Source organism: Paramisgurnus dabryanus, chromosome 9 (assembly GCF_030506205.2).
Source record: "Paramisgurnus dabryanus chromosome 9, PD_genome_1.1, whole genome shotgun sequence".
Taxonomy (NCBI): domain Eukaryota; kingdom Metazoa; phylum Chordata; class Actinopteri; order Cypriniformes; family Cobitidae; genus Paramisgurnus; species Paramisgurnus dabryanus.
Window position 1 is genome coordinate 22,936,898 of NC_133345.1, and position 60,948 is coordinate 22,997,845.

The 60,948-nt window shown below is 37.3% G+C and overlaps 1 protein-coding gene and 1 long non-coding RNA gene across 8 annotated transcripts; one reads left to right on the plus strand and one right to left on the minus strand.

The window, feature by feature from the left end:
• Positions 1-6,626: 6,626 nt before the first annotated feature.
• LOC135737828 (uncharacterized) lies at positions 6,627-9,725 on the plus strand. Its single transcript, XR_010528593.2, has 6 exons — positions 6,627-7,013; positions 7,814-7,889; positions 8,041-8,163; positions 8,317-8,473; positions 8,626-8,698; positions 8,788-9,725. It is a non-coding gene; the product is annotated as an uncharacterized lncRNA (long non-coding RNA).
• Positions 9,726-23,625: 13,900 nt separating this feature from the next.
• On the minus strand, positions 23,626-59,617 carry cbfb (core-binding factor subunit beta). Of its 7 annotated transcripts, none has more exons than XM_065283170.2 (7): positions 59,162-59,617; positions 58,603-58,689; positions 56,829-56,945; positions 30,664-30,780; positions 30,441-30,548; positions 28,035-28,082; positions 23,626-25,841 (listed from the first exon to the last, which is right to left on the minus strand). In XM_065283170.2, exons 1-6 carry the CDS (start codon positions 59,237-59,239, stop codon positions 28,053-28,055), a joined length of 537 nt encoding a protein of 178 aa, XP_065139242.1. In that variant the 5' UTR covers positions 59,240-59,617; the 3' UTR covers positions 23,626-25,841; positions 28,035-28,052. The 7 variants fall into 7 exon arrangements, with proteins under 7 accessions (XP_065139242.1, XP_065139240.1, XP_065139244.1 ...); XM_065283168.2 differs by having other exon boundaries at positions 23,626-25,846; positions 59,162-59,616; XM_065283172.2 differs by having other exon boundaries at positions 30,453-30,548; positions 59,162-59,614.
• Positions 59,618-60,948: the final 1,331 nt, after the last annotated feature.

Below are 60,948 nucleotides of genomic sequence, written 5' to 3' on the forward strand. Positions count from 1 at the left end.
ACAAGGAAATTAATGTAACCCAAATGTGTCAGTACATGATCCATGTGCCCCCTAATGTGTGGTTCACACATTTTTGCAGCAAAACACGGTCGAATTTAATGATACAACTAATCAAATGACTAAAGTGACATTTGTGAAAAAAGGCATTTCAATTACTGGCTAATTACCTTTTCATTGCAATTAAAGTGAAATGACTGAACCTAATCATAAGAGCCTGATAAAAAAATGCTCATTATGTCCTATAACCATCTCTCCACCCTTTGCTTTTCTGTCCTTCCCTTACTGTCTGTCAAATAAAGACAAAAATTGTGCAAAAATAAGTAAAAAATAAATAAATAAAATGTAGCACAATTTTCACATATTATATTATTATTATTTTGTATTATTTGACTTTCGCTTTCTGCTTGGTCTTACTGATGCCAAGCAAAAAACTGTAAAACTCAATACATTTTTTTTACTATTTTTCAAACAATGTTAGCGTGTGGGGAGTTGGTCACACATCCTCTGTTTTATCAGATATTGACACAGAACACTTTATCTCACTTCATCTGGGTTGCTACAGCCTAGCCTCAAGTCAGTCCCATAAAACAATAAGATTATTAAGATCCTCATCTTCATTCAGGCAGAAAGCAGAAACCTAATGGGCTGCACAGAGGAATTAAACTTTGTGCAAATGAAAATGAATACAGTACCACAGAAAGAACCAACCATCTTTCTAGGAAGGCCCTGTAGATTTTGAAGGCCCAGGAATGCAAGGGTAACGTGAAGGTCGTTTAAAGAGCGGCAGGCTGTGTGATGCTGGAGGGAAGCTGGGGGAGAGCGTGCAGGGAGCCTGGCTGTGAATGTGTGACGCTGGAGCTGGGACTCGGGCGCTCTCCCTGGTGCTCCTCATCAATCTCCGCCCGTCCGTAGAGAGCATGCATGACCCACATACAGCCCTACAGCAGGGAGGCTCCTTTTTTCTATTATTGATACCTCTGCATCACACAACTGCAGTTTACCTCCAGCAATACAGCAGAGGAGCCTGAAAGGTCAGAGAACCCCATGCAGACTTGGAAGTCTGGACGGTTGGCCGTGTGAATTGCGACAACATCAAACTGCAGGGTGTGACTGGGTTGCTCATTGTTCAAAGTAAGAGAAGCATGCGAGATGAAAGACGTTCTTGATGGAAGGTTGATTGTTTTGTTAAAGAGGTCATTGAAGATTTAAAGAGCACCAATTTCAGATTCACGATTTTACATTTATTTTCGTGTGTTAGTACATCATGTTAATGATATGCAAAAGATACAAATCCCATGATGATGCGAGTTATCGTTTCCAAATCTTCTTTTCTTGGACTACAACAAACTTTCAACTCACAGCCTGTAAGTAGTCTATGTTTTCATATTTAAAGAATTTACTACTGACTAAACCATGATTCAAACGCAAGTTTTGAGCAGTGCAGAGTTTGTCGTTTCTACAATCACAAATGCAAACATGGTTTTAATGTTTTAGTAATCCTTACCTTACCAATCTGTTACGTCCTGGTCAAGCCATGCTGGTAAAGTTGATCGATCAGCTTGGTCATCTGCATTTTCTGGATCAGATTCGGTTCGTATTGATAAGGTCAGTGTTGTATTCGAGACCGAGTCCACACAAAGTTGGGTCTGAGAACGAATTAAGATTTTAGTCTGTGCTATGGCATTTCTGATCTCACTCAATTTATTTTTTGTTAAAAATGTCAAAGTCACCCTCAGTTTAATGATTTTTTGAAATCCACTCTATATTATTAGGTCCTACAATATACACAGGTCCACTGTAACAAACACCACACCATACTAGTTTACAAAATAAATGTATTATTTATAAAACAAAATAATAATTTAGTTAAATAAAGATAATTTCTAATAAGCTACAGTACTGTGCAAAAGTAGGCCACCACCACCAGACTTGCTGTTTTAGAAGTTTTAATGTCCATCCATATTCATTTTTCAATTTATTTTATGAAGATACAAACAGAAAAAAACAGGAAATATGTACAAAAAAAATAAAAATAATAATTTTGAGGACTAAATGTCTTCTTTAGGGATCGTCTGTTTTTAGTGTGACGATATTACCTCCTGTCAGTATTGCAATAAAAACCAATCTTCCAAACCTGGTAAGGAGCGCAGGGCCGGCGTCAAGGGGGGGGGCATTCGCGGGCAGTGCCCCCCCGAACAGGTTGTTGTGCCCCCCCGAACAGCACCGCCTGCTTCATCTTCATGCAAACACAGACTGACTCAAACTCAGAGATTAGAGGTTGAGGTGGAATTTACAAATCTTTACAAAGCTTTTTTAAAGCTAGGACGCGACGCTGTGCCCATTCATTTCAATGGCTTGCGCCGCGCGAGGGCGAAGTTCAATAGTTTTGCGCATAGTTTGTGGTCTTTTGCACTTTATACGGGAAATGAGCTGACAGTCTGTACCAGTTGAATGAGTGTGTGCTTGCTGTATTTGTTGTTTTAATGTCTTGTTTTTGCAAGTTATTGTTGCTATTGCGTGCCCCCTGTTGGAAGCCGAGTGCCCCCCTGTTAGTTATGGTCTGGCGCCGGCTCTGAAGGAGCGTCACATTTCCGGTTGACGACAGATGTATTCAAGCCAATCACAATGTTCTGGTTAGCTGGCCGATTTGGGAGGCACTGTGCTTTTTAGAAAAATGTTGTTTTGTACAAATTCAACACTTTTCAGGGAGGAAGTGAATAAAGACGCAATAACAATGTATGGTATGTGGAAAATAATGTGTTTTTTGAACCATTAACCACACAGACTCATTGTATTACACCAAATTCACACAATAAAGAGTTTTTAGTAACGTAATAGAGGCTCTTTAATTAAAGTGCAGCTTATGTGATGCTACAGCATGTCATAAAGCTTCATGCAATATACAGAAAACATTATGCTATGTGATGTTCTTCACCGACAGACTCTCAGACCCAGCATATTACTTGCAAATAAAAAAACATGCCGTTTTCTCCAAGGTAACAAATTAACCCAGACTCTTGCGAATGCTCGATTTCCTTGGTAACACCATGCTGTTGCAACGGTGGTCTGCTGCTGTGCATAGGAGAACCTCATCTCACCTTCAGATGTTTTAACCAAAATGAACATTAACCTACAGTAGAATGCTTAAAAAGAGAAAGGATGGGCAAAATACTTTTTTTTTTCAAGAAAATTCCAGCATGTTTCCACAGCCCTGGCAAAACAAGCGAATCTCTATTAGCCGGTCTGATGGCATGTTGATGGAAAGCTTTCAGTGAGTAACATGTACAATAAACTGTGAATTCCTGCTTTCTCATCGCTCACATTTGCCTGTGGTTAACACTGAAATGATATAGGGCCACGAACGACGGCCAGGGTGGTTAAGGACACAGAACTGACCTGCCTTTTTTCCTGGATTCAGGCAAGTACAAATACTCAAAGTGGAAGAGCTTCGCTGTCTGCTAGAGCTGCTAGACATGCCTGAGGTGCAGAATCAGCTGGCTGGCTCTCGCAAACAAAGCCCTGCTTCAGTAAACAACCGTCGCCTTGCTGACAAGATGTTCACATGCAAGCGTCTCCAAGCATGTTAAGGCATCGGTTACGAGAGCATTACATAGAGGAACAGAACAAAACACGGCATCTGGTTTATTGCACCATTGTCAGCCTACAAGAAGACAATAGTATCTTGAAAGCTCTCAGTAATCTATCCTAACACGAACCGAAGGACAGAGTGAGAAGCTTTGGTTTGGAAACAATCGGGTATTTGTTCTCTGCTTACATTTCAGAATTTAGGATATGGTTTTGGGAGATAAACACCACTGTAAGCTATCTAAGATTTGGGCAATGCAAAATCTAGTTCAAGTTTGAACTATTGTAAAGCTTTGAAGCCTGAATGCAATCGCGTGGTGAAAATACAGCTTATCTCATTGTAGCTATCAAAATCATTACTTGGAACAGCGTGGCGGGATTGGTGACAGCCCGTGGCTAAAGTGCTTGGCTGATTTTGTTCCTCTTAACTTCCCCATCACTTGCACAAACACCTTGTTTAAAACATAGGGGAAACGCTGCATACTAGCTCTGTGAATAACAGTCTTTATCAAAAGTGCAGCAGCTGCGAATGCATTAGCATACGTGCTGTGAGTCAGAATAAGCCACCTTTGTTGAAGTGTTAAACCACTCATGCAATTTTACAGCCAAATAACTGCTCGCTCTTTCCAAAATTTGGTCGCAGTTCATTATGAATAATCATAAGATTCAGATAGACACGGAACAGGGAATTGGTTAAGTGATACGAGGTCATTGTGTTGCAGAGGAGGGAGTTTTCAACTGCATTTTTGCGTTTTGCTTTAGGCCAGAAAAAATATTTTTATGTTCACATTCTGTTCTAAATTCGATTAATGTTGTAAAATTTTCGAAAACAAAGCTGTTAAATATCATTGCAATTAATAATACTATGTTCGATCTACTATACTGTATAAGTCTAAAGTCCGCAAAAAGATCTGCAAACATATAGTGGCGGTTTCCCGGACAGGGATTAGGTTAAGCCAGGACTAGGCCTTAGTTTAACCCTTTAACTGCCAGCTCAACCAAACGGTTGAGCACATTTTGAGTCCCTATATTTTATTGAGAGGAGTACCTAACTTAACTCAAGCTGATTGAGCCATCTCTACTATTTGTGTAAGATATGTTTTGCCAAAAAAATCCACTAGATATCAATGTGTCAATCAACAGCACTTGTCACAACACATCTTGTTATGTGGATTTTAGAAAGAAAAAAATCACTTCTGTTATATGAACTGTTCTTGTTGAAATTTTGCAAGGAAACCATATTTTTTTGACATATTACACTGTAAGAGCCCTAACTTTACAAACTTATGTTACTTGGTGCCATGAAAAAACTTTCGTATGTTTTGAATAATTTTTCAAAAACATGCTCAACCAAACGGTTGATTTGTCACTTAATGGTAAAAGTAGAAAAGCTAGGGTAATGTTTTCAGATCATCCATTTCTGCAGTCAGAGTGTACTATTTGCTATGAAATATACATTTCTGATCATTCACAGCTATGAATATGACTCCGCTATTGTTATTTCTTATTTAATATATTGAGATCATTTCTTAAGTATGTATTTTTGCCACTTCTGGATATTTTTTTGAAATAACTATAATGAATTAATATAATTAATGTATGGAAATCATAATTACTGATTAATTAATCAATAATTATTTCTTAAATTATGTTTTAAATTGTTTGAAGGATTGTTTGCAACGTTGGCTTACTCTAAACAGCATTGCTGGTTTACAAAGAAATATTAAAGGGGCCATGTCACAAGACTTTTTTAAGATCTCAAATAAATCTTTGGTGTCCCCAGAGCACATATGTGATGTTTTAGCTCAAAATATCAAATAAATAATTTATTATAGCATGTTAAAATTGCCACTTTGTAGGTGTGAGCAAACATGTGCAGTTTTGGGTGTGTCCTTTAATGCAAATGAGCGGACGAAGTGCAAACACCGATCACAATGATGGTGGTTTGTTGAAATTGAAACTTAGTTGTGCTGTGAATTATTTTCTCTGTCTCTCCTTCTCTGGATTAAAACACTGGAAATGGCAGTGCTGTGGTTGGAAAGTGCAAATTAAGGGGTGGTATTATTATAATAAGGGCTCCTTCTGACATCACAAGGGGAGCCAAATTTCAATTACCAATTTTTTTCACATGCTTACAGAGAATGGTTTACAAAAACTAAGTTACTGGGTTGATCTTTCTCACATTTTCTAGGTTGATAGAAGCACTGGGGTCCAAATCATAGCACTTAAACATGGAAAATCTCAGATTTTCATGCCATGACCCCTTTAATTTATCTAAAAAAAGACAAAAAAAATTATGTTGCACTACCAAACTTGACAGTGTGTTTCTTAAATCATAAAATACTAAAATGCCATTGTATTACTATCTTTGGCCTTCTTTTATTTTAGGTTTTAAATGCAGAAAGTCCTTATTTTTGTTACTTTTGGTCATTTTTATTGCAAAAAGCATGAAAACATTTCATGTCCTGCGTTAAAATGAAAACCTGAAATATTTTAATATGTTATACTTCAATAAATAAAGAAGATTTAATATACAAAACCATTTTATTTTGATTATGTTTGTAAAAAATTAGTATTATAGTTCATATTTTCTAATTTCCATAGTATGTGTTTGAATTCCTTCACTCTTAAAATTGATGTGTTAAAATTTTACACAAAATATGTGTAAAAGTATTCCAACACATTTTTGTGTTAGAACTGACACATAATGTGTAAATATTATGCTTAACTGCTTACACAATGAATGTGTAAAACACGTTTACCAGTACACCATAAAATAAAATGCATAATTATTGTAATTTAATGACGATTTATATTTAAACGAAGTAACAAAATAAAATATATCTACTGTTAACCAAAATACATCTACTGTTAACCATTACTACCACATAACAGCCTGCGGGGATTTTCATAAGGACTTGCCGAGATCAAGCTGCGTTGGGCGGGGTACATGAGCGCTGAGTATCCAGTGGTTGTTTGGATCAGAACTCCGAAAGAGTCGTAGCAGATTTTTTTAATAAACGCTATCTTTATTAACCGACCGCACATTTGATCTTTTTATACATACATTCTCGCCTAAAAAGCTTTTGAATATACATTTTGTGACACAATAAGAGTAATATTTCAAACATTATGCAGGTGTTCTCTTCCATTGGTGGCTGCTGTAAGTTCACACGAGTCAGCTGATGACGTTTCACATGGACAGATAACTACGCATTGTTGTATATTTTATTTATTGCGTGTGTTATTATTATTTTATTATTATGAAATTCATGAACATTATTATTGAGCCTTGGCAGTCTATTTTGTATTTGTTTTATTGAGGAGAAAAAACAGAAAAGAACTCATAATGTTGCGCCTGCGCTGTGACGTTCTTTATTCAACCGCATTTCCAGTCGAGAGGTCAAGAATGTTCCTGTCTGCATCAGGTAAGAATTTAAATTAAAAATTACAGTTATAATATAATATCTATTTATCATATAGTGTAAGAAACGTTCGCATTAATTGTGCAGGAGACTGTTCATTTAAACTTTATTGTGGTAACGTTAAATACTCGCTCGTCTTGCAAAGTTACGTTTGGAGATTCATGTTAACAGTCATTGTTTAATGAAAGGCACATTGGACTACGGGTTAGTACGTGTTACACTTGCAGCACTTAACGTAAATCTTAAACACCGTGTCCTAAATAGACGTGACACGCGGTAACGGGTTTCTTTTCAGTTTATGTCCTGACGTTACGGGTCATTATAAATTATGCCTTTCGATTATCACGACGCCTCGTCGCGTTTGGTTAAGCACATGGTGGAACAGTATGCACGTCACTGTACCTAACGTAACTTACTGTACACCTGTGAGCGGCATGACGAGACAAAAGACGGTAAAACTCATTATTAATCGGTGATGCTGTACATGCACCGCCACGTTTTATAATAATGTTTTTTTTATTTTCGTGTCGCGCCCCTCGCGTTCAATATAAAGTTAGACATTACGCCATTACTGGGAGAGTAACTGTTAGTGGTCTAATGGTAAGGAGTCAAACTTCACGAACCTTTCACTGCTTGCAGTAAGGCTGAAGTGCTACGTAGTGAATAAAATGGGTGTAGTTTTGTGCTAACTTACTAGATGTAAAGTGGTTTTTTTTGCACTGAGTTATAAATACTGCCCAGTAATACTTAACTAGATGTAAACCACAATTCTTGTGTCAATGTTTGTTTGTAATCTTTTTCAGCTATCAACTGCCACTCGCAAAGGAGATTGTGTTGTTGGATTATGGTATCATTTGGTCAAAATGAGGGACATGTACTGTAAGGATGCTTTTACATACTTCATTTATGTGTATGAAATTACTTACTTGACAATGTGTATAACTGTACTTGACTCTAACTTAGTGCTATTTTTGCATTGATCATGATAGGAGCATTTTTTTTTTCTTTTTTTTGATGGGCAATCACACAGTGGATTTATAAAAATGAGACTAAAGTTACAGAACATCAGACGGAAGCTTCAACACGTGAGAGGACATCATCAATAAAGAATGCCATTGACCAAACCTTCAGTCATCAAAGGAGATGGATACAGGTAATGACAAAATCACCAACTGTTGGTGAAATCTTTAAGGAATATCCCCAATTTCTGGACATGCCAGTCTTTGTAATATACTTAACTGCAGATAACTTTACACAAAGTGTTTGATCATTTCAATATTAATAAATCTTTTTAAATTTACTGAAGGTGGACATCGAGTTTTCTAGACTTACCGATAGGAAAGAAGACATGTTAATCAGGAAATGGGAGGGGACAATTATTGAGAAACTCAGGGAAATAGCATCTTTAGAGAAGAAAATGGACATCAGACATTCATTGACGAAAGCTGACAGTCAACATAATGGTATGATTTCCTGTCTCTGTTCCAAATTTTTTTATTTGGAAAATGACATTTAAAATGTAACATTTAATGTAAGATATAAAAGTAATCCTTTTTAAAGAATTTTTTCTCATAATTTATATTTTGCATGTGACCTGCATGTTAACCACACCCAGATGAGCTGTTTTATACTCGTTCATCTTCTGCTGTGTGAATTCTGCTGTCTCAGACCTGAGGGTATTGGTGGCGGTAAGCTTTGTGACTAAAAACTTTATATAAAATAAGTAATTTTCATGCAACAACATTTTTTAATGATGTATATTGTTTCATTTCTGTAGGCTGGTACCAGCGTGACCTCTGCTTACTAAATAATGAAAAGGTGTCTAAAATCAGCTCAGCCACAGTTGGTTTCCAGCGGTTCTTCAGGACATAGAGGCCACTATGTAATTGTCGCAATGAATGATTCTCTTGCCTTTCCACTTGATGTTGACAATCTGACCTGTGCGGTAGACAAACTTTTCAAATTTACTAGCTAAGTAACCTTAAGTATCCCTGCCAACTGTCTTCAGTTTTTTTTTGTATGAATATGATCTACCCTTGTCCCAGTCCTCTTGCAAACGATCCAAGGCAATGGAGTTTCAAAATGGACCGCAAAAGGGCAGTCTGTTTTAAACAATGCATGCACTGTGTGGCGGTTTCCCGGACAGGGATTAGACTAGTCCTAGACTAAAACATTTTTAAGAGCTGTCCAAACTGAAAACAACATGCACTGACATATCTTAAAATACATCAGTGCCCTTTGTTTTGCCTCAAAATGCACACAGGTAATGTTTTTAGTAAGGCATGTTTGTTAAAACCAGATATATTTCCTAATTAATCTAAGGCCTAGTCCTGGATTAAGATATACCTGTCCGGGAAACCACCCCTAAATATTTTGTGATGGAAATTTCATTGAATACCCTTGTCAAGTTCATTTGAAGTATTTTTCTTAATGTAAAATAACGTGTTAATGTTTCAGGACAAGGTAAGAATTTTTGATAACTTGCACGTTGAAAACGATTTCAGACATTGTTTCAACATGTTTAACACATGTGCTTTTAAATTCAATGAATTAATTTATAAATGGTGTTTTAAAATGTATGAATGTAATGTATGTTTGAAGTGATTATACTTGCACTTATATTTATTTAAATTAGCATACATCTAGCAACATACAGTACTAGCATATTTTCATGCTAGCATTAATTGTCAAATATTTGTTCTTTTACAAATAAATCGTCTGTGAACAATATTTAAATGTTGTCTGCTTGATTTCATTATTTAAAGTTTACAAATCGTATGTTTTTTTTTCTTTCATATTAAAACTAAACAATTACTGGGTAACACACAGTTGTGTTAAATTAATAGAAAGTTACACATTAATGTGTTTACTGAAGCAACACATTTTTTGTGTTGCATTTTATAACACATATTCTGTGTTAAATTTAACTCAACATGTGTTGTCCCTGCGCACACTCAGAACATGTGTAAAAAATAACACATGTTGTGTTGTTTTTAACACATTTGTTTTAAGAGTGTTTAAGTGACATATCAACCGTTTGGTAGAGGCCGATTTTTAAAAAATGATGGGATGTGTTGAAAAAAAATACATTGATTATGTTAAGTGGTGACATAAGGAGATAAGAAATGCAAACAAAAAATTTTTCAAATGCCCTTTTCTTGGTGTGGCAGTTAAAAAATGTGTGCATTCTGAGGCAAAACAAAGGGCACTGATGTATTTTAAGAAATGTAAGTGCATGTTGTTTTCAGTTTGGACAGCTCTTACATTTATTTTTGTCTAGGACTAGTCTAATCCCTGTCTGGGAAACTGCCCCATAATGTGAATGTAATCACAATACTTATTTTCAATACTGAATATAAACCAAAACAAAGTGGCATATGTTGTTAACAGACTAAAGCTCTTAGTCTGTACTGTATAGTACTGTATGTACAGTATACAGGGCCTTTTCAATGTATTGGTACCACAAGGCTAGACAATAAAGATTAGCCTGGAGCCGATGTAAATATTGCTCAGGCCAAATGATCTGCCCGATCGAAAGTTTATCATTTACACGTGTTTGAGGTCTTGCCAGTAAATATTCAAGAAAAGAAGATGTGAAAAAGATGTCATTGCACTATAGCCTACTCACATGCTGTTTGAAAAGTTTTGTATGTGCGTACATCCAAAACCCATGCAGGGAAAGCCCCATCTCAGGGCTTTGGTCAGTGTGCAAATGGCTCATACTAGCTTGGGCTTGAACGGACTTACTGTATTTACACAAAATTATTATTTATTACTTATCTTCAGAAACATAGTTCATCAGTTATTTTATGTAAATGTGAACACTTATTAAAGAATTAAATTTAAAAACATATGTGTAACAGTGTATTGGATCCATACATTAGGTCTTAAAGGTCCACTGTGTAGATTTTTGGCAGCATCTACACTCTCAGAAAAAATACATAAAGGTAAAAAAGTTGTCACTTGGGCAGTACTTAAATGTACATATTGGTACATCTAATGGCGCTTTTCCATTGCATAGTACCCCACGGTTTGGTTTGGGTCAGCTTACTTTTGGGAGCTTTTCCACTGGGTGCAGTACGGAGTACCCGATACTTTTTTTAGTACCACCTCGTTTGGGGTTCCAAGCGACCTGAGCTGATACAAAATAAAACACTGTTGATCACTGACTGATTGGTCTGAGAGAATCGTCACTACAAGTGTCATTGCTATAACTTAAAAGATTAGCTTTACCTTCATGCTAGCTTGCGCTGTCTTGAGTAAACCTGTTATCATCTGTGCTTTACTGTAAGTTGCCAAACTCCCTTTTAGCGATAAAAAACATCCACAGCTTATGAATAAGTACCAGTTTTTTTCCAGACTTGCAGATTGTTGCGGCACATTTGCCATGTACACGTTCGCATATATGCTTTAATGCAACTTAAATGAGGTTCTGCGGAGCGCGTCTACCGATGCCATGGGTGTTTGTCCAGAAACTGTTAGGGATGAACGCGATGTGCAAACATTTATTTGTGGTGGTCAAATTAAATTTTGTGTCAAACTGGGAAATAAATAAATGTATGGGAATGTACAACGACACTCTCTTGTATGATGTCACTGCAGTAGGCAGCGCAAATATAATGACACGCCTATAATCCCTCCCACTCCGAAGTCTTACTAAACTCGATGGAAAAGCTTACCAAGCCAAAGTGAGGTGAGCTGACCTGACCCAAAAAAAAAAACGTGGGTACTATGCAATGGAAAAGCGCCATAAGGTCTACGCTAGGGTACATACTGATAACTCAAAGGTACATACATGTAACTTAATGGTACTTTTTAAAAGGTACGGCCCCAGTGACAAAAAGTAACCTTTTTTATGAGAGTGTGTGAATTGCAATCAAAGGCTCAGTCTACAGCTCACCCCTCCCTTTCAAAACACATAAAGAAGGTACGGTAGCTCCCAAATGAAAACATGCCATCTTCTGAGACAACATAGTGACAAAACACGATAAATAGGACAGTTTGTCTGTTTAGGGCTACCCTTAGAAACAGGGTGGCGCGAAATGGCAACTTCCATGTAAGGGGACCCGCAGTGTATGTAGATATAAACGGCTCATTCTTAGGTTATAAAAAAATATAGTTAATTTTGTAAGGTCTTTATACACCACTGATAATATAGTTATGTATATAGTATTGCATTTCTGTCGAGAGATCCTTCTAAAAGTTACACAATGCTCCTTTAAAGCGAAAGTAGGCCAGATGAACCTTAAAGGGGACATATCATATGAAAATCTGATTTTTTCCATGTTTATATCAAAATGTGAATAAGATCAATCCAGTAACTTAGTTTTGGTAAACCATTCTATGCAAGCATGTGAAAAAAGGTCATTGAAATTTGGCTCCCCTTGTGATGTCAGACGGGGACAATACCGCCCCTTAATCTGCACTATCCGACCATGGCACTGCCATTTAGAGATCAGCTCATTTGCATTTTAAAGGACAAAAACAGCACATTTTTGCTTACACCTACAAAGTAGCAATTTTAACATGTTATTATAAATTATCTATATGGTATTATGAGCTAAAACTTCACATATGTACTCTGGGGATTTGTTTTTCATCTTAAAAAAGTATTGTGAAGTGTCCCATAACTAGTGTTAGTGTAGATTGATCAAACAACAACAACAGACAAAGAAAAAATCACTTTAATGTTCTGTATTTATTTGTGCTATTGCTCATAATTAGATTATTTGTTCTTATTTCATTACTGACAGTTTACTTGTCTTTAACAAAAGTTCAAATGTATGTGATGTACAGGCTAGTAGATTTTGGTGTCATAACCTTATTATTTAAGGTAACATGGGCCAAAAGCAATGAAAACAATAATCATGTCTGTTTTATTTTAGTGCTTTGCGGTCGGGCAAGTGAACATTTTGGCAGGTCAAATAAAAATCTGAACCACTGGAACAAAAAATCTTTAGAGTTGAGCCCTGGTACGACGATTCACAATATTACTAGCATTGCACTCCTGTGAAAATTACTACCAGATGTGCGACTACATATTACGTGATTAAAGCGCATTAAGGTGAAGACCTAAAAATTAAATCTGCAGAATTACTAAAAAACATAAATGTGGATACAGTAATTTACATGCAGTATTTTCATTTATGCAATTATTAACACAGAAACAGTCATCCACAATTGTACAAAGTACGTCTTTTAACCATGAGAATTTGATAATGTCTAAGTTCAGAAGTTCAAATGCAGCTCTAAATGCTTCCTGAATGGCACGCATATGAAGTATCAGTATAAGTTAGCAGTTACATGTGAAATCGAATGCAAGTGGAAGTTAAAAACTGCAAAATTGGGGGGGGGTAATTACATTCTTCATTAAGAAAATAAATATTCTTTATAGATGGCTTGTAACAGTTGCAGATGGCGTACTGAATTACACCACACAGTTCGCTAACCGTCTGATACATATGCACATAAAACTGGAAAAGCAATCCAGAAAGTGTTCATCATAGTAATTGACCTGAGGTATAAAATGTCATAAACAGTACATAAAAACAAAGCAAACTGACCCGAGCTAAGCTTATAGCAGAATAATGTCAGTCAAACAGATCTAAGTGGCCAATTTGAGCTGTAAAAAGCACCATTCTCAAAGACCTAGCCATATAATGCTAGGCTGATAAAAACATGGCTCTATTTTCAGAGTATAAAAGATGCTAAAAGGGAATCGGGAGAGCTACGATGGTGAGGCTTTGTGATGTTTTTACACCTATAGATGAGACGTGGCAAAGATGAAGCAAAATATTCATCGTGCCATCGCAGTTGACACAGGGCGTACTGAAGTCATGTCCCCCGTGTCACAGCCACACGTTTTATATTAGCTGAAATAATGAAACAGCTTTCACTACTAATAATATGGCTCATCGGCACCATATTATTTAGCATGCAAAGTCTTCGTCTCTTTCTGTTAGATACACAGTGCCTTCACATGTGGTTGGTTCGCAGCAACACTCGCCCGAGGCTGTGACTTCTGTGTGGTACACCTAACCGCACGTTTATCACTACGCCTCAATGAAAGTCACACCAAGTAAAGACCAGGTTTCAATTTGATTCAAAAGATGTAGGAAGAAGTGAGGTAGCAAGTTTGGCGGTGCAAAAGACTTTAGGTTTTGCAGAAGAAATTTCCCCTTAAGTTTTCTCCTTATGGCATTTCTTGAGATGCATAAGGTTTTAGTATGATAAGTCTTCTTTATTACTCGGTAAATTTCTCTTATTGCTTTTTCATAATTGTACAGCACCTGGTACAACATCTGTTGCTTTATAAATAAACTTGAACTTATCAACAGAATAAACCTGCATTACGTGTTTCAATCTTATTTAGACTTTTGGATGTTATATATTTATTTTCTTTATATATTGGCGGCACCAAAAGTATTTGGATACTTAAAACAGATCTTCATACTTTCATTTAGAGATTAATTATATATTCAACCATACGTGCTTACTTCTAAAGGTCAATAGAAGAGACACAATAGTCTTAATTGTAGAGACCGTATTTCCTACAGTACATTACAGAATATAATTTACTACATTCACATTGATTCCAGATGAATAAAAGTAACTAAAAGGCTTTAAAATGACATTTTGTTCTCAGAAAATGACTACTATCATTTAGTTGCAGATTGAATACTTTGTATCTCATGCAATGACAATCAGACCTTTTTAAGTGTATCTTGAGAGCCTACAAGCATGCCACTTATGCGACTTACAAGCTATACATTTAATAAGTATCTTTCCTTGAAATCAAACCCATGACTTTTTGCACTTTACACAAAGCAAAAGTGACATAGACAAGAGCAAAACACATGTGTGCCATTGTTGTCAAAGTGACATTTGTTAAAGTAAAGAGCACAGAGGTCATTCAGTTGGATTACATCATGACCACATTTTCCTAAGGATGACCTCACCCCCATATTTACACTAGGAGCACAAAGGTCAATTAATCAATTACCATGGATCAGCTTAAGTATATACACTAACATAATGATACAAGTGGCTAAAAGTCAAATAAATGATTTGTATCCACTGGTCTGAATGAGCACATTTCCTTTACCAGTCCACATACAAGGTCAAAGGTCAAGATGACATAAGTATCTCAAATGCACATGTAAGGGCTTAGTAAATGTCAGGAAACATGTGAGGTAAAAATTCAAGATGGCTGAATCCCAAGCAGACCAGAGTCAAGAGTCTTGAGACCAAAAGTCTTCTCCATCCACATGACTGCACAAACGCATGACTCCAAGCCCCTAGACACATCCAGCCAAGCCTGAGGTCTCAGATAGACCAACTACACATCCTCACTGGCTGAGAAAATCAGACAGTATTTGTGCAAATAAGGGCTGGACAAACACGCATCCACATGTGTGCATACACAATCTGGCCATCACCAACCTCCCCTCCTCTTTTAAACTCTCTGGATATATTGGTCCTCCTTTACAAACACGCATGCATGCACACAAGTAGCTCTATATACAGGTACGTCGATTGTACATTGTGCACATTGTGCAAAATTGAATTCTAGCATTCTAGCTGCTGTTAAAAAGGGTGGATCGATCTACAGTTACATTAAGACATCTGCAAGAAAGTTCTGCTTAGAAAGATTCATCCGAATAACACATTTATGCAAAACAGGTTATTTGCAAAATAAACAGAACCACATGCACATGCAGGCCTGTGTGTGGCTGTTTTACCCCTCATGTTGTCCTCATTAGTAAGGAAGGACTATCACAGGTTTGGGACAGAGACGGAGAGGCCACTAACATGTGACATATAGTGTGAATGATATCAGTGATGCAGCTTATCAGCAACACAAAGCTGCCAGGACCATCGAAGTAACACTTTACAATTAGTTAGCAAACACGATGAATAGTACTTCTATATCATTTATTAATGTTTGTTCATGATAAATTTAAGCATTTACAAATTAACTATTAAAATCAAAAGTTGTAACTGTTAACATTTGTTAATAAACCAAGAACGTGAACAACTGTTAAAAAAATGGTGCTAAATAGCACTGAAAGCTTGTAATCGAACCATTTTAAGTGCTATATAGCACATATAAAGCACCTATCTGGGGTGATATAGCACCACTACAGCAACAGATATGGTTCTATATAGCACAATATATCTACAGTACACAGGTGCTACATATGTGCACTTAAAATTGTTCCCCTATGATTACGAGCCAGTGAATCACTTTTAGTGGAATTTAGCACCGTATGTTTTTAGAGCGTATTGGTATTAGCTTACGAAAATATATTTGTCCTTATATTTGGTACTGTAAACTAATTCAATCTTATTGTAAAGTGTTACCAAATTACTGCTATTTTGTATTTAATCTACACTGTAAAAAAAAAAATGCTGGAAAGCTACAGATAGAAGTCCAAAAGTTTAGAGATCACAAGTGAAAATACTTTAATTTGACATTTTTCCAACTGACTTAAAAAAAATATTCAGAACAACAATAAAAAAACATCTTTACAAAACCTGATAATTCAAAACATTGAAAGGGTCTGAAGAAAATTTGACCTTTTGTACAAATAAAATAACATGGCCAATGTCACAAGTTATCTTAATTAGTGAGACACACTGAAATAACATAGAGACTTTATATGAATTTTCACACAAAAAATATATATTTACGGTATTTGCAGTTTTAAATTTAGATATTTTCCAAGATTTTTAAAGTGGTCACAGACTTTTGGATCCCACTTATATTCTGTTTCTTATGGTAAGATCCCAAAATGACTTTAGTTTGTGTAATCTAACATAGTCAGGTTGATTTAATCATCCTATACATTATTTTTGCAAATATTTAGGGAGCAACATTGATTGCTAAAGTTTGTGACCGCTTTAAAAATCTTGGAAAATATCTAAATTAAAACTGCAAATACCGTAAATATATATTTTTTTGTGTGAAAATTCATATAAAGTCTCTATGTTATTTCAGTGTGTCTCACTAATTAAGATAATTTGTGACATTGGCCATGTTATTTTATTTGTACAAAGGGTCAAATTTTCTTCAGACCCTTTCAATGTTTTGAATTATCAGGTTTTGTAAAGATGTTTTTTTATTGTTGTTCTGGATATTTTTTTTAAGTCAGTTGGAAAAATGTCCAATTAAAGTATTTTCACTTGTGATCTCTAAACTTTTGGACTTCTATCTGTAGCTTTCCAGCATTTTTATTTTTATTTATTTTGGCGTGCATATGATACGCCAGTCCTTCCCAATTCACTTAACCGACGCATCTTTTTTTGTCATTTTATTTATTGGTTTCTCAAATTTTTTTGTTTTTTAAACCATTTTTGATTGGGTTTAGGGTAAGATTTCAGATTTGCTTAAAGGGGACAGAGAATGAAAAACCAATTTTACCTTGTCTTTGTTGAATAATGGTAGTCTACCCACAATTATACACACATACAAAAAGTGCTAGACATGCTAAACATCTCAGTCTCATAGAAATTGCTCTTTTAGAAATGTCAGCCAGAAAACGGCCCAATCTGAAAAACTGATGCTTATGACATCACAGGCATCTCACTGCCCCCCAACTTTAAAATAATTGGCTGCAATTTTTGAGTGGCAGCAAAGTCAGCCAATCAGTAATGAGATTGCAAGTTAAGCCAGTAGGGGGAGCCAAATAGGTGCAAAACCACTTGTTTAAAATCCCCCACCCTATAGAGCTATCTGAGAGAGGTTTTTAGGAAGCTTCTAAGGCATTACAGACCCAAACAAAAAAATGTTTGTCTACATGTTACATCACAGAACAAGGATAAATACTCCGTTCAATCATTCTATGTCACCTTTAAGGACGTTATTTAATATACAGGTTTCTCCATATTTTTGTCTATATTTAAGTCATGGTTGCTTGGAGTTGGGGTTAGAATTGGGGTTTGGGTTAGGATGTCCTTTTTATATAACAAAAAGTTGTTCTAACCCTAAACCCAAGCGAAAATGGTAAAAAAAGCAAAAAAAAGTGAAACCAATAAATAAAATGACAAAAAAAGATGCGCCGTTTAAGTGAATGGGAAGGACTGGCATATCATATGCACGCCAAATTGAATTTGGCGTATGTATTGCACGATTTTCACACTTCATGCTATTTATACGCAACACCGTGAGACTGGATTCGAAATAACTTAGTTGAAATAAACCCAGTATTTAACTTAATTTGTAAAACAAAAACTTGTTGACATGACTGTGTATTTTATGATCTATTTTTTACTACATTTACCAATCTGGTCCTTGAGTGCATCTTAATTTTGTTTTTTTTTGTTGGTACAATGACAAAAAATCCAAATATAAAATAAATATTATTTACAATGCTTTGATGAATGGTTTCTTTGGACGCACGCGTGTTGTCGCGACTGGCCCAAAGTTAACTTCCGGTCTGTGTGTGTGTTTATCGGTCTGCCTACTAGCTAAAATGACCTCTGGAACAAATGCTTTGTCGAAAATTAAACGTTTTGGTTTCTTAAAGATGAGGGAAGACGACGAGCATATATCACCACTTCTAGGTTTGGCATCCAGGCAAGTATTCAAAGATCTATAGCTACCATAGTATGTTACACAGCAATGTTAGCTCAATGTAATAATGTAAATGCATTAGATATGATATCTGAAAGAAAGTACTAACAATTCTTTCATTTTTGGTTCTTGTAATCTAAAGAACCTCTGTTCACTACAAAAAACGTGTTGTAAAACAGAATGGTTCTTTGGATGTTAAAGGTGGAACCATACAGCCAAAATGTGATCTTTTAATAATCGTAAAGCACTTTCATTTTTAATGACTGTATAATCACTGTCATGATGTGCTTTACAATGACACTCCTGTGCTGTGGTTTTGCTGTACTGCCATCTCCTGGAATAGTTACTTTTAAATCCCCTCTTCTCCTCTCCACCCCCTCACTCGCCCTCTCGCTCTCCCCCTTTGGACGCCAGCCTGACATACCAGACCCTGTTCGTTAGTGCATATTTTTACCCGCCGTTACTATATTAGGAAGCCAGTGAGCGAGAACTATGGGTGACTGCCAAAAGGAGAATAAGGAGGGTCTGCTGAGGGCCTTGCCAGCCCAGCCACTAGCATGAAGAGCCACTTAGAGCTCTCAGAAACAGCAGCCCTGCAGAAACAGAGGCCAAACTCGCAGAACAAACAAATAAATCTCTTTTTATGAAATAACTTTTCCACCATCTAGCACAACACACAAACAAAGGTCTCGTATGCTCAAGAGAGCGAGGTTAAATAGATGGATGTGGATGTCAAACAATGTAAAACGTAGACATCTATTTCTTTTAAGCTAAGTAAAGAAGTATTTCAAAATATTGTCCAAAGGTCAGGCACAACTAGGAAAAGTATTACTCACCATTTGCCAAATATACAGTACATGTGGTCTTGCAGCAAGATTTGGGAATGTTTCAAAAAGCATTGTAGAATCCAGAATATCTGACTTTTTGTACAAAGACGGCAACATTTTTAATTTAAGATATTTTTATTTTATTTAATGCAGAATTTTAAATCGCTCTTAATTTTATGACATAAAACTTTTATATTTTAAAATGGCCGTAAGCCTAAACTTCTTATTTGTTTCCAGCTTTAAATGGAAGATTTTCACATTTACGATCTAGTCTTTTGGGCTCCACTATATTTACAAAGCAAATACACTGCAGTCTGATGAGGTGTGCATGGGCATTCACAGACGGCAATAATGCCTCCTTTATGGGGCAAAGTGAGTACTGACTCTGCCATACACACTTATCTACACACCAACAACTAACAGAAGAGATGTCAGTGGACCTCATTACTGTTCAGCAAAATGAACACAGTACAGGGTGATTATGTAAGATGGAGGTTTGGGTGACAAATGAAGCTTTGACCCTTGTATTCCAATATAACTGAACAGAAGAATTCTGCTTATCGCTCGATCCTTGCATGTGTGGGAGGCTCTTTTCAGTGTAAATCAATACCTCTTCTCTTCCCATACACAGACTCACTTAGTACAGGTAACATTTTCTGTTTTAGACCTCTGGAAGTGTAAAGAGAAGACACAGCACACGCTACAGGAATGACCAGGGTCAAGACCCGCTGGCCTGAATCAATCACGCTTTAAACCATGTTTGATGTTCTGAGCAATAGGACTCACAATAATGTTTACTTTTATCATGTTTTACACAGACCGAATGCAGGTGGAAAAATACTACTAACATCATCCTCATCATTATGTATTATATTATAGAATTTAAATGAATCATTTTAATTAAATGTTTAAGTTGATAATATAATTATATAAATCCAAGTCAAGTGTACGAGTGCAAAAAATTGTATAAGATTTATTTAATTGCTCAGTATTGCACCACATGAATCGCAGATGCTTTAAAATGTTGGAGTTTTACGTAATATTATTATGCTGACATCTAGTGGCTTTTGACTATACTGCACATATTTGTTCATCGTATCATGGGATTCTATAAATTTGGAAAACTAATGCCATGAAATTTATATTAACTAATGCTTTGTTTAAAATAATAATACATAGCCAGTAGAGACACGGGTATAGGTTGAGATTGAAATTATGATGGACAGACACATGCATGCCACTTTGTTATGTGCACATTCTAGGAAAGGATGTGTACATTTTTCACACCTTTATTTTTGTGTTATGCTTTTAACACATTATGTGTGTCATTTTAACACATCATGTGTCATTTTGTGCTAATTTTGTTAAAAGTAACACAAAATGTGTTGTTCCAATAATAACACAGAAATGTGTGCATTCTGGGACAACGCATTTAGTGTGTTATCGCTAAATTAACACTGATTGTGTTTTAAAAACATCAGTTTAAAAAGTGCACATAACTGATACTAAAATTGCTTAATATTAGGCTGGAATGAAGTAGTCTGATAAATTGAAACATATTTGAAACTTTTTAATTTAAATATATTAATATAATATATTAATTAATAATGAACAATGAGGTGTTTATACAAATGCTAATTGATACTGTTTACTTTCAAAAGAACATTCTAGATAATAGCCCATCCATTGCTACATTAAACCACTGACATTAAATACAATGGCTACACTGCACACCTGCTCATGGATAAAATAAAATGATTAGAAATGATGAAATTTTGGAATCCTTCTTCAATGCCTTGTGCCTAAAGCAGGATATTAATATAGCAGTTAGTGTAAATATCCGCTGCCATATTAATATCCTGATAAATGCTATTTACACTAAGTAAAAAACTGATAAGTTTCTTTTTACACTAAATGACAATATTAGCATTTTCTTATTTACAGCAGGTGAAAATAATGTTTATTTAATAAATAAAATGATCAAATTTGCAATAAGTGTAAACAGTAATTAGATATGGCTGAAAATATTTGCACCTCAATATTTTTGTAGATTAACAGGATCCAATTATTTTCATATGATTAAAGATATTACAATTATAAAATGGATGCTACATTATTGAGAGAATAAAAACCCTCCATACACTTCCTAATCCTACCCAAACATACTTTTTTCTCAATAAAGTCGTTGGGCACTTTATTTCCATTTTTAAATCTTTTTTTTTTTTACTGAAAATTAATGCCTTTTCGACGTGATATGTGACAGAAATCAGAAGCTGCTTCGGATAAAAGCTGCATAAATGTAAAAAGTTTTTAAGTCACATGATAATCATCATGTTAATGATCTGCGTGCCCTGCTATGCCGTTGGAAGTCTTTGCTTCCCCAACCTCTTTTAGACTTTTCTCGGTAAGACTGATGTATCAATTTCTAGGTTTATTTATTATTTTTTTATTTTATGAATGGAAATGATAACTGAAAATGATATTTGTATTTTCGTTTTTGTAAACGGATAAGTCATGATCGAAAGATACCCTGATTCAACGTTAAAGTTGTACGTTCAATAACTAATTTTAACCTTAGCACAAATATAAAGTACACAAAAATGATATTTTAGTATAAAGAATTATTGAATCTCTCACATTAAAAACTACTCTCTGCATCTTCATCTGTTCATCTTGATTTGTAGAAGCACACGACACGTGACATCCACTGCTCAACGACATCTAGTGGACTGGAGAGTGGCGTTGTGATGATGTCAAAATAAAAGTCAATAAGAATATATATTATATTCTGCATCTGCGCTTACTTGGTGTTTATATAACGCATTCCATTTATTTAATATATGTTAGTATTATTGCATATTTAGTATTTATGCATAAATATTTATAAAACATTTATTTATGGGTATTTCTCAGATTAAGGGCCAAATCGGGTTGCTGCCACTTTGAAAATGAAAATTCCAAATTTGACTAATTGGTATGCATCAAATTATTAGTCCTTAAGTCAGGAGCGACGTTATGAGCTTGGTTGAGACCATAAGATTAGGAAATTTATGATATTTTTGCCATTTTCTTTACTATGTCAAGTAAATGTGTCTTTACCAAAACATCACCGAATATATGTAAAAAATAAAACTTAAATGATAAATCAGTGCTTGTAAAACATTTTGTTGTTTCACATGAAATCTAATTTATCTTGAACTTAAGGAGATTTTTACTTGCAAGAGGAATTATAGTCATTTACGTATCTAAATTTCTGATTTATCAATATACCCTGGCTTAGAATATAAGCTTATTTAAGTGAATGCCATATATCGAAACTTAATGTCCAACATGATCAGAAATGTATAATTGTAGGATGCTTTTGTAATTTATACATAATTTATTGGCAAAAATATGTATGGTGCTGGTAATGACTGTGCTGGTAATGACATTTTTGTCAAAAAACTAGCCCTACTTGCTAAGATTTAGACTAAGCAAGTGTAGCTGGCTTTCTACATGTAATGAACACCATTTTAACTATTAAGGTGATAAAAATATTTCAAAAATGTTTAAAAATACAGAAATACAACACATATGGCAATGAGCAAGTGTACATGCCCACACAAAGCATAAAGAGTAGATTAACTTACTTTTCTGGACATCAAGGCATTAGTCTTGTAGCTTGAAGTCTTGGTCATTAGATTACCATGGCTACCAAATAAACTTTTGATGAATAAACAGTGGGAAAGTCCCTTTATGTAGAGTGTGTTGGTAATGACAGATAAACCATGGGACAGGTGGAAATTACCCAAAATAAAGTACAAAATGCATATATATGCTTAATCTGTGCATGTGGTTTATTAGTTCAAGTAACATTTAATTCATATAAATGTTTTTATTAATTTGTGATAAATAATGTTTGAAATATGGCACGGCATCTGAAAACTCTGGTGAAGGATAACACCAAAATACAGATATTGTACCGCAAAACACCAATAAAATGTGATAAAATTATTAGTAAGAGCACCCATTGTTTTTGTTTATACTAATTAATGGCGCTCAAATATATTAGATTTGATTCATTTTAAAATAAATAGGCCCGAATTCTGGGAAATACCCTTATATGAAATATAATTTGCACACTTATTATTAAGATTTATTTAGGTTGTTTTGTTCTACAGACAAATTATTTTTAGGTCAACTATCCGTCACACGCAATGACAATGACTAATAATACAATTTGTAACAAGTTTATTAAGAAACATGTCAAACATAACACTTCAGTTAACAGTCCTCCTCGCTTATTAACAACAGAGAGATAAAGCTAAAACCAAAGACCATATAAAAGCATCCCCAGTTCTTTAAGGGGCCAAGGGGAAAAGTAAGTAATATCAATACAGAAATACACATTTGATCATAGCGGAACCTGATAATGAAACAAAGGTACACCTGCATCAATAATTTAAAACAATTACGAAAAAAAACATTTATTCGTTCATTTGAAAAAAAAAGTCATTCACTACCTGGTGTGCATATGCCTTAATGCCTGCATTAAGTAAAGGAAAAAAACAATTGGGGTACCACAAGGGGGTATTTCTTTGATACACAGCATAAGACACACCTAAAGGGGACGGTAGATCTGGAAGGAGAGTGCATGCAGAATAAAGCAGGGCTGTTTGTTGAATCTGGTTTGGTCAAGTTCTCTGTCTCTGGCCTTTTTAAAATATACACAGACTCTAATAATATCTTGGTACACATCTGTAAGCAATGGTACTGTGTAAGTGCCCAATCTAAACCCTTGACATTCACTAAACCAAGATTAGCTTTTCCCCACTAGCCAGACAACATGAATCGGCTCTTTATAAATACAGTAAGCTCTCTTTTGTGTACATTTATCTATATTTGGTTTAAGCTAGAGGTATAGGCCATACCTTGACTGCAGCATCAAAAAAAAAAAAAAAACAACATACTACCTGTGGTAAAAAACAAAGTTTATGCTTATTTTTATTTTTAAAAATCTTGAAGATTATTATGGGAATTAAACCTTTTTAGTACAATTATGGTGTTGTCCATTTTTGAGCTACAATGTACACTTGAGCTTCTATACTTTCTTTCTTTTTTTTTCATTCAAACCTGCAATTTTGCTTCGGGAATTTACCCATAACAAATAACGTCATGCCCATCCACACTTTCAAACATTTTACTGTGTAAAGACAGTAAAACTAAAACTTCCATATGATCATCCTAAAGAGTATGCACATAACATGCATAAAACAATAGCATTAAAAGCAATAACTTACACATAACCCATTTAATTCTGTTTACCGTATAAAGGTACCTGGTTTCTATTGTAAAATGTGTTTGTCAAACAACTGCAAACATTTACAGGTTTATTTTTGTCTCATCATTGCTCATCAAAACCCAATAAAAGTATTTTCTTGTGTGTTGCAAACACAGTACCAAACACATATTTGAAGAAGTAAATCCAAATAACTTGTAAAAGTTATTAAAAAATGTCCAAATCATAGCACAAAACAATGAAAAGCCTGTCTGCATTTCTGTCAAGGCATGAAAAACATAAATCATTAAAACATGAATGAAAGAGAAAGCAGAGCAGTTAAAAAATTCAGATATAGGTTAAAAAAACGAATTCCTGCCTCATTTTGTTTCGAGCACGCTCAGAGTAACACTGACCTCAATATTCACTTGCTGCTGCTTGGTTCATGTTCAAAGCACATTTCAACTGATTGTAACAGAAAGAGCGTGGAAGACAGAAAACATGGAGGATTGTAGAAGAAAAAGACTTTTATCCCAACATCAGCAGCCTTTTTCCAAAAAAAAAAAAAAACATGCTACTCTACTGCATGAATCTATGTTATCTAGTTTCCTACAAAGCGCGAGGACAAAAAGTTTATATATAGTGAAAATTAAAATACAAAAAGTAAACATCCTGACTTTCACACACCAATGAATAAAATAATAAAAAAATGACGTTTCATTACAACAAAGGGCTAAAAAATAAAATAAGATGCCTTGCATGGGGGAACAAGAGCAAACATAGGTAGGAAAACCATGCATACCGAAAAGAGACTTAAACTGAATGTATCACATAGTGCAAAAATCCCAAGAAGAAACAAGGGACTAAATTAAATGCAATTGAATCTCTGACTCACACTAATTCCAGCCCAGCCCTACCCAACCCACCCAGCCCCTTCACCCGGCTAAAAGAGGGATCACAGTTACCCCCGCCTCCCAAACACATCCCACCCGTAAATCCCCACCGGTGGACTTTGGTCTGCCCTGTGATAAGCGAGGTATCTGGAGATGAGATTGCCGTGGTGATGGAGGTCTCATGACCCTATCCCTTCCCACTTTGGTGAATGCCGCTAGCGCATCTTGTGATCGTCAGTGTTGCCCATGTTGGAGCCAGGGCTGGGGTCCTGCTGTCGCCTGGGCTGGGTCATGCACAAAGATACACACACGCCAACAGACAAACCAAGACAAGAGAGATAATATAGTTAAAATAGCTGTGCTTTGTTTCCAGCCGTTGTATCTGAGCAAAACTATAACTATTCAAACCACAGATATTATCGGAGTAGTCTACATAAAGTTTTGTGACACACATGCAATTGCTTCTCATGTCCAGCAGAGGCCAGCATCGTTCAGCGTCAGCATAGACTAAAAATTGAGCTGCTTTTTTGGTACAAGTGGCAGACGGTCATTAGTCAGGGAGAAGTCTTCAAATCACTAGCCTTAAAAATAAAGACATGACTGATGGCCTTGTCACGGATACATATGTTTATGTGCCTACTTCTAAATCTCTCCTTGACACAGATGTCTGGGGACAACCAGGGCAGACGGACAGACAGACAGACAGGCAGACAGTGAGGGGAAAGATAGACAAGAAGGCAGACATAGCGTATCTCATATAGCGTGAGATCATCATCCATGAAACCGGCGATTATAGCACGCTGAGCCTGTTTTTATTCGGCCCGACGCCTGGGAATCCCGTGTTTAGAGATGAAGCTGTTATAGCCTCACACCGTGCAATGCGACACACAGTCTGGGAGATAATAATGCACATTAATAATCTATACGTTTAAGAGAGCGAAACCAAATAATATATCTCTACACAGTGCGATGACAAGCCAAAAAAGAACAAAACAAAACATGTTTATGTTTGCTCTGTAGTATTTAAGCATGTTTGTGTGTGGATGGGAGGAGGCGGCATCGATCACACGGAGCCCAGCTGCAGCACTCTCCTGTACCACAAGTCAATATTGCTTAGATTTTGCTGGCCCGCCAGCGCTGCTAATGAAAAAGATCAATACTAATGATATATTAATACTTTCAGTGGCCAACATCACTCATGCGCTAATCCCACCTGCAGTAAAGGCCTGGGTTTAATGAAAAATGGCCTATCTATTTTTCATCCATCTATCATGGAGAAGGCCATTACGATCTTGAATTTCTTTTGGCTTTGATTCGCCCCTTTAGACTCCCACGCATACACACACAAACAGTCATACGACACGCACTTTAAAAGACAAATCTGTGTGTTTTCATGGAGTAGAAAGTGCTGTACACTTACTCCTTACACCTGCTCTCTTTTACAGCCACATTAGGGATGTACTGTAACACTAAAAATTTTTTATATAAGTGCGGAAGAAAAGCCTGTATGCGTATATACACCAGTTTTGGTGCATTCATGTAAAAACAGACAGTATGTGAACAGATGGGACTCATGCATCCGAAAAACATACATTTTTGCTGAGCTTTTGTCTTAGTAGTTTTAACCGGCACAACACAATAGCGTGGACTGCTATTGTGCTAGTTTTTATTGAATTACAGTTGATGCAGACTGAGATTTGACCGGCGAGACCGCAGCTATGCGACTGCTGTATGTTATGTGAAGGTTTGATTCAAACTCGAACCTTATTCGGTATCCAAAATAAAGCAGACAGCTTTACATATGAAAACAAGCTCAGATCTACGGTCAGGCTCCACACTGCTGGGATGAGAAGGCATGAATTATAGAATAATTACAGGGTTTCGTTTTTCCACCGCTCGCAGTGACTTTGAGCTTTGAGGGGAAAACACTTGGCCCGTGAGTCACAAATCTTCTGACTGCAAAGAGTACGAAATTCGATTTTCATAAGCTATTTAAAATAGAGACCCTGGCATGATTGATTTTGGAAGAGAGGATGAAGAGCGTGTAAAGGAACGCTGGAGGGTGTAGATTAGGAGAAAGAAATATAAAGGCGGCGGTTCATAAGGGGGATCTTTCTGGTCATGTGCTGCCAAGCTGTGCGTGAGAGCTCCCAGAGGGCTTTGCAGCAGGGGAGTGGGTGGGCAGGGCTGTAAGGAATCCTGGGACGGAAGTCTGGTCTCCATTACAGAATGGGGGTCTATCGAGCTGCCTTTCTGTTCCAACGAACACTTTGGACAATATTTTTAACACTATTTTTAACATTCCTACTAACTTTCACTGTTTCTAAGAATCAAACATAAAACAGAAATAAAGATGCTCTTTCATGCACATGCCCTGAATCACACACACTGTACACACACACACACACACTTACAGACACAGACACAGTTTAGTGCATGACACAAGGATAGAGAGAAGCAGAGGAGACAGACCCTGGTTCTTGAAGGCCATCAGTCCCAGATTTTTGATGCCACAGAGTCCTAAAAAACACAATTTGGTTTTCATCTTAGAAGCGCTGTTTGGATTGATTGAAGAATGATTGCATTTGAGGACTTTAAATGAAAAGATATTGCAAGCACTAAGCCATGAGTAAACAACTAAAGCATTTAACAAACATACATACAGTACACAAACTGGCACAGAGTACATATACGCATGCATGCATACATAATACTATTAAGCATACACATCACAAACACATGCCCACCTTTATTTGGCATCTCTTCTAAATGATTTATGGTAAACACAGACATTCAAGGCAGCAGTTCACTAAATGAAATCCTAAACTGTTGTCTTATCTCCTGTGTTATTAAATGACTGAGCTGTGCCATCGGCACCTGCTTAATGACAAGTGATCAAATCTGTGTTGCTCTAGACAAGCTGTTTAGCTACATCAAGAGCTCTCAAAAATCAGGATTTAGGAGAGAAAATGTTGTGAGGTATCTTTTAGTATGAAGTTTTTACTCTCAGTACAGCCTTGAAAAGAGACAGAAGCCGGTTACCAACAAGTAAGTGTTAACAGATAAATACAACTTTGATGAATTTTGAAGTCTATTTTGGCTTTTTCACTTCAAAATTAATAAAATGTGTATTTATCTGTCAAGATTAACTTGTTGGACAAAACGTGTATTTTTTGCAATAATTCAAAGGTCTATGCGAAAAATGAATGGGCTTTTTTGCGAGGGAACCATTGTCCTGCCAATTTTCGGGTTGGCCTATAAAAATAAGTAATCCATGCGGCACGGTATTTTACCCCAAAATTAAAAAAATGGCAACGGTATACAATAAGCGTTAACATTAGTTATTGCATTGGCTAACATAAAAAACAATGAAAAATATTTCTAAAGCATTTATTCATCTTAGTTGAGTTATTTTAAGCATTAACTACTACATTATTAAAATTAAAAGTTAATATTAAAACTGTTAATAATAGGTAACTGTAAGCAACTGTATTAACTAACAAAGATTAACTAATGCTAATAAACAACTTTGGTTATTGTTAGTTCATGTTAGTTAATATTTTTTTAATGTTAACAAATTCAACCTTATTTCACAGTGTTACCAAAATATTATTTAAATAATATTATTTTCATGACAATTCAGCATATTTGATGTAATAAATAAAATGATATATTATTTAAATAGTAATTATTAAAGCAGCACTCGCTATAATGCTGCTACTTAAAGGGACACTCCACTTTTTGTGAAAATATTCTCATTTTCCAGCTCCCCTAGAGTTAAACATTTGATTTTTACCGTTTTGGAATCCATTCAGCCGATCTCCGAGTCTGGCGGTACCACTTTTAGCATAGCTTAGCACAATCCATTGAATCTGATTAGACCATTAGCATCGCGCCTAAAAATAACCAAATAGTTTCGATATTTTTCCTGTTTAAAACTTAACTTCTGTAGTTACATCGTGTACTAAGACCGACAGAAAATTAAAAGTTGCGATATGCTAGGAAATACTCTCATTCTGGCGTCAGTCTTAGTACACGATGTAACTACGGAAGAGTCAAGTTTTAAATAGGAAAAATATCAAAACTCTTTGGCTATTTTTAGGCGCGATGCTAATGGTCTAATCAGATCGAATGGATTGTGCTAAGCTATGCTAAAAGTGGTACCACCAGACTCCGGAGATCGGCTGAATGGATTCCAAAATGTAAAAATCAAAAGTTTAACTCTAGGGGAGCTGGAAAATGAGCATATTTTCAAAAAAAAGTGGAGTGTCCCTTTAAAAATATTGTATTACAGTGATGAGGAACCAATACGTCAAATAATAGGTCTTATCTTTACATATGCAAAATTATTTTGTTTTTGTTTTTTGATTTTGGGGTGAAAATGATCTGAATATGATTTAGTTCATGTAACTCAGTGGTAGAGCATTGAGTTAGTGCAAAGGTTGAGGGTTCGATCCCAGGCAAAACACATACTAATAAAAAAAGTATCCATTGTAATGCACTGTAAGTCACTTTAGATAAAATAGTCTGTCAAATGCATAAATGTAATAATGTAATTTGGTCAAATTCATTTTTATGTGGCCTGTAAGAGAAGCTGCCATAAGATGCTGCTGGCACCACTCCATCATTCTTCTTAAAACATGTCAGTACATCCATAAACAGTGAACTGCTCCTTAAAGCATCAAACATTTTGGTAGTGGCTGTCAGTTAAAATATCAGCAAGAAAAAAAGCACACACAGAAATATCATACACATGCACAAGTAGAAAACACATTTACACACAAATACAAACACACAAACTGAACTCCATTACGGGTAGAAGGAAGCATGCCCTCATCTAAACTAAAAAAAAGAGCATACACACGCATCTTTACTCACGGCAACTCTCACCTCCAAGTCTTCACGGTGTGAACGATCCCTGTCTTCAAAATCACGAGTCCTCCTGCGGGCTTCCTCAAAGGCCGCCTGGGCCAGAGCATCCTCATGCTGCGCGCACACACACACACACACACATAAGACACACAAAAATGCCAGATATGATGCAGTTATGCACATAAGGCACAAGAGGTCGTTTGGATGCATGCCGTGACTTTTTTTGTACCTGTGCCCTCTCATCATCATACTCCAGACAGCCCATCCCATCCAGACGCTGAAGATCAATCCAGCCTCTCCAGATCACACACACTCCATTCAGGATCATAGGAGCCTTCAGGTACACCTGCATACAAACACACAAACTTATTGATGACAAAAGCAGAATAATAATGAACGGTCATACAGACAGACAGACAGTGAGACAGGTAAAATGGCACCTGTAAAAACGTCACACCTGGTTATACAATGGGTAATTTGAATTGTAAAACATTATATCCTGTAGCTTCAATTGTAATGTGTGACTAGCAATTAGGTCATGGGTTCAACTTCCAAGGAACCCACAAACTGATAAACTGTATACCTTGAATGCATTTTAAGTTTGGATTTAGTGTCTGGTAAATGAGATTTTTGTGGCACAGGTTACTGCAGGGAATGGCCTCAAAACTCAATAAAGCTACATCATATATACACACATAACCATTACATTTTTTCTATATTTTCCTGTTCTACCATTTAGACCAGCCAAGAGCCAAATACTGCAGGGCAGCCTCCAATGTTTGCTTCCTGTGATGTGATGTATTTATTTATAGAGGCCGGCGTAGTAGAGAGTAAGGGTACACCGATGCTCGCCTACCAGAGACAGGCAAAGCCTGTCTGAATTTATTTATACTAGCATAGGTTACGAGTACAAACAGCAGCACGGGCGGGCACATGATTACATCCGTGTGTGAGAGTGCGAGGGTCTCTGTTAACGGTGGGGTGGGGATCGGTCGATTTAATTGAGTCCTTAGTTACGTTTCAACTTTGCCTCAAATGTTTCACAAAATAGACACATAAACAGTGGTTGCCAAACTGTGGCGAGAGTATATACAGTAGCAATAAACATTAATGTAAATCGCATAGCTCAAACAGGTGGCAAGAAAAAGTCCTAAAAATTTGATTTCCATTTAATCCGACTGAAGTCTGTAAGAAACAGACAAACATAATACAAAAATACAGGGTGATCAAAAAGGGAAGATGTGGCGAACGTGAGTCCGGTTGGCTAAAGAGAGTAAAAAGAGAGAGAGCGGGATGAGTGAGAGACAGGGGTGCATGACTGTCTGTCTGGCTCACAGCCACAGGAATATCACATCTCTGCCACTGAGGAATCCAGGCTGAGACAAAAGCGTGCAGTCTGTCGGTCTGTGGGTGCTGTTTATTTCTGTATCTGCAGGAGAGCGCAGTGAAAGAGCCCCAGCTATAAACACATACACTCATAAACACACGTATTCTGTGTTACCCGCCAAAACCAATGAGCCACCCGAGTCACCAGATATGAGTGAAGATGCACGCTCTCCAAAAGAGCAGAAAACACAGAAACGCTCAAACCTGGATCACACCGCAGTGTGTTGTTGGACGCTAAAAGCCTCACACTGGGCAGTGGTGACACCTAGAGAAACCTGCCAAACAAACTACACAATAACAGACACAACGCGAGCTTTGCGTAGATTGACTGCAGTCATGTAAGCGGCTGCGTAACTGTGTCGCATCAGATAGTAAACTGCCATGGTTTACCACACTGATGTGAATGTTGTCTTTGAATATAGCTCACTGACACACATCAAACAAATTTGGAATGATTATGATATGATCACAATAAATGTAAACTTTGTATGGCTGTAAGGTTTCGCATTTTTATAGGTTTTATAGGTATGTGTTTACGTGAAATTATCATTTTGGTTCATTTTGTCAACATTTCAGCCAAATTCCTGATAAAAATAATGTTTTTATTTGCATAAATTTGCAGGAAACTGAAACGGGACAAATTAACAAAAATATTTGCATCTTTGCATTTTAGGAACAATTTAAAAAATGAATAACCCTGATTTTGGACTGTAATGGTCACGACAATACATGTAGAAATGATGATTAATGGCAAAACTAGAGTGGTCTCTTAACTTTTTTCTGTGGCTTTATATGAAAGTCAAGTTCAGGCTTGAAGATGTTTGTTGTTGTACAACCACTTACAACCCATAAAGGCACGTTGCTGCTATTATGGATTGTAGTAATGAAATGTTTACCAAAATCACAAAACAAACCACAACCTCTCTGCAGGACTAAATAACAAATGACAAAGTGTCCAATTACAACTAATATCAATACTATTAAACTAATTATTAATAATAATAATTCTATAACAAGTGTTGGGCAATAATTCATCGTGATTAATCACATGCAAAATTTAGTTTTTGCATAATATTTGTGTGTTTTGTGTGTAATTATTATGTATATTTTTAATATATGAAGAGCTTGGTTCCAAAACGTAATAAATCCATTTAGACTAATTTCGGTAAAAATGTGTTTTCTATACAAAGAAAGTTACGATGAAAACCACTATTTTCTGTTACAAACTTTCACATAGCATCTTTAGGTTATAATAACATAAAAAATTCAAATCCATAATTAGATTTTCAAAAACTTATTATAAAAACTGATTATTTTTCCTTTTTTTTCAAAATGCTATACATCTATTGAATCAATATATAAATGTGCATTCATCTTTACCATGTTATATTCATTTAGTTGACTAGTGGTATACACTGATTAAACATTAATGGCATTAATCAAAACACTTACTTTGTCATATTAATAACACTGTCATTGCTGCGGTTATACTTGGGACATCGTCGCTTAACATTTTTGACAGCGATCAGGTGTAAAATGTTTTGGTCCTGCTCGATTTTCGTTGGCTTCGCGTAAAATAATGGAAAGTTTTTCATAAGATCTACTGGGGTCAATGTGTTAGCATGAGAGAAGATGCTGTCGGGGGAACAAGCAACAGCCGGCATTTTCAGTCTCCCGAGTGCCTATCACGTAAACTATTAGATGTTGATGGCTTACGTTTCTTTCCCGTCACTGAAAACCACCACAGGCCATTAAAGTATTTTTTTGTTTTTGTTAGTTTGTTGATCACGAAGTACAAGATAAGGGAAATTCAGATTCAGTGTATTCAACGTGCCGCCATTGTTTGTTTACAATTTGTGGAATGGTGCACCGTGATTTGTTGAGCGGTTTTATTACATTCCGTAGAAAAGGAGGAGTGGCGTTTATTGCGTTTTGGGAAAAAAAGGAGAAAAGATAAAAGAATAACATGGCGGATATTGTATTTTGCGTAAAATTAAGAATTTACTTTTAAATAGTGACCTAATATAATACTCAGTTTGGCAGTAACTCATTTTTTTTAATGGTGTTTATCGTGTTTTGGAACCAAACTCTTCATATGTATATAAATTAATTTAATACACACGTACAAGTTTCTTAAATACATACATCGATGTGTGTGTGTGTGTGTGTGTGTGTGTGTGTGTGTGTGTGTGTGTGTGTGTGTGTGTGTGTGTGTGTGTGTGTGTGTGTGTGTGTGTGTGTGTGTGTGTGTGTGTGTGTGTGTGTGTGTATTTATATATACATAATAATTTCACACAACACACCCTCATATATTATACACAAACTCACTTCAATTTTGTATGCGATTAATCGTTGCCCACCACTATGTTATATTGAATTTGTGAAGCAGCATTAAAATGGTGGTGCTCTCACAGACTGTGAGACTAACCTGTATCCTGTTGCACCACTTTTATTGTCTTATTGTCCTGTCTAATGTCTTTACAATACTATCAAACTAAATAGTTCATAAATTTAACAAAACATTTTCATAGAATAACCTCTATCCTGTTGCACCACTTGTCTTATCTCTTTATGATACCATCAAACCAAAAAGTTCATACATACATTTCACTAAACAATTATTAAAGCTCAACAGTAAAATAATAAAACCAAACAAAATGATTTTGCCATTACTACATTTACCCAAAAAGTACTGATATTTAACAATCGTGCATACATCCAACTCAAATTTATAAACATATGATTTCAAAAAATGATATGAAAACACAAGCCACATGATTGAAAATGTGTCAGTGTTTTCACACCAAAGTTGGCTCCCAGTCACCAATGATGACTTTTCTTGCCATTTCAAAAACGACATCTCAGCCTCCTCACAGCCTCACCTGCCCCCCTGAAAGCCGTCTCACCCTGTTTCACTGCAGGATATTCTTTAGGCTGTGATCTGTGTCCCTCAGTCTCAGCAGTAAAATACAGGTAGGAAAAATAAACCCTGCTCGGCTCTGTGGCAGCTAAACTAAACATAAATGAAGCTCAAGAGTCAACAGTACCCTAGCTACATTATGATACAGGCGCATGAATACTCACCTGACATTGTTAGTAACTGTAATTAAAGACAACTTTTACAACTTTTTCCTCCAAACATACAATGAAACTAAATATCTTTAAGGATTGAAAAGTTATTCCTCCATTTCTGAGCAACGTGGAACAATGGGCCATACATTAAAAAATGCTGGATATGAATCTGAACCTACGTATATTTTTATCATTTCGGATTCTTTGCTCCCTCTCATCTGTCCAACTCAAACAGTTCCCTTTCCCAACAAATGCAGGTCTTATAGCCATTAATAACACATTTAAAAAGTCTTCCTGGGTTTCCTCCAGAAAGAACATTCATAACTCCATCAGCCTAAACACACAGTTTTCATTGGGGCCGTGCCAACAATGTAGACATATGAGAAAAGCAGTACTCTCTTTCTTTCTTTTCCTTTGCTGTTTTTTATTTTGTATTGTATATAGATGGTAATGAGTAACCAGGATACCCCACATCATCAGAAGGTCCAAGTAAATAAACCAGATGGATTGGTAATGACATTTATGAGCCACTCACTTACTTGTATGTGTGTAAATTTTTTATAGCATGTTACAGTGAGGACAGAGAGCAATATTTTAAAATTATTTCCTCCAGGATATTCAAGATATTCAAGATCATGCTAATGTAACAGTTTACCCCAAAATAAAAATGTTGTCATATAATTTACTTCCCATTCAACTCTGTTTTCTTCTGTTTTAGTTTTTTTTTGATGCACTGCACTTGGTAAGATGCAGGAAAGTTACAAGTATGATACTGAGATAGTATGATGGTGTTTGTTTGTCCATTTCGAGTTAGAATCACATTTTGTCCTACAGAAAAGATAATAAAACAGGGTCTAAATGACAAGATGATCTTTACAACAACCTTTGTGGGTTTAAAATGTGGGAACGTAAAATGCATAAATTTGTGCAAGATGTCAGAGGTGGCAGTCAAAGTGAATGAGTATGGAGGTACTGTGTAGACAGCAGCACAGGGTGGGGCAGCTGTAGGGATAAGACACTGTGTGTGTTTGTGGAGCTGAGCAGAGGCGGGAGGGGCGTGCAAGAGAACGAGTAAACACTGGGATTGAATTCAGTCAGAGAGGCTTTTGATTCAGACAGCCAAAACAACCCTGGGTCCTACGCATAGCCTATAGGCCCTAGACAAGACAGACGGGTTTACATGTATCTGTGCAGCCACCTCTCGGTTCTCTTGCTTTTTATGTTGTAGATTTCTTTCACTTGATTCATAGCTCACGAGACTTACAGGGATGTATCATTTAAGTCTTAGCAAATCTGAGCCCAGTATGAGATATTGTTAAGTCTTCTGAAACACTAGAGGACAAGCATGACTCTCCATTTAATCTTAGTGCTGTCAAGAAGAAACAATTATATTAGGGAGAACTCATTTCTATGAGACCCTATGCAACTTTTACTTTTCTCTTAGAATATGTTTTGATGTGTGTGTGTTACTGTGCTGTGACGTATAGTCACATCAACTTCAAAGTCTTTCTCTTTCTTCCACACACAATGGGGCAGTTAGAGAGAGCAGCCTGAACATGTTTGTTCCCTGGAGCTTCCCAGTATCTATTGCTTTGTTGAGGCATGAGGAAGATATGCACAGCAAATTAAGCTTATTAACTCAAATGTAAACACACACACACACACACTCTTCATTACACAGAGGCAGATTTTTCTACTTTTATCATGAAGCAGTTGTTAGATTAACCAGCTGTTCAGTCACTCCCAGCTGATGAGTGGCATAAGCCACCATTCAAATATCATGGATTTGCATGTTTGTCCACATTTCTTTTTGTATTGTCTGTCACATAGTATATGACAATTATGAAACCTGGTACCAAACTAACTTATATCAGCAAAGGACATAAGCACTGATAAATCAGAAGTGTGAAATTAAAGGTCACGTTCTTTCGGATCCCATTTTTTTAAACCCTAGTTAGTGTGTAAAGTTGCTATAATAGCATACCGTAAATAATACCTGTAAAATGATAAAGCTCAAAGTTCACTGTCAGGCGATATATTTTCTTTAACAGATTTCACCCTTCAAAGCCTACAGCAGACGGCTGGTTTGGACTACAGCCCTCTACTTCCTGCTTTAATGACGTCAGAAGAACAGTTTTTTGACTAAACTCCGCCCACAGGAATACGTCAGTCGCCAGCTAAGCTAACGGCAAGCTAAGCTGCTATCGAATCACAACACACTAAACAACCTTCACAATCAGAACTCGTTACATATTTCTGAAGGAGGGACTTCATAGAAAAAGGAAGACATCAGCCCGTTTTTAGGTAACACAGTCTCACCCCATTTCGTCAATATTTGACGACACTTGACCATTCGTCATATGTTGACGTGAAGGGTATACCTTTCGCGTCATTTTTTGACGAACTGGGGACTTCAATACTATTACGTCCGTTGCATTCTCTTTCCTATTTTATTACCATTTGCGCGTCGGTTTAGGGTTAGATTACGCAAAATTAAACAGTGTACGCGAAATTAAACAGTGTACGCAAAATTAAACAGTTGTCACCTGGCGTTGGGGTTAGAAACAGCTGTCACCTGGCGTTGGGGTTAGAGTTAGGTTTGGGTAGGGATGTCATTATGTAAATCTAACCCTAAACCGACGCGCAAATGGTAATAAAATAGGAAAGAGAATGCAACGGACGTAATAGTATTGAAGTCCCCAGTTCGTCAAAAAATGACGCGAAAGGTATACCCTTCACGTCAACATATGACGAATGGTCAAGTGTCGTCAAATATTGACGAAATTGGGTGAGACTGGGTTGTTTTAGGACAGTGAAAACAGCGCTATACAGGTAAGTAAATTGTGTGGAAAAATACAGTGTTTTTTTACAAGTGAAACATGAACACATGCACTGTAAACACAATCAAATCTTCAAAAACACAGAAAGAACGAGACCTTTAATAATTAATAATGTAAAAAAAAATCGACTAGATCATATGAAGTGGAAAAGATTGAAAAACAAAATGCTAATTTGTCAATCCCTTACATTTCATATGTACATCCTGCAGTCCAAGTACCAGTACACAAATTCTGGCTTTATTTAGATGAAATTTACATTTACACGACAACGATTGTACATAAAAGTTTTTTCCTCGCATCTTCAAAAAGTTTTGTGTATGTTGTCAAAACAAACACCATTTACACGGATCTGTGAAAACAACTCTTTGGAGCATATTACGTGGACAACTGTGATGGAATAAATGGGATTATAATGTTTTTGCATGTGCATGTTATCATTAAAGCAAAATAAACCACTCCAAATATTAATTAATTATTTTATAAGAATAGGCTAGCATCAAATATGATGCCTTGTGTGTTTGTGGATGCAATAATAAAGTAACCAAAAGCGCTTTAAACGCTTGAAAACGAGCAGTGCGACGCGGCTTTTTATATTGCTAGGCAACCACCAAGTCAGCTGTCTTGTCAATCAAATATTGAAGCGTGAGCGCTCTTTTGCTGTTAACTGTAATATTAGCAGAAACTTTAAAAAGAGGGCGCTTGCTCTGACCTTGTTTGATGGTTCACGCCACACGCAAGCGTCTTGGAAGCGTCAGGTCAGTTTATCAATAGAAAACATATATGTATACAGCATGTGGAAAAAAGGTAATTGAAATGTGGCTTCCCTTGTGATGTCAGAAGGGGATAATACCACCCCTTAATCTGCACTATCCAACCAAGGCACTGCATTTAGAGCAGAGATCAGCTAATTTGCATTTTAAAGGACACACACAAAAATGGCACCCCTACAAAGTGGCAATTTTAATATGATATAACATTTCTATATGGTATGTCGAAATAGAAATTCACATATAGAAATTTACATACTCGAGGGATGCCAAAGATTTATTTAACATCTTTAAAAGTCTTGTGAAATGTCCCCTTTAAACATTCATGGGCATACAAGCCAACTAGCCCCATGAAGGCTATCCCTATCGGTGATATGTCTTACTATAGTATTGTCAGTCGGCACAACCATAACCCTAAACTGTGTTTGTCCTAATTGGGCTGTACAGCCTGAATCTTGAGTCCATACCTTTGAGACTTTAGAGCCAAATATCTGAATGGTGACTCATATTTGTCAGAAAGGAGAAACTGACAGAGAAACCTTGTAATGTGGGTAAAAATATATATTTAGAGTTCTTGTTATCAGACATCTCTCACTGGCATTAACTCAAATGTCCCAGAAGGAATAAATGATAAACTCTACCTGGAGGTTAAGTCACCATAGGAGACTTCATTAAACAGGCCATTAAGAGACAAACATGTGACTGTCAGAGATAAGACAGAGAAAACAGGAAGTGCAATGTTGAGACATGCCACCTAGTGGGTGACATCCTGTTTCCCATCATGCACCTCTCCAGGGAGCACTGGTTGTGAGGAGGAGGTGGGCCAATGTGCGGGGGGAAGGGACACACAAGTGACAGATGTGCACGCAACAGCTACAGTATGTGAATGATCAATGTGACCAATTAGAGCCAAAGTACTGTGATCTACATGCAGTATGCCTTCTCAATCTAGTGTGCATTTATGAGTGTGTGTGTGTGCGTGTACTATGTTTACAACACTTCACATACATTTCTAGCCAGCAGAACTTCTTGCTTTACGACCTGAGGGCCAGGAGTATTTTCGTCACGGTAAACAAATAATCTAGAATAAATCCGAAAATGAAAACAGGAGCTGAAAAAGGCCTTGTCAGATGTGGACTGGGGCGAGTTTGTTTTTCTGTTCGATACATGAGCAGTCCCACGTTCTTGCAGTTTTGCAGGGCTATTTCTAGCCTGACTAGTACAGGGGTTTCATTTACGAGCGAGCCAAACCCAAGGCCTTCCCATGGTGCTTTGGGGCAAGGGGAGGCTGCAGTGCACTCTCAGATGGGCCAGTATACTGCCCGAATCCCACGCTTCGCAAACAAAACCCCGCCTCCCACACACGCATACTATTCTAAAATGATTTCCACATCTGCAGAGATGGTGAGGCGTTTTTAAATGCAGCTACATAGTGAAGGAGAAAAGTGTATGTGGGGGAAGGGGGGTGGTAGAAAACGGCTCGACCACAGACTTCCTCCTCAAAACGAAACGTCAGCTCCCACATCCCCACACTCTGCCGTATGACACTCAAACACACACGCACACAGAGATCAGGACACACACTCGTCCCATGCACACGAGTGTCTGCAAAGTTACAAAATGTGAAATATCCAAATAGCATAATGTGCCAGTAAACCCACGAATGATTAGAACCTAAAGATGAAACTTGAGAACTTATCTGGCTTTTCCTCAAGACGATTAAAAAAAAAAACAATAAATGTTATAAACCAAATCACAATGAAGCATACACAGTGCTACCAATTCAGCAAACCTTACTGTCCACACATCACTGCAGGAAATGAGATGAAACCAGCAGAACGCTACTTGCATGGTCGCCAATAGTGGCAGCCAAGTAACTTCTTCTCAAGAGAGAGGCAGGGGAAAAAAAGGCCTTCATTAGAAGTGTATAGGCCACACGCATCTACTGGGAATATTTAAGCACCCACATTGCTGGTAGGCCTAAACAAATGTCTTTAATTGGAAGACAGTAATTGAAAGGGAAGTTTAAAGGACTTTGAAGAAAGTCTGATTGGGAAATTGTTTGCCACAACTACAGCATCTGCAAAGGAACAAAAACAAACTTCTTGAGCGGTGCAGGCAGGGATCTGGCACCATACAAACAAAATCATGTTAGCTGCTATCAGCTTTCCACTTTCCCAATTTTCCATAGCAAGCAACATAAGAAGACAAGAAAGAAAATTGTATTCCTCAGAACTTGCAGTTTTGGAGACTTAATGGAGTTACAATTCTGTGTGTGAAAAAGTACTGTAGATACAATAACAAAATACAAATTGACGATATACAGTAAGATTGTAAAGTTAAAGGAAAACACCTCCGTTTGTCAATATTTTACTATGTTCTTACCTCAACTTAGACTAATGAATAAATACCTACTTTTATCAATGCGTGCACTTAATCTTTGTACAGCGCTTCATGAATGTGTTAGCATTTAACCTAGCCCCATTCATTCCTTAGGATCCAGACAGGGATGAATTTAGAAGCCACCAAACACTTCCATGTTTTCCCTATTTATATGAGTAGTTACACAAGTAAGTATGGTGGCACAAAGTAAAACGTGGGAATTTTTTAAGCAGATAAAAATGAGAACTATATTGTATGGCGGAGAAGCACTTAGTTTGCAGCACTTCGACCTTGGCGCACAGTAACATCATCACTCCTGACTACTCCTCCTCTCGCACAAACTTCCGTCAACATTACTGCGCCTGAGGACAGCCTTTAAATAGGGAAAACATGGAAGTGTTTGGTGCCTTCTAAATTCATCCCTGTTTGGATCCCAAAGAATGAATGCAGCTAGGCTAAATGCTAACACAGTCACAATGTGCTGTACAAAGATTAAGGGCTTTTTCACATTAGCACTTTTGGTGCGCACCCGGGTTCGATTGACATCAGAGTTCGGTACATTTGGATGATGTGAACGCTGTCTTTCGAACTCGGGTGAGCACCCGCGAAACGTATTCGAGTCCGCTTAAAAAGGGTGGTCTGGGGTCCGGTTCATGTGAACTCCAGATCGGTTCGCTGCTAATGTGAGCGCAATCATACCAAATTGCGGAAGTGAACCACTGTTAATTACGTAATATATGGAATGTCCCACCAAAACAGACGTGTGTGTTTGTGTGCGTGCACTTACCTTGACAACAAAATGCATAGAATGCTTGCTTGACTTTTGTTCTTATTTTTTTAAATCTTTGGTTTTGTTTTCAAAGAAATAATACAGAAACGCACTTGCGTCTGTCTGCCCCAAACATACTAAAGTCGTTTCGATGACAACGGTCTGTCCGCCGACATCAATTTTTGCGAAGGCATTCAGAAATCATCTCTCTGCTTGGAGTTCGTCAATCACGCTTGTCGTTTTCTCTTTTACAGTGGTTGCCAAGCAACATGAGAACGCGCCGGCTCCAGCTTGATGATGCAAGCGTACCGCGGTTCGGATGCAAAAACACAGTCCATGGGGGGTATGGGGAGGGGGAGCAATCGAACTCAGGTTCGGACCAGGCAATCACACCAAATGTGAAACCGTCCTAAGTGCACGCATTGAATAAAGATAGGTATGTATTAATTTGTCTAAGTTGAGGTAAGAACATAGAAAAATATTGAAACAAGGTGATGTTTTCCTTTAACTTTATAATCTTACTGTATGTCAACAATTTGTATCTTGTTATTTGTATCTACAGCACTTTTTCACACACAGAATTGTAACTCCATCAAGTCTCCAAAACTGAAAGTTCTGAAGAATTAATGTATGACAGAAAGCAAAGGTCAGATCATTTGTTCTTTCCGGACGAATTTGGTGGGACATGTTTAAATTTATATTTAAAAGTTTAACTTTCACAAGACTTTGGTATCTTGGCAAATACCTGCACAGTTTTGTAAACATGGTCGAGATCTTTTCCGAAACTTTCAAGGAGACACGTGTGAGACTGGAGTCTTTTGTTCAACAGAAAATGATCTGAGACATAACATTTTCAGTACAATTATAATGTCTTTTTACTGATTCAGTTACAACGTCTACAATGAACTGAAATGGATTAAATTAATTGGATAAAAATGGATTCAAAAAGTTCAGGTCATTGACAATATCTGAGATGAATGGAGCCAAGCCAAACTGAATTAAAGAGCTGGACAGTGGGAGATCCAGTGCTAGTCGCTGTGGCAACAGTGAGGTGGGTGACTGGCGTTCTGGCATGCTGCCCTTTCTTTTAGACACGTGCCAAGGCATCATCGGCAGATTTGCAGTATGCAAGGAAAACCGGCAGAGGAGCGCCTGAAGCCAGGAGTCAGGGGGGTGGCATAGACATACACACTTACACAAACGCTGACAGAGGACCATTGTGTCCCCACACCTCATGAGTGGAGCTTTTTGTGAGCGAGTGTGTGTGTTTGTGTGTGATCGCACACAAGTGCTAATTCTGCTGCAGTCACTGATCACTGGATTATTCACACATAAAGACATAATGTGACTGCAGAAATTCGGTGTGTGTGTGTGTGTGTGTGTGTGTGTTTCTCTACATATGTGAGTCAGTGACCTCAAAAGGCCTTAACTGGACTGTTCAGAGAGAGAGAGAGAGAGAGAGAGAGAGAGAGAGAGAGAGAGAGAGAGAGAGAGAGAGAGAGAGAGAGAGAGTCAGCCGACATATATCAATTTTGTCAGAAAATCTTTGGGAAATTATGTGAGATGGATTTAAACATGGCAAACTCTACTACACCTATTAAAATATAAAATCCTAATCAAATTTGTCAAAATAATGCTCCTTCTGGTGAGAAGGGTTGACAAAAGTACTCCAACTTTTTAGAAATCCATGCTTTACCACTTAAGTATAATGCTTTTATAAGATATTCCTATAAAAGGGGATTTGGGGGTGCACTGGGTCAAGGAAAAGACACAAGCTGGATTTGAACCTGTGTCCCCATGAACACCATAGGTCAACATGTCATGCACTAACCATTGCTCCATAATAATACATTTTTCTCCTGTAGAGCAAAGGTCCCCCAGTCGTCCATCCCAGTTGTCATATGCTAGCCTGAGTCATGCCCCTGAAAGCCGGATCCTCCTCCAGAGCAAAAGACGTGACATACGACTCTCCATCCACCCTCACAGACACTGAGTCATATCTCTGAGTGTGTATGTGTTCATGAGTAAGAGCAAAAGGCAGCTGTTCTTTCAATAAAGAGATACAAACAGTCCAAGGACATACACACAGATATACGGCACACACCAAAATACAACCGGTCAAGAAGGGAGTGAAGGTTAATACTTGACAGAGATGTGTATGCAGTACCAGTCTATTACTATGTTTGATAAAACTTACTATATACAATCTCTACCTGTATCGCTCTGTAGATATATGGGTCAATGACAAAACAAGCTCCTGAAAACCTACCGTATTTTCCGGACTAGAAGTCACACTTTTTTCATATTTTGGCGGGTCCTGGAACTTGAAATCAACTTAATTATTTCATATAAACCAAGAGAAACCGTTACCGTCTACAGCTGCGAGAGTCTGCTCTATGCTGCTCCTGTATTTATGTAATTCAATGGATTCAGTGATGCGTAATGACTTTGGGACCTTTTTGAACTTGATTTGGTTTGTTGTGTTAATTTATCCTATTCAGACGGTCAGGTATGTTGTGTATGATATTGTGTATCGTGTTAATAACTGTTAATGTTACTTTAACATGTACAGACACCTATTCAGCCTGCGGTTCTGTGCTATTTTTTTGTTTAATAACTTGCCTTTCCAGATTAAATGTCTGTTCTTCGGCTAGGATTTTGTGAAATCATTTTCTAAATTAACACGCCGTATGGTCCAGTGCGACTTATATATGTTTTTTTCCTCTTCAAAATGCATTTTTGACTAATGCGACTGATGCGACTTATTCTCCGGAGCGACTTATAGTCTGGAAAATACAGTATTTTTAACAATCCTTTATGTTTAAAAAGTTTGGTTTATCGGACAACATTTCAGTACATTTTAATATTTTTTCACAATATTTTTGATAAAACCATTCCAAAAATGTCAGGTGGTACAGCCAATCATTGTCTATTTCCCAGATACGTTTTAATGTGCTCCTGGTGTAATGCTGAATGCTTGTTTATTTGGTTCATTTGAGAACTATTTTTTTAAGTATTATAACAATTATAGACAACCTTAGTTTGCATTTATTAAAACTAAAATATTAGCTTCTTTTTTTCAGTATTTGTGAGAAATCTACAAACTTTTTATCACCTTAAAGACCACCTCAGGTTCACATCACTGGATGATCTGATACCATGTTTACAGTTCATACTTGTTAACTTCTTAAAGGGATAGTTCACCCAAAAATAAAATTTGGTCGTCTTTTACTCCCCCTCATGTTGTTACCTGTATTAATTTCTTTGTTCTGCTAAACACAAAGGAAAATATTTTGAGCAAAGTCTGTAACCAAACCATTTTTGAACACCATTGACTTCTATAGTAGTATTTTTCCTACTATGGAAGTCAATTGTACTTCTGTTTCCTGCTTGAATACAAATATCTTCCTTTGAGTAAATGATGACAGAATTTTAATTTTTGTGTGAACTATCCATTTAACAAAAGCATGATTGTGGGTGTCCAACTACACAGTGACATTTGAAAACATCCAATTGTTGCACAAAAGTTTTTCAATTATCCTAAGATCCCAACAACTACTGATATTTGTGAAATTTGTTTATAGGAAATTTGTTTATAGAAAAGATTTTTCTAGTACATAATGCCCCCGCGGTCAAGTTTTTAAGCCACGGTCATGTTTCATTCTCTCTCATTCTACGTGACAGACGCAAATATGCTGAAAGTGAGTGCAGAACTGCAGTTGAGCACCTATCACACCCACGCGCACACAAAACAGGTGCGGCCCGGTGCAGGTGTTGAGCACGCCTAGGCAAAGTAGCCGGAGAGATAGAGCGTGCTCCTCTGTGTAATCAGAGACAGACCTGCACTAAACGTTCGCAGTATTGTTTCACGCATACGCACCCCAGGCTCTCCCACGTGCACATATCCAAATTAACCGACAAAAGCCCTCTTTTGTTAATGCACTCGCACACAGAGGACAGAGTAAGCCCCGCAGGCCTAAAGTTTCCAGCCCACGCCACCTGCCACAAACATAAAGACAAAGAAGTGTTGGTCCATTAGAGTTGTACTGAGCTCGTTCTGTCCTCGCCCTCAAACCCCTACAACCTACAATTAGGCTACACCTCTCTCCATCAGAAAAAACCCTCTGGCTATAGCTTTGAGAAAATCACACAAAAACAAATATGTAATGTTTATGTGAAAATTAAGTATTTTGGCTCATTTAAATGTGTTTAAAATGTACTTTGTTGCTTTAATTGTCCCAACATTTGTAGGGCACATGTACATTTTAAAGCAGATGGAGAAAAAAAAGTAAAAAAAAAACATCACCAAAACTTGATTCTGCAAGCGATGGACTGTTCTTTATGTTCTTTAAACTGTCCCAATATGATATTATGGACAAAGTCTGGTGGCTGGCTCCCATGACTTCAGGTCTCCAAACAAAACAGTTTCTGCTGACACTGATGCTTGTAAAAGTAAATATCTTGGAAAGCAAAGGCCAAAGCTTGGCGACACAACCCAGCCATTCTGTCTCTGCTCTTGTATCCAACATCTCAGATGAAAACAAAGAGATCTGAAATTAAATTCTACTTCTCTCATGCCATGCCTCTCAATTGCATTTGTACTACTGTAAAGACATTTATTCAATATTATCTAACTGATCTATGTGAATGTTTAATGCACTGTGAAAGATAATGTAGATAATGAATGAAACACTGTATGGGTCTATTAATGCAACCGGAAATAAGTACAGTATGCACATCTGCAAACTCAAAAGAGTGGACAGTGCCCGGGGCGATGCCCCACCTGTGTCCTGAGATGAGGCTTATTCCTGGAATCAGTCAACAGGAATGTAAAACCACACAGAGCTGCTGTATTTCTCACTTGGACCCTTTTACAAGTCAAGAATCAGAAAACAGAAAGATCTGGCCCAGTCAACAACACTGTCTGACACAGAGTCAAGAGCAAAAGGCCTGCACAAACACTTGAAATAGCTGGACCTGTCATTCTTACTGTATGCGCTCTGCTAACATTACATCTGATGATATTATAAGAATACTGAGTCTTTCTTTGTCCGTATTTGCTCGTTGTTCCCTTCTTTTTGTTCCAAACAACTGTGAAGTTGGAATTAAAAGATGCCTTTTAAATCATTGATTGTAACCTTTTTTTAAATAATTTGATTAATAAATGGGAGTTGCCCAAAAAGTAGCTTCACTCTAAAGGCCGAAGTATGGTCCATTTTAACGCATATGCGGGGGTCCGCGTACAGTGGACGTGGCGCAATTTTCGTCATCAGTAGAGTGCACGCCTACCATACACAAAACTCTGGATTTTTGAAACCCTGTGTACATTGTATGCGTGGGTCGCGCATGTGCATACACGGGAATGTAGTATGTAACACAGGAGGCTAGAATAAAATGCAATACTGTGAATTAGTTAGCTAGTGATGTAATCAGTTTCCTAACTGCTTTTTAAAATTGTTTAACTTTTTGGTAAATTAATGGAAAATATAAATATAACTTCTGAAACCAAAGCTGCTTGAAATCCAGGAAAAGTGTCAATTTTGCATTACAACCAGAAATGGGGAAAGTCTCTCTCTCTCTTTCTCACTCTGATCCAAACCAAACAGCAGAGCTGGTCTCCTGAGCGGACCTCCGTGTTTCCGGGGAAAGGGAGATGGACCATGTTCTAAGAATAACAAAGCAGTGGGTTCTGTCTGGGATACTACCCAACTACCCAAATGTTTTAGCAGTAACAAATTATCTATAGTTGCAGTTAAGAAGGTCACACCAAACTGTCAGTAAAAATCTCCGTACAACCTTTTCAACTATTACAAAAGTTATCCTGTAAAAATGTGTGTCAGTAAATATCCCCTAGCAGCACCATGTCAAGACTAAAAAAAAACCAAATTAAAATTTGATGCTCCTCATCTCATAATTAAATTATGAGAATTTAGCAGGGTCACAATTCTAGGTAGATATGAACAAATGTATGCACTACTTTAAGTCTTTGGTATTAAATTATGTTAGTGTTTGGTTTTAAATGCTTAGTAAACAATACCGTTAGGCCCACCATAATGTTAATGTTAACATCTGCTGTCCTGACTCCAGTTTTTGTGAGTGGGCAGTGCTGCCAATTTGCATTACATAGAGTACAGCATTTAGTTTATAGGTCTGCTTCCAAAGGTTTTTGTTTGCAATGTGTTAAACATTATAACCAATTACATGCCTGCCTATTGTAAAAATTTAGAGGTGTAAGCAGCGACAACTGGTCAACATTAGCAACTTTTCAGCAGTCTGATTCACAGATGCCTGCTATCTGCTGGTCTGAGCCATATGGAACGGGCACAACGAAGAATGTGATGATGATGATGATGTGCTCTGTTCCTGCAGAGCTTATTGATCAGAGGGGTGTGACTGGAAGGCAGAGAGACGTGCCTGAGAAATCTGAGCTGGGCGCTATAATTGAATCCCTATGGGGCAAGGCAAGTATACGATGGACAAAGTATCCACCCTCTGATTATGTCCCTTTTTGCATTTCTCTCACTTTTCACGAAGTTCTCACTCGAGGGAACACCGCGTGGCCAAACACAAAGAGGCCGTTTTTCGCTTAAACTTCAAAGAAATTGGGCTCAAATCAGATGCTTGTATGTGGGGGTGGGGTTTGAAGCACAATGAGTGAGATGCAAGCAGCAGGAATCAATTAACGCATTTGCTTTGATGATGTCATTGACAAGTTATCGGCGAACAGAGCAGCTTCCGTTTGAGACCGTACGAAACATGAGCCTTCTCCGCAGCCCACCGCATTTTTACGGAAACCGTACTTTATCATCCTGCCCTACAAACCTGCCTCAGATAAGAGTTAAGAACAGCATCAATATGCTAGTATCTGTAGTATTAAGGTAGAGATCAAAACATTTACTGGCAAGTAGTCAGTTTATTTAGATGGTTCATGCCAATGAATCATTTAAAAGTAGATTCACCAAATCATATGGTGCTCCGAAATATCTCTCTTTACACTTACTTTCACTTAATTTGGCCACTGTTTTGTCTATTTTCTCTGTATCTGTAACAAAGATATCAGCTATAACTAAGCTTATCCAGTGAGATGCAAGGACTGGAAGTAACTGTTGTATAATGCTGTTTTCGATCACATGCTATGTCACATTTATAGTTACTTGTCATCCACCTCATTGAGTAATTTACAAACACTTTCAGTATCGGTTCAACTAAATCAATAACAAGAACCGGTTCATGACAGCAAACCGTTTGACAAACATTACTGTTAACATTTAACTAGTACCAAATAATGGCAGACCATGCAGTCTTGAGCCGCCACATCAGCTGCACTGCAAAAAAAGAGAGGAAGATGGGAGACCTTCATCTGCTCCTCGTTTGATTTCCTCCATCGGCAGTGCGGCTCCGGAGCGTTCCACCCCCACGAGTTAACTGTCAAACTGGCGCCACGCAGCTCGGCAGCATGTTGCATGGCACATGACTAGTCATGAATATAGATATGTGCTAAGCGTAGCATGCTCACACGCATACGCATACATACGAATAAGAAAATGTGAGCCGACACAGGCATATATGAATAAATAGTCAGGCCCATGTCAACATGAGCATGCAAACATAAACAGGGTGTATAATCAAATGCACACACACACACTCAAAGTCAGCATCTGTACACACAAACACGCATCAGACTTGGAAACATGCTTAATAGTTCTGGAAACGCAAAACTATTAAAACACCAATTCCTGTGGTGAGGCCTCAGACTGGAGCTCTTTCATAATGGAGTCATTTAGTCCGATTCTTCCCTGCACTATCTGCCCCCGAGCGAACATTCTTACACACACAGGCATAGCGAAGATTTATAGAGTCTGAGAGAGAAAAACACCACGCCCCGACGTGGCTCCGATACAGGGGCCCGCGCTGGCAACGAATCAGATGCACACATGCATTTTTCAACTTTTACATAAATACATAATAATGACAAACAAGTTCTTCCCCTGTTCCTCTCAACAACATCAATAAAAAATTGCTGCTTTTTTATTTTAAAAAATGCAGGAAAATTCTTTTGTAATGACAGAAATTCATTGCACACAATTAACAAAAAAAAACACTGGCTTCCACTGGGACTGCGGATTACTACCATAATATAATTTGACTGCATGACTTGACATCTAAATGAACTACATGAACATCTTTTGTGTACATGTTTATTTAATCTAGCTATAATTTATGCTTGGACCATCTCATTTTCATTGCTTGCAGTGGACAACTATATTACATTCATATAACAAATCTGTTTATTCAAAAAAAAACATTTATTGTGTAACCCAAAAGTGCACACACTCTTTTTACCAGGGTTCTCATAATGTGTTCATGACACGGCTTATTTTGCTTTCATTACGCCTATGATATGTCTACTGCCCTACGCGGGCTAGTACCAATAGCCCCCCGCCCTGAGCACTGTGGAGGGTCTCAGGCAGAATTTGGCTGCTGTTGGGAGCTCTCAGCCAATCAGTTTATAATTCTCCTGCTGCTCTCCCTTCCTAAGTGGAATGACAAACCCAAGGCTCTTGGCATGGCCCAAGCAGACGGACCCAATTTCTGCTTTGCATAAAAAAGTAAAAACCACACACGACTTGAGCTCCACAAATGAACAGAGGAAAGGAGGAGGAAAGAAGGAACCAGCGCCAAACATCAGATCTCCTTAAAGCCTTACAGCTGAAGCTTCCATCTCAGAGGAGATCACATTTCAACAAGATTGAGTTTAAGTGGTGGAGACAGAAGCTGTATGAAAGAAAAATGGAACCATAAAGTTTGTATGTTGCCCAAAGCTACTCGATGTAGTTTTTCAATATGGAGTGTTTGAGTGAGTCAACATCAAAAAGTTTAATAGTGTGTTTTTCACTGATGCTTGGTTAATGATTGAGCCAGACACAAAGGAATTCCCTTTGATTTCCATCTGTTCTTCAGCATCTTTTCTGATTCCTAAATCATATAAGCCACTGGAGAATACTAGGATGTTTATTCTAGGGATGCAAACTCGTGAGAGGTAAATAAGCGAGCGATTCATAGCAGGTGTACCACCTATTTAAAGTACCTAAAAAACGAACACAGACTAATGTATCTTAGTACCTTCATGACCCCACCTCTCATATGGTTTGACTCAAGGGAACGCTTCTGAGGACCTCTGGTTGGCATAGGGTTAAAGTCTCCTCCCTAGACTGTGCTAGCTACTGCTAAAATTAAAACTCCCCCACAGCTGGTTCCCATTAGCCTGCAGTGACACTAGGAGCCTGTGCCTTAACCCTGGTGCGGGTGCTCTGTCCCACTCAGATAATACTACTGTCCCCCGCCGCAGGCCAAGTTTAAACTGGCCCAGCAAGGTTTTTGCTGGCAATGCCTGTGTTTTCAAACTACACGAAAATAAGGGGAAGAGAATACGGCGGTAAGGAGGTGAGGGTTACGGAGGAGGAACATTACGGCTGTCTCTGGCAAAAGCCACAAAGAAAGTAGGAGGAGGAGAAACTTTGCCTGCAAACTGAGTCTGTCATCACATTGGAGTTCATCAGGGGATAAAAACATTTACACAATAATGTGAGTGAGCCATAAGGAGCTGTGGGCCACGTAATAAAAAATTTAAATAATGTCTGTCGGTTAAAGGAAAACACCACAGTTTTTTTATATTTTACTATGTTCGTACCTCAATTTAGACGAATTAATACATACCTATATTTTTTCAATGCATGCACTTAATCTTTTTACAGCGCGTCATGAATGTGTTAGCATTTAGCCTAGCCCCATTCTTTCCTTAGGATCCAAACAGGGATGAATATAGAAGCCACCAAACACTGATGTTACACAGACTGTTACACGAGTAGTTACGCGAGTAAGTAGGTGGCACAAAATAAAACGTGCCGATTTTTAAAGCGGATAGAACATGAGAACTATACGGCAGGAAGAGCACTTAGTTTGCAGCCCTTCGACCTTGGCGCATAGTAACATCTTCATTTCTTGACTACTCCCCCTCTTGCTCAAACTTTCGTCAATATTACTGCGCCAGAGGTTGAAGTGCTGCAAACTTAGTGCTCTTCAGCCATACAATATAGTTCTCATTTTTAAGGAATGAATTTGACTAGGCCAAAAGCCTTATCACATTCACACTCTTTAAGCAAATGTGTTAAAATAGCACATCTTGTGTCTGGTCTGGTTCCAATTTTTGGAATAACACACTTTGTGTTGTTTTAACACATCTTGTGTTGCCCCTTTTATTTATTAGAACACAAAATCAACACGAAATGAAACCTAATGTGTTTAAATAACACATAATGTGTTAAATAGTTTAACACAAAACAATGTGTTGAAATTAACACATTATTTCTTAGAGTGCATGATGCGCTGTACAGAGATGAAGTGCACGCATTGAGAAAATAGAGGTATGTATTAATTTGTGTAATTTGAGGTAAGAATGATGGTGTTTTCTTTTAATAAGGCTGATATATATGAAGAGTTTCGTTGCAAAACAACATAAACTCCGTTTTTTTTAATTTTACAGAAATCTCGTTTTTTGGTTGTGCATTCCAATTAATATCAATTCAACTGCAGGTGGTTTGTTTTGATTTAAACCTTCATTACTTAAAAAAATACAGCTAAGTAGCATCATAAAACAAAATAATAACATAATAATAAACATCAATACAATAAATACAATAAACATGCAACTCTTCGTTGCAAAACGAGATAACTCTGTTTTTAACATTTTTGTTAAAATATACATATAATATATTTTGGTACAAAATATTTAACTCGAGACTTCAATCATCTTTGTTGATAATATTAACACTAATATTCTACTTGTAAAATTTAGGGTTGAACATAATGAAAATAATTACATATAATGAAAATAATTCATTGCCTATACGAAAATGACTTCTATGACATTTTTAAGTGATGATGCAAATTAATGAATCAATGTTAAACTTATGTACCCACTTCATTGCCATTTTTGCAACTTAAAGGAATATTCCATTTTCTTAAAAGAAAAATCCAGATAATTTACTCACCACCATGTCATCCAAAATGTTGATGTCTTTCTTTGTTCAGTCGAGAAGCAATAATGTTTTTTGAGGAAAACATTGCAGGATTTTTCTCATTTTAATGGACTTTAATAGAGCCCAACATTTAATACTTAACTCAACACTTAACAGTTTTTTTCAACGGAGTTTCAACGGACTCTAAACGATCCCAAACGAGGCATAAGGGTCTTATCTAGCAAAACGATTGTCATTTTTGACAAGAAAAATAAAAAATATGCTCTTTTAAACCACAACTTTTAGTCTAGATCCGGTCGTGATACGTCAGCGTGACCCCACGCAATACGTCATCACGTCAAGAGGTCACAAAGGACGAACGCGAAACTCCGCCCCAGTGTTTACAAGTGTGTTGAAAGAGGACCGTTCCTATGTTGTTGTATGTCAACTGATACTAATTAATGTCTTTGTGTCAGTTTATTGTTTACAATGGTCCGCAAATGTGCGTTTGTAACACGTGACCTCCCTACGTCACTACGCATTTACGTTAGGTCGCGCTGGACTGGACCTAGACGAAAAGTTGTGGTTTAAAAGAGCATATTTTTTATTTTTCTTGTCAAAAATGACAATCGTTTCGCTAGATATGACCCTTATGCCTCGTTTGGGATCGTTTAGAGTCCGTTGAAACTCTGTTGAAAAAAACTGTTAAGTGTTGAGTTAAGTATTAAATGTTGGGCTCTATTAAAGTCCATTAAAATGAGAAAAATCCTGCAATGTTTTCCTCAAAAAACATAATTTCTTCTCGACTGAACAAAGAAAGACATCAACATTTTGGATGACATGGTGGTGAGTAAATTATCTGGATTTTTCTTTTAAAAAAATGGAATATTCCTTTAAGTTCTATACAGACTGTTATCTAAGGTAACTTCATGGCCAAATTAAAAGCACATTAATACAGCTGTCTGCGAAACATAAATACAATTATGAATATTCAATACATTGCTCAGTCCTAATCTAAAACAGAATGTCAAAAATGTAAATACCTGTTTGTCATGTCTTCATAATGACTTGTGAAACATTTTAAAGTTAATATAATGATTTCCTAGTTCCTATCAGCCATTTCATCAGATAAGCTATAAAATACGCCTTCATTACTTTGCTCCTGTTTGACTTTGCATCACATATTTTACAACTTTTCTCTAACCTCTTAGCTGCTTTTTACAGTTAGGCAGTCTGGCAGTGAAACACAGCATGCGTTGCTGTGAGTAACGACTGCCATGGCGTTGACTGATTTACGGTGTGAGAAATAAACCAATCTTGTAAGGACAATCTCAGCCAATAGGCAGGCGGTGATCGCACATTCCTGATGACAAGAGGCGCATATCTCACATGGTTCTACGTGCGAGTCAGAAGGCTTTTTGCTAAGGGCAATATTTTAGTTGTAGTCCATAGCTTTAATAAAGGATCTGTTTGTGGAAAAGGTTAACAATCAGCTTAATTAGGAGCAGAGGCTGGGGCGCACGCATGATCTCTCTCGACCGCTCCGCAGGGAATTTACCATGTCAGACCTTGACTGTGTGAGCTTGTGTGTGTGGAGGAGACGAAGAGAGGGAGAATTAAAGATGAAAGGAAAACTTAGGGAAGAAATGTGAGCGAGATGGAAAGGGAGGACAGACCTTATCAGCAGAGCTTGTCCATTCAGGATTTCCTTCCAAACAAAAGAGAAAGGAAACTCCAACTCCAAACGTGTTACATGGAAATAAATCTGTCATGAGCACTTGTTCAGGACATTGTATTTCGAAGCAGTTTTTTTCAAAGCGCCTTTTACAACAGGTGACACGGCTCTTTAAAAAATGGGTGGGAAACAGGCAAATGTCTTGATAAGGATATAAATGGATATTTTGCTACGGATGATAACACTGTAAGTATAAAAGTGAAAATGCATGACTATAACATTAAAGAGATTTTCGCTCCTCATTCTAACACTTTTGATGCCGAATAAAGTTTATCTAACAAAAAAAAATGCTTTTGACTGAATGATTAGATAAGTCAAAATATGACAGATAAGATTTAACACAGGTAGTTGCGACAAAGCAACATAAGTCTCCTAAGCCCTAGGCAGGGGCATGTGTATCAGACAGGAAGCAGAGAGAGAGAGTGAGGGTATGCGTCGCGTGGGCTGTATTATGAAGGCAGACGGTGTGAGGCTCATTAAAGCTGCATGGATCTGAGTTCTGGCAGAGGTGACAGGCAGGTGGATAGGATTACCAGTTAACCGGGGCTCAGAAACACGCATGCTCGGCGGCCCGTCGGCACGAGGCTCACTGCGCACCCCCTTCACGCCTTTTTAAATAATTAACAGCCAAAGATTAGTCCGTCAGCCTCTGGGCCAAAAGGTCCATTGATTTCTCACGGCTGCATTTTTAATGAGCGCATCTCTGTGAGGCAGCATCCGTGAAGAGACTCTTCCTTGTCCGCAACAGTATGAAAAGCACCAGCAGCTTTGCGAGGGCTTGTGGTGGTAAACACACAAATAAAGCCAGTAAGTGCCTCCTAACACATCTTCTGTATAAAGACTTGAAGGGAAAGGCCTCCAGGGTGACCCGAAAAGAACTTAAGGCAATGCGCTATTTAATACGGCCCGAACGCTTCCTTTAATTGGTCTTGTGCGACCATCCATGAAGCCGTTGTGCGGGCGGCATATTTTCTAATCAGGCTTCAGGACGTGTTTATGGACTGTTAACATGTCTTCACAAGATTCCTTGAGCATTAAAAGACTTGAATTAAATTTGTGTCTTATTGGGTGATTGTGATAGGCACACTTGAATGTGTTTGCTGCACCAATGCCAGGCAGTATCAATTACTTCTTTCCCTTTCAGCAGAGCGTACTGTATCACAAGAGAAAAAATACATTTGTGAAGAACAAGATGGGAAAATGTATGTGTCGCATTTGACCTTGATCTCTTAATGATCTCACGACAATACAATGATGGGAAAATGCGGAGGAGCCGAGTGTGTGTTTCAACTGTGTCCTCCTGTACAATTAGAAAAAATTCTGCACGAATGCTGACGTGTATAGAGTTCTTTGTTATAGATCTTTGACAGCTTCGACTAGAATAACAGAAATGAATGCATAGTTTAATACGTGGTTTAAAATGAAACATCGACGGTATGGTTTTATTTTACATTCTTATTGCTTTAGGGAGGCTGTGCAAACATTCCCTAAATCCAGAGAAACAAAAGGGAGTTGTTGAAAGACCCATTCAAAAATTAAAAACCAAGGAGCGTGTCTGAAATAATACTGCGACAGAAATAAAATAGAACGGAGCTTCAACATAAAATGTAAACCTGTGCCATGTTTCATTCAGGAGAGACTGTTTTTCTTGCTGTCTGCAGCGTAATATTTCAAGTGTTCGTTTTTCCTAAGATGTGTAAGAGAGAAACGTATGATTATGGAAAAATCAAGGGTTCTGCCCATCTAAACCATGCATACGTCTGGTTCAAAAAAGTGACACACTTCCTCTGCTGTGTGAAATGGAGGAAAGATAGATGAAAGAGAAAAAGAAATGACTTTTCCATTCATTCTTCAGATTTCATAAATCATGTATGTGGCTGTGTCTGAAACTGACAAAAGGTTTTATAAATGTTTTGCATGTTACTCGTGGGCACTTTTGTTCCATTACAATACATTTGTAATGGGCCGTGTCTGAAAGCTATACGCCATAAAAGACGGGACACTTTTAGTCGTTTAACAACGGGGTAGGGTACAACACGAAATCATACTGTGGTAAACACACAAACTTGAGTGGCTAATTGGTTGTAAAATTTCTTTCCAAACCTCCAATGTTTAAATAATAGTTATATTTTAAATATTTTATCATAATAAGCCTGTCTGAATCATAATAGTAAGAGTAATATGGTTAATGCTAACTGTCGGCTGTTTACAGTTGTCAGGAAACATTACAACTTTGCTTATTAATATAGATCACATGTGGTCACATGTGTGTGTTTATACATAAGCTTTATTTAATCAGAATTGGAACTACCCATTGTACTTTTTTAAAGGGGGATACGGCATGTAAGTGAGACAGAGATAACTTTGAAAGTGGACAGAAATAAACCTAAAAATTAAAAGGGAAATGAACAAGTGTCAGAACTACCTTTCCTGTCTCCCGCTCGAAGTCCACATATTCTCGGGTGGGTGCCTGCCGCTGGTCGCCATGAAGGTTGGCTGGGAAGAACTGCAGCGAGAGGTTGGTGCCGGTCGCCACAAAAGCCTTTTAGAGGGAAATCAATACAAACAGGATAAGAAAGCCAGGCCCGAGCATAAATTATGCAGCCCGTCATTTCTGTTTTCACATCAGAGAAGAGAGGAGAATGCCTGGAGCCAAGGCCAGGGCTCAAAACATCAGGAAAAGATGGGGGGTGTGGGGCAAAGAGAAAACCTAAGTCATCATTTTTTTCTATTTGAGGTATTGAGTTACACACATCTGATTCTATTTTACCAATGCTTGGTGCTGGCAAACTGGCCTGCACCAAACAGTGTTTGAGGAGAAAGCGAGCACGGGTGCATGACTGACAGAGACAGAACAGAAACGAAGAGGGTATAAAATCAATAAATTGTTTTAAATGCAGCCCCTCACATGCATTTATAGCAACAGTAGTGCCGTAAACGTTTTGAGTTATGGTACAATAATTAAATTCAATTTTCAAAAAGCATGCACAACAAAAAGACAGGTTTTTTAACTATGTTGCAGAACTGTGATGTATTTTTTATATTAGAAGGTTTTGGTTTATGTATACTTACAGAAATATATAAAATAATTGGTGTAGCTATAAATAAGAGGCTCATATAGTTTCACCCAAATTCAAATGCACAAATATAAGTAAGAGTGCAGAACATTGTGACCTTGTAAAATTTCATTAAACAATTTGTAACACCACATGCATGCCGTGTATACCAAAGACAAAGAGATTTTGAAAGCTATCATTTTTGTAATAGGTTTTTGACTAAGAAGCTCAGCGTTTCTCATTATGGGCAAATAATTCACATCTTACTGATTAAAAACTTGTGAACCATGTGTCAATATCAACAACAGCATAAAGGTGGGAAATTGTACATTTTTATGCAGTGAATATTAGAAATGCTTTCAATAAAATTGTTAATTATTAATAAATGATTGTTTATATTTTATTATATTTTCTAACATTTATATTGTAAATTATTGTGTTTCGGTATGTTGATATTCTGCCTGTATAAAATCTAGTTAGCAAAATAAAAAGTAACAACAAACAAAAAGGTCAAAAGCTTGTATAGCTGCATCTATCTCATGTCTATTATTTAAAAACAGAAATAAAACTGATATTGTAGATGTCTTTTGTCTATTAGGAATATTAAAGAGCCTATAGAAAAGAATGTTCCTCTCCATATTACTAAAATTAGCTCATAACTAAAGTGAAAATAGTGCAAAATTGTAAAAATATCCTTAAAAAGTAATAATATTAATTACAATGTTATTACAAAGAGATAGACAAAATTAGAGGGTATTTCTGAATAGGCTGTAAAATTAGACACATCAAGTTCATCTCCACCCGTGAGACCCTTTATAATTAAAGAGAAGCTGAAAGACACATTCTATTTAAGCATACTTAATTATATGTCCTACTATTTTAATAATTGAATGAATTAAACACAACATACAAATATCGACAGCTTAGTTTAGATTTACATGAAATATTTCACGTCATGATTTCAGCATTGTTTTGCGCTCATTAATAAGAGGAAGTATTCTGAACATAGTATTGGTTGATGACATACATGCATAGTTCCGGATGTCAAATAGCATTATCATATTTAAATAATAGTTCAGAACACTGTCGTTGGATTAAGCAAATATATGGCAGTAAGTGAAATTGTGAGGTGAGTTTACTCACTATCTCTGAACGGCCGTCCCGGCACGCGTTCTGAAAGCGGGCTTGTCTCTCCTCATGCGGCCGGTCTCGAAAACCGGTGTATTTAATCTGTAAGGAGGGATGAAAGAAGATGAAGTCTCATCGTGAAAGGTTTTTTGTCACCTTTTAAAATACAGATGGCCTGAGGTGAACTAATCTGTGGAGCTTTTAAGCAAATCATGAGCTTCTTTTCAGGCTAAAAAGTAGGTTGAAATACAGGACTATGCTGTTAATAAAGTACACATTTGTTATGGAAATTGCCGGAAATCCCTAATTTGTATGAAAAGCAAAAAGTGATGCCCTGAGCTGAAAAAGTGACTGTTTGGCTTTTAAATAGATGCTGACAATTTTGCATGTTTAAAATATAACCGTGTTTCTGCTTTTAAATAAATGTTGAATAACTTTATCAGCTGTATGCCATATTAGCAGTTACTAGGCTACTTCATAAAGAGGCTGATAAAGGTGATGACACGCTTGTTTTCATGTCAGGCGAGAGGTGTAACTTTTGTTTCCGCCACTTGATCAAATGATTCGCGCTTACCTCGCACTCGCGGCTGAGTTTCCTAAAGAACTCCTCGTTTTCAAACTTGCTCCTCTGATCCGGGACCACCCGAGGCATCCTGAATGCGATGTGATCAATTTTGTTGCTTTTCTTCGTCTAAACTTGCAAAGAGAGAAGCGTTGTCTCGAAACTCCACAGTCCCGCACTTATTTCCTTCCGTCTTTTTCTTCTTATGATGAAGTGTGTTGCAATGGGCTAGTGTTATATTTGTGTTCTTGTAAAAACTGAATATCCCCCGAGTTTCGTCTCTCCTCTGGGGTCACGGAGCACCAGCGCAAAAAAATTGGCAGTAGTTTGCAGTTGTTGTTGCTCACTCTCACGCGTGTGATCTCAGACTGCTGACAACAGACGCTCGCGCGCTCTACTTTATCCGTCGCATGAGCTGCATGGCTCACAGTTACTTCCTGGCTCCTCGGAGTCCGACTTATGACTGTACAGCCAAAATACTCCCCCCATTCACAATTCTCTCCACTATCGACCGTATGTGCGCAGGCGTTAAATACACCACAACTTCTGAGGGCTCCGTTTCTTCGTTCAGATCTAAGGGGGATGCTCTTATGTTTTTAAGGTAATTGAGAAGTTACCTGTGGTGACTGTCGTGTGTCTGTCACAAAGATAAACGTGAAAACGGAAACAGATAGATAGATAGCCCAAATAGATACTGTCTAAACAATAGTGTAGTTTATTAGTTTCTATAATGATTTTGATGATGTCTCTGAGAGATAAGTGCATTACAGCTTTCCTGTTAATCATCCTGTTAGTCTATAATAATTTTAATTACCTGTATTTTGAAACAGCAGTCTATACTGTCACAATTTAGACATGTGTATTATGAAGACACATATTGAAGTTTACATATCCAGGCGAACTGCTTTTGTGTATAGGTTCCCCTGGTCCAAAAATGTACATTTCAATATTATCAGTAATGTTCATCATGTGTTGTATTATGGATTGCATTAGATGCAATGGGCAAATATACAAAAGTATTGCATAATAATACAATAATTTAACATTTGTCAATGAACATTCCAGTAATAAATGGGTTTGAGTGCTGATATGAGTCCTTGCAGAGTGCATGTGATGAGTTTTAGCTTGTCTCTGCTTTTCACTTGTTCTCTTTCTTGTGCATTAGATTGAGATCTGTGGTGAGTTAATGTGTTAAAAGGCTGTGCTTTGGGCCAAATGGGGCGTGTGAGTGCTTTAATAGGACCACATAACGCTTATTAATTAATGAAATATTCTGTGGTTACCATCGAAGACCCATTTTGACAGAATGCATGCAGTCAAGAGGCTATGTGTCTTTTCCAATAGGTTTCAGCTGAATGGACAAACAAGAATTTACCCATTTGCACTTAGGGCTGATTTGAAAACTTTTGTAGAAAAAAATATTTGTCTTGTCTGTTGGAGAAATACTTTCTTGCAGTTCTCGGAAGTTTGGTCTCTATTATTTCTAACTTGTTTGCCAGACACAGCTGTACTTAATGCATAGACAACAGATCAAAAAAATCCCCCGTATTTTACACCTCTTCAGCCACGCAGTATTTCAAGTGATTTGAAAATGTAACTAGGGTAACCCTTTGTTCGCGTATAATATTAAATATTAAATTGCATCAGGCAAACAAGTCAGACACATAATAGCTCAGGCTGCTGACTATACAAGTTGGATTTTGTTGTGTCTACACACTAAACAAAGCTCAGGTGCTGTCGAGATAATGATGTGATTTAAAAGCCTGCCAGCAATTTGGTGAGGAAGCTAAACATAGCTC

Excerpts from the sequence above, each read along its gene's own strand:
- cbfb (XM_065283165.2), bottom strand. The coding sequence starts at position 59,239 with ATGCCTCGGGTGGTCCCGGATCAGAGGAGCAAGTTTGAAAACGAGGAG. Across the intron at positions 58,690-59,161 it reads AACTCAGCCGCGAGTGCGAG|ATTAAATACACCGGTTTTCG; the intron begins GTAAGCGCGAAT and ends CCCTCCTTACAG. Across the intron at positions 30,781-56,828 it reads TCGAGCGGGAGACAGGAAAG|GTGTACCTGAAGGCTCCTAT; the intron begins GTAGTTCTGACA and ends GTTTGTATGCAG.